We start from the raw sequence: 72,089 nt of genomic DNA, 5'->3' as shown, positions 1-72,089 counted from the left end.
GAAGAATCTATTTACTTCTACTATACTCTTGGGTTTATAGTGTTTCTAGTTCTCCCGTGTCTTTATATTGCTATATGCATCGATATATATATGGTTTATAATTTCTGGTTTGTCGTTGGGCTTTATATGTTCCCTTATATTTCAAAGTCTCTGCTTCTGTCTTCTATAATCATTATCATTCACAGTTAATGCTCTCTTTTATTTGCTGCAATTTATACCCCAATTTCTATTTCGGAGTTTTGTCCTTTTGTTTTTTCTTCTTGCGATTAAGTACCGCTTGTAATGGTCCATAATTCACAGATATGAATTTCGGAATGAACATTGTTAATGTTTTAGGAAGGAAATTGTGATGGCACGATCTTGACTTGTCAAATTACTAGAATACCTTGAAAAAGGCCGAATCATCAAGAAATATTTTCTTGATATTTTAGAGGTTAAATAGAATACAAGAGTCGTATAACATGGCACATGATGATGTTATGATCTGTGAATCATCACGTTCCATTTAGAAACTCAGCATGACTTACTGTAATATAATCACATTGATCAAGTGTTATTATATTATACTAATTCATGCTTCAGTTCCCAACACTACTTCAAAATATTCCTATTTTAAACTTGAATGTTTCAGAATTTAGAAACTAAAATAGTTTCTTTTATGATGTAATACAGATAGTGCGAAGAGGTAAATGATTTCAAATAAGAAAAATTAAGAAAATATATTCAGAAATATGGAGGATATTTATAATGAAAGGTATGATGATATTTTAGAATTTCTAATATCAGAGGATGATGAAGAATATTGTCTGCAGGGGTTTAGAGTCAGGAGCAAGGTATTCGTTAATGACTTCAGCAGGTACTGAATCATTTGGATCCTTTGAAGTCAGGTTCAGTCTTTGTAATTTTTCCACAGCCTCCTTCATACTTTGCTCAATCCGTTTTCCAGTTCCAAAACTTCTCTTTTTCTGCGCTTTGCCAGCACACTTCATCATTATCATCCAGCTTTTACCGTTTAAAGTCGTTTATAGTTTTTGCTGCTTCATCAGCATTTTTTTTTTCGGAGAACCAATTCGTAGTTCGGAGTGTTTTTCATAAACTTCACATTCAAATTAAGTCCAGAAGATAGACGTTATATATACACATATAACTGTTGGCGTAGACATGCTGCGAGATTTCAAAATACTGATTGCTAATTCTCAATGATTCGTATGGCAATTCTCATTACAAGATGCGAATGAGTAAATGATGGGGTTTCAATGAATAATTATAATGACTTTTTTTGGAGAGGCTAAAGTCAAAGGGTAATGAAGTTGTTGGTACATCTGCTAATAATGTGGTGGAATGTAAAAGGTTCTCTGGTAACGATGGTGTATATCTCAAGGTTATAATAAGGTTAGTCTGACTGAAAAGTCGAAGTTGACTTGCTGGAGCTGTGACAAAACTGGCTACTTTGAATTGGAGTCGCAAAGTTATTTTTTGCTAATAAATGCCAAAGAATCTGACGCGGATACGTTGTTTAAACTTTTACTTTGGTTTCAAGAGTTTTTCGGGTACATAACTGTGGGTAACATGTGGTTGGATCATCATCTCGATTGCTCATCATTCGAAGTGTCTTCAGAAATTTTCGAAGGGTTTGAACACAGATTGTAATCGTTAACATACATTTGATGTTCTAACACAGTTTTGAAGTCAAAATATAGCTTATGAAAGATGTAAGAATCTAAGAGTGATGATTTTGGTCATATCTCAAGTTGAATTTTGAGATTTCAAAATCAGAATATGTAATTAAATTTTGAATGAGTATGGTTGTTTTGATTTCTATAAAAGAATGTATATTGTTGTGAAAGTAGAGAGTATAATGGATGATTTGCTGAATCAGATTCGAAGAATGTAACATATTAATTGTGAATTTATATATCTCTCGGGTATTACCTACCCGTTAAAAAAAATTCACAATTAATATTTTGTACAAAATAATTTTATTACAGTCTTTATGAAAATATATATATGTATATTTTCTTCAGATGTAACATAGATTTAATGAGTTAATGTTAAATTAAACTCATTTGATTTACGGTTGAAACTAGAATTGAATAATCCCTAAAGGCTTTAAAAAGTACATAACTTTTACGCAGTATTTCTTTAATGACATTGAAATTATGAATCAATACTTCGTTATTTGTTGATGTATGATGTTCGTTTCGTGGAATTCTTGTGAATTTCGCAAAGTACGAATGATGTTATCTGAAAAGTTTCGGGTACATCGATGATGAAAGTGTAAAATCAAATATATACTTGATTTATTATGAATTGGAATTTGTTGAATTGCGACAGAGATTGTAGTTAACGCTGGTTAAGTTGCGGCCGAAGGACGTACATTATTGCATATTTGTAATATGAATTAACCGAGTAGTTAAGATTCACACACAATAGCTTAGCATGGAAAGATTTATTTCAATATATATATATATATATATATATATATATATATATATATATATATATATATATATATATATATATATATATATATATATATATATATATATATGTATATATATATATATATATATACATATATATATATATATATAATATACATATAATTTCTTCAGAGGGAATGAGTTAATTCTTCATAACTCGTTGATACAATATACACGTTATTGATTCGTAATGATGTCCACAGTGATTCTTGAACTGACGGAGTTTGTGATGTTATCTGTGTTGTTGATTCGGATGTTGACTGTACTGACGATGCTGGTAACGCTGACTGTACTGTTGATGCTGTTGGTAAAGCAAGTTTAGCTTGTTAATCACACACCATTTTTGTCAGGGTTTCTACTCTTCCTTCTATCATTTTGGTTCGCTTAACTGATTTATGGTTAGGGCTAGATTAGATAATCTCTAAGACTTTAGAGATTACATAATCGCCACGGAATGTTTCTCCAATGAAGTTATGAATTAATACTTCGTCAGTTATTGTTGTTGGTACTCCTTGGTATCTATGGTGCGTATGACGTTGATGCTCGTGGGACAGATTTTGAAGTTGAGGTTTACGACGTGGTTGTGGTTGGAGGTGGTAATGGTACTGTTGGCGTTGATGATGGCGGTACTGGTTATGCTGCTGATGCTGCTGCTGGTGTTTGTAATCTCTGCACCATATTCTCCAAAGCCACTACCCGAGCGCGAAGCTCGTTGACTTCTTCTATTACACCGGGGTGATTGTCGGTTCGGACGAGTGGATAACTAAAATCTAAAATTTGATGTAATATATAATCGTGACGAGATACTCTGGAAATGAGCGAGAAAATGGTGTTTCGGACAGGTTCGCCGGTAAGTGCTTCAGGTTCTTCGTCAAGAGGGCAATGTGGTGGATGGAAGGGATCACCTTCTTCTTGTCTCCAATGATTGAGGAGGCTACGAACCCATCCCCAATTCATCCAGAATAGGTGATGACTGATTGGTTGATCCATTCCGGTCATACTGCTTTCGGAGCTTGAGTGAGATTCCATTTCGGAATCCGAGTGACTTGAACTAACGACGAATTCCATTTCGTACGATTTGATAAAGGATTTTTCGATATAAAATGATTTTTCTGGCTATCGGGTGATATTCTATTTACATAGGATATCTATATATATAGATCAAAAGATTTCGTAGATTACGGAGGAATTTGCGGGATATGTCAGGCAAAGTTTAAAGTAATAGATACGATAAGATATGATTTAGCAGATACGCTAAGATATGAATTTTGTCTATACACTACTCATGCAATTAATGTAGCAAGACGTGTCTAGACTAATAATGATAAGTAGGTAATTTCATAAGGATGATAAGCAGATGATTTCCGAGTAGAATGATAAGCAAAACTTTTGACATGCAGACACGGTCGAAGTCCAGACTCACTAATGCATCCTAACGACTTATAAGTTAGACCCATTAATGCAGACCTGGTTCGCTAAGGCCACCGCTTTGATACCAACTGAAAGGACCCGTTCATATACATTATAAACGATTCACAATAGTTGATTACATTGCGAGGTATTTGACCTCTATATGATACATTTTACAAACATTGCATTCGTTTTTAAAAGACAAACTTTCTTTACATCGAAAATTGACAGGCATGCATACCATTTCATAATATCCACTATCCTACTATAAATTGATTTAATAATAATCTTTGATGAACTCAATGACTCGAATGCAACGTTCTTCAAAATATGCTATGAAAGACTCCAAGTAATATCTTTAAAATGAGCAAATGCACAGCGGAAGATTTCTTTAACACCTGAGAATAAACATGCTTTAAAGTGTCAACCAAAAGGTTGGTGAGTTCATTAGTTTATCATAATCATTTATTTCCATCATTTTAATAGACCACAAGAATTTCATTTCCAGTTCTCATAAATATACGTCCCATGCATAGAGACAAAAATAATCATTCATATGGTGAACACCTGGTAACCGACATTAAGTAGATACATATAAGAATATCCCCTATCATTCCGGGATCCTCCTTCGGACATGATATAAATTTCGAAGTACTAAAGCATCCGGTACTTTGGATGGGGTTTGTTAGGCCCAATAGATCTATCTTTAGGATTCGCGCCTACCGTACATAGACAAGTAGTTTAATGTTACCAAGCTAAGGGTATATTTCTGGTTTAAACCCACATAGAATTTGTTTTAGTACTTGTGCCTATTTCGTAAAACATTTATAAAACAGCGCATGTATTCTCAGCTCAAAAATATATATTGCAAAAGCAATTAAAAAGGGAGCAAATGAAACTCACCATACTGTATTTCGTAGTAAAAATACATATAACATCATTGAACAAGTGCATGGTTGGCCTCGGATTCACGAACCTAAATTAATTTTATATATTTATGTGTTGGTCAATATTTGTCTAACAAATTAGGTCAAGTCATAGTGTACCACAATCCTAATGCTGGAGACTAATATGCAAAAGTCAACAAAAGTAAATTTGACTCAAAATAATTTCCAAAAATCTATACATGATTAATATATAGTTTAAATATCATCGTTTTATATTTTTAAATATTTTTTTTAAAAGATTTATTAGAGTAAATAATATAATTTATTTATTAATAAATAAAATTTTATATTAAATTTATATAATAAAATATACTTTTATATATATTAAGTAATAAAATTTATAGGGTTCATTTAATATCATAAAGATAATATGATAGGTATTATTAAAGTAAGTTATTACACGTAGTAAAATATGTTTGTATCACATATTTATTTGATAAAATAATATCTATAATGATAGTAAGTAAAAGTTGTATTATTTTGTAATAATAATTATTATTATAAAAATATCAATATTTATAATCACTAAGATGACATTATGATAAAACGATAATTCTAATTATGATAACTTTAATATTTACGATAATTTTTAATATTATCTTTAAAATAATAATTCTATTTAAAATAATAATAATAATGATATTTTATAGTAACAATGACATTTCTATTAAAATGATAATTTTTGTTAAAATGATAGTTTTAATACTAACGATACTTTTAATAATAATAGTAATGATAAAAATAATAAGAACGATAATTTTATCTAAATCAATATTTTATAATATTTTAATTTCATCATGATACTCTTACTCATTATTTCCTAATCGTTTCGTTTAATAGCTTTTAATCGTCTTTTATATCGTGTTCATAATAATGATAATAATAGTAATTAAAATAATTAGGTGTTACAAATATTTGTTTTAATTACACTAATATTAATAATGATAGTTACTATAACATTATTAACGATAATACTAATAATTATCTTAATGATAATATAGTAATAATAATAATAACAATAATAATAACCATTTTTAAATAATGATATATATATATTAATAATGATAATAATAATAATAATAATAATAATACTAATAATAATAATAATAATAATAATAATAATAATAATAATAATAATAATAATAATAATAATAATAATAATAATAATAATTGGATAATAATAATAATACTAATTATAACTTTAACGATAATAACGATAGTAATAATAAAAAAAAATTATAATTTTTAATGATAAATCCCTTTTATTGATAAAGATAATAATAATCATAATAATAAGATAAAACTAGAACGACGATAAAAACGACGATAATAATAATCATTTTTAATAAAAATATCAAAAATTCAATTGATTATAACTTCTAATCCGTTCATCGAAACCATTCGATATCTAAAGGAAAAGTTCTTAATTTTTCGCTAGCTTTCCAAGGACATGCATATCTTATACTTTCTCTCAACCGCAAGTGTAACTAATTCAAGATTCAACCTAACCTGTCCAAGGGCAATATCAAAAGTACAAGCATGCATAATCCTAAATACTCGAGCACTAGTCAGGGATACACTATTAGTATGTAAAAGTTAAATTATGAGTACTCACGTATCAATATTGAGATTCAATATTGCAGGAAAGGTACGTAGACGCAACGGAAATGATAAACACTATATTGGCCTCACGAGCATACCCATGAACCATAATCAATCACCTCCATAGCTATAACCCATAATTTCCTTAATCCTATCCTACTCGAAAAATAATTTCGAAACCACTCGGACAGCACTCCGTCGTAATATTTTATGTATACTAATAATATCTTGAAATAATACGGAGTAAATATATATATGTAAATCGATTGAGAGAGTTTAGAGAAAAATATTTTCAAGTTTCTATGAAATAATGAAACCTATTGAATTCTATTTATAATAGATTTTTAAATTATTAAAGTGAATTATTAATGTATGAATTATTAAAGTATGAATTATTAAAGTGAATTATTAAAGTATGAATTATTAAAGTGAATTATTAAAGTAAAGTAAAGTAAAAATAAAGTAAAGGTAAAGTTTAAGTATAGTAAAAGTATAAAACTATGTACGTATAATACGCGTATAAATATATATAATATTAATTTAAATCGTTATATATATTTAATAAAATAAAATATAAATATCTTTATCTTTATCTTTATCATACTAATTAAGTAGTGAGTTGTCAAAAGTGGTTCTAGATATTTATAAAAGTTATATACGTTTTAATAATAAAGTTCTTTTTAAACTGAAAACGTTTTTGTACGTTTGAAACTAAATAGATCAATCGAGTCTTTATGAGATTCAATCTTCCACTATCCTTTGTCTAGTTCTCAATGATTGACAATTTGTTCTTATTTATAAATCACTTTACCATTTTCCGAATATTGTTAAAATGGAAAGATTTCTCAAATCAACGTGGGCCTTTCAACAGAGACTTGTAATCATAATTCAATATATCTGATAATTCAATCATTTGATCTTATCTTCTAATTCCATTGATAAAAATTTTGAAACAGATACAATCATATAAAGTATTTAATCTAATATTTTGTTTACGTTTCAAGTTATAATATATATACACATATACATATATAATCATATTCGTTTAATGGTTCGTGAATCGTTAGAACTTGATCGAGGTTGAATGAATGTATGAACATAGTTTAAAATTCTTAAAATTTAACTTAACAAATATTGATTATCGTGTCGGAAACATATAAAGATTAAAGTTTAAATTTGGTTGAAAATTTCCGGGTTGTCACACGTAGTGTTCCATGAAAGCCAGAAAATAGAAGATATTGAAAAGCCCATAATATCTCAGAAGACAAATGTTGCTGCTCAGGTGCCAGAGGCAACAACGGAATCATTCATGAGAAATGAATTTTCAGTGCAGGAAAAAATTTCAGAAGTAGAAGATAATGAGGAAAATGACGGTGCCGAGCAGGGGGAGCCACATGAAATGTCCCGTTCTTATTGATTAAAAACGTTCCATATTAATTGATTTCGTTGCGAGGTTTTGACCTCTATATGAGACGTTTTTCAAAGACTGCATTCATTTTAAAACAAACCATAACCTTTATTTCATCAATAAAGGTTTAAAAAGCTTTACGTAGATTATCAAATAATGATAATCTAAAATATCCTGTTTACACACGACCATTACATAATGGTTTACAATACAAATATGTTACAACAAAATAAGTTTCTTGAATGCAGTTTTTACACAATATCATACAAGCATGGACTCCAAATCTCGTCCTTATTTAAGTATGCGACAGCGGAAGCTCTTAATAATCACCTGAGAATAAACATGCTTAAAACGTCAACAAAAATGTTGGTGAGTTATAGGTTTAACCTATATATATCAAATCATAATAATAGACCACAAGATTTCATATTTCAATACACATCCCATACATAGAGATAAAAATCATTCATATGGTGAACACCTGGTAACCGACATTAACAAGATGCATATATAAGAATATCCCCATCATTCCGGGACACCCTTCGGATATGATATAAATTTCGAAGTACTAAAGCATCCGGTACTTTGGATGGGGCTTGTTGGGCCCGATAGATCTATCTTTAGGATTCGCGTCAATTAGGGTGTCTGTTCCCTAATTCTTAGATTACCAGACTTAATAAAAAGGGGCATATTCGATTTCGATAATTCAACCATAGAATGTAGTTTCACGTACTTGTGTCTATTTTGTAAATCATTTATAAAACCTGCATGTATTCTCATCCCAAAAATATTAGATTTTAAAAGTGGGACTATAACTCACTTTCACAGATTTTTACTTCGTCGGGAAGTAAGACTTGGCCACTGGTTGATTCACGAACCTATAACAATATATACATATATATCAAAGTATGTTCAAAATATATTTACAACACTTTTAATATATTTTGATGTTTTAAGTTTATTAAGTCAGCTGTCCTCGTTAGTAACCTACAACTAGTTGTCCACAGTTAGATGTACAGAAATAAATCGATAAATATTATCTTGAATCAATCCACGACCCAGTGTATACGTATCTCAGTATTGATCACAACTCAAACTATATATATTTTGGAATCAACCTCAACCCTGTATAGCTAACTCCAACATTCACATATAGAGTGTCTATGGTTGTTCTGAAATATATATAGATGTGTCGACATGATAGGTCGAAACATTGTATACGTGTCTATGGTATCTCAAGATTACATAATATATAATACAAGTTGATTAAGTTATGGTTGGAATAGATTTGTTACCAATTTTCACGTAGCTAAAATGAGAAAAATTATCCAATCTTGTTTTACCCATAACTTCTTCATTTTAAATCCGTTTTGAGTGAATCAAATTGCTATGGTTTCATATTGAACTCTATTTTATGAATCTAAACAAAAAAAGTATAGGTTTCTAGTCGGAAAAATAAGTTACAAGTCGTTTTTGTAAAGGTAGTCATTTCAGTCGAAAGAACGACGTCTAGATGACCATTTTAGAAAACATACTTCCACTTTGAGTTTAACCATAATTTTTGGATATAGTTTCATGTTCATAATAAAAATCATTTTCTCAGAATAACAACTTTTAAATCAAAGTTTATCATAGTTTTTAATTAACTAACCCAAAACAGCCCGCGGTGTTACTACGACGGCGTAAATCCGGTTTTACGGTGTTTTTCGTGTTTCCAGGTTTTAAATCATTAAGTTAGCATATCATATAGATATAGAACATGTGTTTAGTTGATTTTAAAAGTCAAGTTAGAAGGATTAACTTTTGTTTGCGAACAAGTTTAGAATTAACTAAACTATGTTCTAGTGATTACAAGTTTAAACCTTCGAATAAGATAGCTTTATATGTATGAATCGAATGATGTTATGAACATCATTACTACCTTAAGTTCCTTGGATGAACCTACTGGAAAAGAGAAAAATGGATCTAGCTTCAATGGATCCTTGGATGGCTCAAAGTTCTTGAAGCAAAATCATGACACGAAAACAAGTTCAAGTAAGATCATCACTTGAAATAAGATTGTTATAGTTATAGAAATTGAACCAAAGTTTGAATATGATTATTACCTTGTATTAGAATGATAACCTAATGTAAGAAACAAAGATTTCTTGAGGTTGGATGATCACCTTACAAGATTGGAAGTGAGCTAGCAAACTTGAAAGTATTCTTGATTTTATGAAACTAGAACTTTTGGAATTTATGAAGAACACTTAGAACTTGAAGATAGAACTTGAGAGAGATCAATTAGATGAAGAAAATTGAAGAATGAAAGTGTTTGTAGGTGTTTTTGGTCGTTGGTGTATGGATTAGATATAAAGGATATGTAATTTTGTTTTCATGTAAATAAGTCATGAATGATTACTCATATTTTTGTAATTTTATGAGATATTTCATGCTAGTTGCCAAATGATGGTTCCCACATGTGTTAGGTGACTCACATGGGCTGCTAAGAGCTGATCATTGGAGTGTATATACCAATAGTACATACATCTAAAAGCTGTGTATTGTACGAGTACGAATACGGGTGCATACGAGTAGAATTGTTGATGAAACTGAACGAGGATGTAATTGTAAGCATTTTTGTTAAGTAGAAGTATTTTGATAAGTGTCTTGAAGTCTTTCAAAAGTGTATGAATACATATTAAAACACTACATGTATATACATTTTAACTGAGTCGTTAAGTCATCGTTAGTCGTTACATGTAAATGTTGTTTTGAAACCTTTAGGTTAATGATCTTGTTGAATGTTGTTAACCCATTGTTTATTATAACAAATGAGATGTTAAATTGTTATATTATCATGATATTATGATATATAATATATCTCAGTATGATGTATATGCAGTTAAATGTCGTTACAACGATAATCGTTACATATATGTCTCGTTTCGAAATCATTAAGTTAGTAGTCTTATTTTTACATATGTATTTCATTGTTAATACACTTAATAATATATTTACTTATCATTTAACATAATTAACCAAGTGTATCAATATCTTAATATGATTCATATGTACCTAGTAAGACGTTGTTATAACGATAATCGTTATATATATCGTTTTCGAGTTTCTTAAATTAATAGTCTCATTTTTATGTATATAACTCATTGTTAAAATACCTAATGAGATACATACTTATAATAAAAACATGTTAACTATATATATAACCATATATATGTCATCGTATAGTTTTTACAAGTTTTAACGTTCGTGAATCACCGGTCAACTTGGGTGGTCAATTGTCTATATGAAACATATTTCAATTAATCAAGTCTTAACAAGTTTGATTGCTTAACATGTTGGAAACATTTAATCATGTAAATATCAATCTCAATTAATATATATAAACATGGAAAAGTTCGGGTCACTACAGTACCTACCCGTTAAATAAATTTCGTCCCGAAATTTTAAGCTGTTGAAGGTGTTGACGAATCTTCTGGAAATAGATGCGGGTATTTCTTCTTCATCTGATCTTCACGCTCCCAGGTGAACTCGGGTCCTCTACGAGCATTCCATCGAACCTTAACAATTGGTATCTTGTTTTGCTTACGTCTTTTAACCTCACGATCCATTATTTCGACGGGTTCTTCGATGAATTGAAGTTTTTCGTTGATTTGGATTTCATCTAACGGAATAGTGAGATCTTCTTTAGCAAAAAATTTCTTCAAATTCGAGACGTGGAAAGTGTTATGTACAGCCGCGAGTTGTTGAGGTAACTCAAGTCGGTAAGCTACTGGTCCGACACGATCAATAATCTTGAATGGTCCAATATACCTTGGATTTAATTTCCCTCGTTTACCAAATCGAACAACGCCTTTCCAAGGTGCAACTTTAAGCATGACCATCTCTCCAATTTCAAATTCTATATCTTTTCTTTTAATGTCAGCGTAGCTCTTTTGTCGACTTTGGGCGGTTTTCAACCGTTGTTGAATTTGGATGATCTTCTCGGTAGTTTCTTGTATAATCTCCGGACCCGTAATCTGTCTATCCCCCACTTCACTCCAACAAATCGGAGACCTGCACTTTCTACCATAAAGTGCTTCAAACGGCGCCATCTCAATGCTTGAATGGTAGCTGTTGTTGTAGGAAAATTCTACTAACGGTAGATGTCGATCCCAACTGTTTCCGAAATCAATAACACATGCTCGTAGCATGTCTTCAAGCGTTTGTATCGTCCTTTCGCTCTGCCCATCAGTTTGTGGATGATAGGCAGTACTCATGTCTAGACGAGTTCCTAATGCTTGCTGTAATGTCTGCCAGAATCTTGAAATAAATCTGCCATCCCTATCAGAGATAATAGAGATTGGTATTCCATGTCTGGAGATGACTTCCTTCAAATACAGTCGTGCTAACTTCTCCATCTTGTCATCTTCTCTTATTGGCAAGAAGTGTGCTGATTTGGTGAGACGGTCAACTATTACCCAAATAGTATCAAAACCACTTGCAGTCCTTGGCAATTTAGTGATGAAATCCATGGTAATGTTTTCCCATTTCCATTCCGGGATTTCGGGTTGTTGAAGTAGACCTGATGGTTTCTGATGCTCAGCTTTGACCTTAGAACACGTCAAACATTCTCCTACGTATTTAGCAACATCGGCTTTCATACCCGGCCACCAAAAATGTTTCTTGAGATCCTTGTACATCTTCCCCGTTCCAGGATGTATTGAGTATCTGGTTTTATGAGCTTCTCTAAGTACCATTTCTCTCATATCTCCAAATTTTGGTACCCAAATCCTTTCAGCCCTATACCGGGTTCCGTCTTCCCGAATATTAAGATGCTTCTCCGATCCTTTGGGTATTTCATCCTTTAAATTTCCCTCTTTTAAAACTCCTTGTTGCGCCTCCTTTATTTGAGTAGTAATGTTATTATGAATCATTATATTCATAGATTTTACTCGAATGGGTTCTCTGTCCTTCCTGCTCAAGGCATCGGCTACCACATTTGCCTTCCCCGGGTGGTAACGAATCTCAAAGTCGTAATCATTCAATAATTCAATCCACCTACGCTGCCTCATATTCAGTTGTTTCTGATTAAATATGTGTTGAAGACTTTTGTGGTCGGTATATATAATACTTTTGACCCCATATAAGTAGTGCCTCCAAGTCTTTAATGCAAAAACAACCGCGCCTAATTCCAAATCATGCGTCGTATAATTTTGTTCGTGAATCTTCAATTGTCTAGACGCATAAGCAATCACCTTCGTTCGTTGCATTAATACACAACCGAGACCTTGCTTTGATGCATCACAATAAATCACAAAATCATCATTCCCTTCAGGCAATGACAATATAGGTGCCGTAGTTAGCTTTTTCTTCAATAACTGAAACGCTTTCTCTTGTTCATCATTCCATTCAAATTTCTTCCCTTTATGCGTTAATGCAGTCAAGGGTTTTGCTATTCTGGAAAAGTCTTGGATGAACCTTCTGTAGTAACCAGCTAGTCCTAAAAACTGGCGTATGTGTTTCGGAGTTTTCGGGGTTTCCCACTTTTCAACAGTTTCTATCTTTGCCGGATCCACCTTAATACCTTCTTTGTTCACTATGTGACCGAGGAATTGAACTTCTTCCAACCAAAATGCACACTTTGAAAACTTAGCGTACAATTCTTCCTTCCTCAATACTTCTAACACCTTTCTCAAATGTTCACCGTGTTCTTGGTCATTCTTTGAGTAAATAAGTATGTCATCAATGAAAACAATGACAAACTTGTCAAGGTATGGTCCACACACTCGGTTCATAAGGTCCATGAACACAGCTGGTGCATTAGTTAAACCAAACGGCATGACCATAAACTCGTAATGACCGTAACGTGTTCTGAAAGCAGTCTTTGGAATATCATCTTCTTTCACCCGCATTTGATGATACCCGGAACGTAAGTCAATCTTTGAATAAACAGACGAGCCTTGTAGTTGATCAAATAAGTCGTCGATTCTCGGTAGTGGGTAGCGGTTCTTGATGGTAAGTTTGTTCAACTCTCGGTAGTCGATACACAACCTGAATGTACCATCTTTCTTCTTGACAAACAAAACAGGAGCTCCCCACGGTGATGTGCTTGGTCGAATGAAACCACGCTCTAAAAGTTCTTGTAATTGGCTTTGCAGTTCTTTCATCTCGCTGGGTGCGAGTCTGTAAGGAGCACGAGCTATTGGTGCAGCTCCTGGTACAAGATCTATTTGAAATTCAACGGATCGATGTGGGGGTAATCCCGGTAATTCTTTCGGAAATACATCGGGAAATTCTTTTGCAATGGGAACATCATTGATGCTCTTTTCTTCAGTTTGTACTTTCTCGACGTGTGCTAGAACAGCATAGCAACCTTTTCTTATTAGTTTTTGTGCCTTCAAATTACTAATAAGATGTAGCTTCGTGTTGCCCTTTTCTCCGTACACCATTAAGGGTTTTCCTTTTTCTCGTATAATGCGAATTGCATTTTTGTAACAAACGATCTCCGCTTTCACTTCTTTCAACCAGTCCATACCGATTATCACATCAAAACTCCCTAACTCTACTGGTATCAAATCAATCTTAAATGTTTCGCTAACCAGTTTAATTTCTCGATTCCGACATATATTATCTGCTGAAATTAATTTACCATTTGCTAATTCGAGTAAAAATTTACTATCCAAAGGCGTCAATGGACAACTTAATTTAGCACAAAAATCTCTACTCATATAGCTTCTATCCGCACCCGAATCAAATAAAACGTAAGCAGATTTATTGTCAATAAGAAACGTACCCGTAACAAGCTCCGGGTCTTCCTGTGCCTCTGCCGCATTAATATTGAAAACTCTTCCGCGGCCTTGTCCATTCGTGTTCTCCTGGTTCGGGCAATTTCTAATAATGTGGCCCGGTTTTCCACATTTATAACAAACTACATTGGCATAACTTGCTCCGACACTACTTGCTCCGCCATTACTCGTTCCGACACCATTTGTTCCTTTCGTTCTATTAACCCCTGGTCCGTAGACCTCACACTTCGCCGCGCTATGACCATTTCTTTTACACTTGTTGCAAAATTTGGTGCAGAACCCCGAGTGATTCTTTTCACACCTTTGGCATAGCTGCTTCTGATTGTTGTTGTTGTTGCGGTTATTATTGTTGTTGGGATGATTGTTGTAGTTGTTGTTTTTGTTGTCGTTGTTGTTGTTGTTGGGCCATTTGTTGTAGTTGCGATTGATGTTGCGATTGTTGGGATAATTGTTGCGATTATTGTTGTAATTGCTGTTGTTGTTGTATTGGTGATTCTTATCACCGTTTTCCTCCCACTTTCTTTTGACTTGCTTCACATTGGCCTCTTCAGCAGTCTGTTCTTTAATTCTTTCTTCAATCTGGTTCACTAGTTTGTGAGCCATTCTACATGCCTGTTGTATGGAGGCGGGCTCGTGTGAACTTATATCTTCTTGGATTCTTTCCGGTAATCCTTTCACAAACGCGTCGATCTTCTCTTCCTCATCTTCGAATGCTCCCGGACACAATAGGAACAATTCTGTGAATCATCTTTCGTACGTGGTAATATCAAATCCTTGGGTTCGTAACCCTCTAAGTTCTGTCTTGAGCTTATTGACCTCGGTTCTGGGACGGTACTTCTCGTTCATCAAGTGCTTGAATGCTGACCACGGTAGTGCGTACGCATCATCTTGTCCCACTTGCTCTAGATAGGTATTCCACCATGTTAACGCAGAACCTGTGAAGGTATGCGTAGCGTACTTCACTTTGTCCTCTTCAGTACACTTACTTATGGCAAACACCGATTCAACCTTCTCGGTCCACCGTTTCAATCCGATCGGTCCTTCGGTTCCATCAAATTCCAAAGGTTTGCAGGCAGTAAATTCTTTGTAGGTGCATCCTACACGATTTCCTGTACTGCTAGATCCAAGGTTATTGTTGGTATGTAGCGCAGCCTGTACTGCGGCTATGTTTGAAGCTAGAAAAGTACGGAATTCCTCTTCATTCATATTCACGGTGTGTCGAGTAGTCGGTGCCATTTCCTTCAAAATAGTTAAATGGAACAAGTTAATCATACAGAATATTAAGAGTAGTTAATAGTATTTCGTAGCATAATATGAACTCATTTATAAAAGCTTTTTCTTCATATTAGCGTTTTATAAGTTTAAATTCGGGTAGTACCTACCCGTTAAGTTCATACTTAGTAGCTAATATACAATTCAACTACTACAATTCTATATGAAAAACTGATTATAATAATATTTCGCGTTCAAACTTTTATACAATATTTTACAAACTTACAATACCGCTTATTTTACATAAAGCATGAAATATAGCACACAATAACTTTGATACAAGATAGTTGTGAAGATAATTCTAGCTAGTACACAAGTCGTTCAGCAAAGGCAATAAAGACACGTAATTCATACGTCCAGAAACAAGTCATGCATTCTGGTTTTACTAGGACTACTTCCCATCCTTGGTCTTGTGCAACATAACCGTTATGGCCGTTGATAAGACAGCGTGTTGTAACGTCGTCAAAGGGACGAGGGTTACGTAATGTCCAACAGTCCCGTAACAATCTAAAAACCTCATTTCTTACCCCAATTACCGACTCCGTCACTTGTGGGAACGTTTTGTTTAATAGTTGTAGCCCGATGTTCTTGTTCTCACTTTGGTGAGAAGCGAACATTACTAATCCGTAAGCATAACATGCTTCTTTATGTTGCATGTTAGCCGCTTATTCTAAATCACGAAGTCCAATATTCGGATATATTGAGTCAAAATAATTTCTTAACCCGTTGCGTAAAATAGCATTTGGGTTCCCCGCAATATATGCGTCAAAGTAAACACATCGTAACTTATGGGTTTCCCAATGTGATATCCCCCATCTTTCAAACGAAAGTCTCTTATAAACCAAGACATTCTTGGAACGTTCTTCGAATGTCTTACAAACTGATCTCACCTTAAATAGTTGTGTCGAAGAATTCTGACCGACTCTAGACAAGATTTCATCAATCATGTCTCCGGGTAGGTCTCTTAAAATATTGGGTTGTCTATCCATTTTGTGTTTTTATACTGTAAAATAGACAAGAGTTAGATTCATAAAAAAAAATACTTATTAATACAAGCAATTTTTACATATATCATAAAGCATAAGAACACTATATTCCATATATTACACCACACGAATACAACTATCTTATTCCGACTCGCTCGTTTCTTCTTCTTCGGTTTTGGTTCGTTTTGCCAAGTTTCTAGGGATATATGATGTTCCCCTAATACGAGCCGTCGTTGTCCACATTGGTTTAGAAAAACCTGGTGGTTTAGAGGTTCCCGGGTCATTGTTACAACTTAAGGACTTCGGGGGTTGACGATACATATAAAGTTCATCGGGGTTGGAATTAGATTTCTCTATTTTTATGCCCTTTCCCTTATTATTTTCTTTTGCCTTTTTAAATTCAGTTGGGGTAATTTCTATAACATCATCGGAATTCTCGTCGGAATCCGATTCATCGGAGAATTGGTAATCCTCCCAATATTTTGCTTCCTTGGCGGAAACACCATTGACCATAATTAACCTTGGTCGGTTGGTTGAGGATTTTCTTTTACTTAACTGTTTTATTATTTCCCCCACCGGTTCTATTTCTTCATCCGGTTCCGATTCTTCTTCCGGTTCCGACTCTTCTTCCGGTTCCTCTTCGGGAACTTGTGAATCAGTCCACGAATCATTCCAATTTACATTTGACTCTTCATTATTATTAGGTGAGTCAATGGGACTTGTTCTAGAGGTAGACATCTATCACATAATATCAAACACGTTAAGAGATTAATATATCACATAATATTCATATGTTAAAAATATATAGTTTCCAACAAAAATGTTAAGCAATCATTTTTAAAGAAAACACGGTCGAAGTCCAGACTCACTAATGCATCCTAACAAACTCGATAAGACACACTAATGCAAATTTTCTGGTTCTCTAAGACCAACGCTCGGATACCAACTGAAATGTCCCGTTCTTATTGATTAAAAACGTTCCATATTAATTGATTTCGTTGCGAGGTTTTGACCTCTATATGAGACGTTTTTCAAAGACTGCATTCATTTTAAAACAAACCATAACCTTTATTTCATCAATAAAGGTTTAAAAAGCTTTACGTAGATTATCAAATAATGATAATCTAAAATATCCTGTTTACACACGACCATTACATAATGGTTTACAATACAAATATGTTACAACAAAATAAGTTTCTTGAATGCAGTTTTTACACAATATCATACAAGCATGGACTCCAAATCTCGTCCTTATTTAAGTATGCGACAGCGGAAGCTCTTAATAATCACCTGAGAATAAACATGCTTAAAACGTCAACAAAAATGTTGGTGAGTTATAGGTTTAACCTATATATATCAAATCATAATAATAGACCACAAGATTTCATATTTCAATACACATCCCATACATAGAGATAAAAATCATTCATATGGTGAACACCTGGTAACCGACATTAACAAGATGCATATATAAGAATATCCCCATCATTCCGGGACACCCTTCGGATATGATATAAATTTCGAAGTACTAAAGCATCCGGTACTTTGGATGGGGCTTGTTGGGCCCGATAGATCTATCTTTAGGATTCGCGTCAATTAGGGTGTCTGTTCCCTAATTCTTAGATTACCAGACTTAATAAAAAGGGGCATATTCGATTTCGATAATTCAACCATAGAATGTAGTTTCACGTACTTGTGTCTATTTTGTAAATCATTTATAAAACCTGCATGTATTCTCATCCCAAAAATATTAGATTTTAAAAGTGGGACTATAACTCACTTTCACAGATTTTTACTTCGTCGGGAAGTAAGACTTGGCCACTGGTTGATTCACGAACCTATAACAATATATACATATATATCAAAGTATGTTCAAAATATATTTACAACACTTTTAATATATTTTGATGTTTTAAGTTTATTAAGTCAGCTGTCCTCGTTAGTAACCTACAACTAGTTGTCCACAGTTAGATGTACAGAAATAAATCGATAAATATTATCTTGAATCAATCCACGACCCAGTGTATACGTATCTCAGTATTGATCACAACTCAAACTATATATATTTTGGAATCAACCTCAACCCTGTATAGCTAACTCCAACATTCACATATAGAGTGTCTATGGTTGTTCTGAAATATATATAGATGTGTCGACATGATAGGTCGAAACATTGTATACGTGTCTATGGTATCTCAAGATTACATAATATATAATACAAGTTGATTAAGTTATGGTTGGAATAGATTTGTTACCAATTTTCACGTAGCTAAAATGAGAAAAATTATCCAATCTTGTTTTACCCATAACTTCTTCATTTTAAATCCGTTTTGAGTGAATCAAATTGCTATGGTTTCATATTGAACTCTATTTTATGAATCTAAACAAAAAAAGTATAGGTTTCTAGTCGGAAAAATAAGTTACAAGTCGTTTTTGTAAAGGTAGTCATTTCAGTCGAAAGAACGACGTCTAGATGACCATTTTAGAAAACATACTTCCACTTTGAGTTTAACCATAATTTTTGGATATAGTTTCATGTTCATAATAAAAATCATTTTCTCAGAATAACAACTTTTAAATCAAAGTTTATCATAGTTTTTAATTAACTAACCCAAAACAGCCCGCGGTGTTACTACGACGGCGTAAATCCGGTTTTACGGTGTTTTTCGTGTTTCCAGGTTTTAAATCATTAAGTTAGCATATCATATAGATATAGAACATGTGTTTAGTTGATTTTAAAAGTCAAGTTAGAAGGATTAACTTTTGTTTGCGAACAAGTTTAGAATTAACTAAACTATGTTCTAGTGATTACAAGTTTAAACCTTCGAATAAGATAGCTTTATATGTATGAATCGAATGATGTTATGAACATCATTACTACCTTAAGTTCCTTGGATGAACCTACTGGAAAAGAGAAAAATGGATCTAGCTTCAATGGATCCTTGGATGGCTCAAAGTTCTTGAAGCAAAATCATGACACGAAAACAAGTTCAAGTAAGATCATCACTTGAAATAAGATTGTTATAGTTATAGAAATTGAACCAAAGTTTGAATATGATTATTACCTTGTATTAGAATGATAACCTACTGTAAGAAACAAAGATTTCTTGAGGTTGGATGATCACCTTACAAGATTGGAAGTGAGCTAGCAAACTTGAAAGTATTCTTGATTTTATGAAACTAGAACTTTTGGAATTTATGAAGAACACTTAGAACTTGAAGATAGAACTTGAGAGAGATCAATTAGATGAAGAAAATTGAAGAATGAAAGTGTTTGTAGGTGTTTTTGGTCGTTGGTGTATGGATTAGATATAAAGGATATGTAATTTTGTTTTCATGTAAATAAGTCATGAATGATTACTCATATTTTTGTAATTTTATGAGATATTTCATGCTAGTTGCCAAATGATGGTTCCCACATGTGTTAGGTGACTCACATGGGCTGCTAAGAGCTGATCATTAGAGTGTATATACCAATAGTACATACATCTAAAAGCTGTGTATTGTACGAGTACGAATACGGGTGCATACGAGTAGAATTGTTGATGAAACTGAACGAGGATGTAATTGTAAGCATTTTTGTTAAGTAGAAGTATTTTGATAAGTGTCTTGAAGTCTTTCAAAAGTGTATGAATACATATTAAAACACTACATGTATATACATTTTAACTGAGTCGTTAAGTCATCGTTAGTCGTTACATGTAAATGTTGTTTTGAAACCTTTAGGTTAATGATCTTGTTGAATGTTGTTAACCCATTGTTTATTATAACAAATGAGATGTTAAATTGTTATATTATCATGATATTATGATATATAATATATCTCAGTATGATGTATATGCAGTTAAATGTCGTTACAACGATAATCGTTACATATATGTCTCGTTTCGAAATCATTAAGTTAGTAGTCTTATTTTTACATATGTATTTCATTGTTAATACACTTAATAATATATTTACTTATCATTTAACATAATTAACCAAGTGTATCAATATCTTAATATGATTCATATGTACCTAGTAAGACGTTGTTATAACGATAATCGTTATATATATCGTTTTCGAGTTTCTTAAATTAATAGTCTCATTTTTATGTATATAACTCATTGTTAAAATACCTAATGAGATACATACTTATAATAAAAACATGTTAACTATATATATAACCATATATATGTCATCGTATAGCTTTTACAAGTTTTAACGTTCGTGAATCACCGGTCAACTTGGGTGGTCAATTGTCTATATGAAACATATTTCAATTAATCAAGTCTTAACAAGTTTGATTGCTTAACATGTTGGAAACATTTAATCATGTAAATATCAATCTCAATTAATATATATAAACATGGAAAAGTTCGGGTCACTACACCACAACCCCATCTGCCAGACGTTCCAGAACCATCACAAGGTCAAGATGATGGTGGATCTCCTCAGAATGTTCCAGAAGTTCATAGATCTGAACGAGGTCGGATTCCATCGAGTAGATATCCAGAATCCGAGTACCTTCTACTTACTGAATATGGAGAACCGGAGAGTTTTCATGAAGTAGTAACTCATAAGGATAAAGAAAAATGGTTGCTCGCAATGCATGATGAGATGGATTCTCTGCAGAAAAATCAAACTTATGAGATTGTAGAACTTCCACGCGGGAAGAAGGCACTGAAAAATAAATGGGTGTTCAAGCTGAAAAAGGATGGTAGTGGAAAAGTGGTGAAATACAAAGCACGACTTGTAGTCAAAGGATTCCAACAGAAGAAAGAGATTGATTTTGACGAGATATTTTCACCAGTAGTCAAGATGACTTCAATTAGAGTCATACTTGGATTGGTCGCAAGTATGAACTTGGAGCTTGAACAGATGGATGTAAAGACAGCTTTTCTTCATGGAGATTTACATGAAGAAATTTACATGGAGCAGCCAGAAGGTTTTGAGGTTTCAGGAGATAATCTCGTAAGCAAGCTGAAGAAAAGTTTGTACGGTTTGAAGCAGGCACCTAGGCAGTGGTACAAGAAGTTTGACTCGTGCATGGTGAGTCACGGGTACAAGAAAACTGCAGCAGATGAGTGTGTCTACATTCAGAAGTTTTCTGAAGGAGATTTCGTTGCTCTTCTACTATATGTAGACGATATTTTGATCGTAGGGAAAGACGCAACGAAGATCAACCAGCTGAAGAAGGAACTCTCTAAGTCTTTTGACATGAAAGACTTAGGACAGGCTCAACAGAGTTTGGGAATGCAAATAACACGAGACAGGAAGAATAAAAGGTTATGGCTATCTCAAGAGAAGTATATTGAACGAGTGCTTTCACGTTTCAATATGAACAATGCCAAACCTGTTAGCATTCCATTAGCTAACCATTTCAAGTTAAGCAAGAGTTCTTGTCCCTCATCCAAGGAAGAAATCGGGGAGATGTCTTCAGTACCATATTCTTCAGCAGTTGGAATTTTGATGTATGCGATGGTGTGTACAAGGCCCGATATTGCTCATGCAGTGGGAACGGTGAGTCGTTTTCTCTCGAACCCCGGGAAAGAGCATTGGGATGCAGTAAAATGGATTCTCAGATATCTTAAAGGTACAAAGAATCTATGTCTTTGTTACGGGGGAGCTGATCCAATCTTGGAAGGCTATACAGATGCGGATATGGCCGGAGATCCTGATAGTAGGAAATCTACTTCAGGATTCATTTACACTTTTGCAGGGGGAGCTGTTTCATGGCAGTCAAGACTACAGAGGTGTGTTGCATTATCCACAACTGAAGCAGAGTATATTGCTGCCGCAGAAGCTGGAAAAGAAATGTTGTGGTTAAAGCGTTATCTCCAAGAATTTGTAATCAAGCAAAAGGAGTACAAGGTACATTGTGACAGTCAGAGTGCTCTAGATTTGAGCAAGAACTCCATGTACCATTCCCGTACAAAACATATTGATATTCGCTATCATTGGGTACGCGAGGTAATTAATCGACAACTGTTGAGACTAGTGAAGATCCATACAAAGGAGAATCCTGCGGATATGTTAACAAAGGTGGTGACTCGAGAGAAGTTGGAGTTATGCAGAGACATAACTGGAATGTTCGTGGATTCGGCTGGAGGGGGAGAATTGAAGATTTCCAGCCTACAATCTAGAAGCCCACCTTCTAGATATTCAAAGTAGGCAACCTTGACAACTCATATGGAGGTAGCAAAGTTGATGATGATGACGGCCGCCAACCTTCTCCGTTCACACCATTCCACCGCCATAGAATTTTTACTATAAATAGAGGTGCAAACCTCAGTTGTAAATCATCCCAAATCACTCAGAGAAGTGTAATCACAACCTAGAGAGTGTGTGTGAGCTTGAGAGTTTTTTTTTGTAAGAGTTTTGTAATACTCTGTAAATCTATTCTTGTGAGTAATAGAGTTGTTTTTCTCTCAAATTTATATCTCCCAACGTCCAGGCGATCCCCTCTTCCTAACAAATTTCGCCGTCGTCACCTCTACTCTTCTCCACTAGACTACTTCAAAGAACTCGACTAGCGTCTTCTGCTATAGAAGTTTCTTCTTCTACTACATTTACCCAGTCTCAATATCTAAAGGTATGTCGATAATTGTATATTAAGGTTAAATTGCTAAACTATGAATGAATGAATGAATGAATGTATTTTGAATGCAGCTGATTATAACAATTGCAGCTGGGAATGGATCTGGTAAATATAGGTTGTCCAGTGAGTCTCTTGATGCTTTAATATGTACCGAATTATATTATATTGTTAGCTTGTTGCAGGATTATAGAACTCTAAGGGTAACCATTTACAGTCTCGATATAAACATCACAGTATCTATATTATTGTCTTGTTGGTCTCTGATTATAGAATTGCATGAAACAAATATGAGGTTCTGGTAATATAAACTTTTACTACTCTCTTTCTCATGAATATTCAGTTTTATGAAGTAAGATTTTAATTTATTTTGTCGGCTATTTTAAGGAAGACAAAGGTAAGTGACCATTCATATTTGTTCTCTTATTAAGGGAACCTAAATTACCTAATGAAAATATCATTCATTTCCCATTGTATTTTTGCAGGCAAATGGTGGTTTTATAATGAGTGCAAGCCATAAAACTGGTGAGCCCGAATATGACTGGGGCATCAAGGTGAATGTTTTAAGAAATATTCGATTCCCTATAATTGTTGATCACGAATCAAAGGCCTGCGTTTTCAACATATTAGATATTTTATTAGTCAATTAGTTGAGTCTACAGCCTCCTTAGTTCTGATCTGATATTTCATTCACTATTGAAGACTACTATGGTTGATCTGTATGTATTGTTTCTGCTAGAAGATGATTGGCGCTTTACTAAAGTGTACTTGTTGTGATGCATATCTATTTACTGTAACAGTTCAACTACAGCAATGGGCAACCTTCTCCTGAGTCCATTACTAATCTGATGTATGGGAGCACACTATTTGTATGTTATATCTTCTCTTTTTATACATGTTCGTTCATGCATCGTGCTGTGCCACGATAGTGCAACCACCATTATAATAAACTCCCTAGTTTTGTTTACCCTTCGATTCTTTCATTCGATTTGTAGCATTCAATTGTCTAAGGTGATCAATCTATATTGAGAAGGCAAGTACGATGGACCTCACCACGAGCTAAAGTACATTGAGTTTGACGAAAGTTGACAAAACCGACTTGGAAAGACCGATTTTCATTATTTTCACAAAAAGCAAGTTGGATAAGCTAGATGGATGTCACATAGAACTAAACCAACATTTATAAGTTCGGTTTATAGTGACATAGTAAAACCAGTCTTCCCAAAGCCGATTATGCTAATTATGTAAAAAAAATTATGCAATTTACTCTTTTGACAAAACCACTCCAAATTAAATAATTCACCGAGTATTACCGTACCCAATTTACCAATAAGACTGTTTCTAATGCAACGTCACATGCTATCCGTCAAACTTGCGTGGCACCCTCTCACGAACTGTGATGGCAATAGTGTAGCGTCAAAATTTGACGATCGAAGGCGTTAGTTGATTATTTGGCGAAATCAGATTGAGGCATGAGCTATGGAGGCAGGCAATGAGATTTTAGCACTCAACTTAATAGATACATATTATTGTTATTATTGATTTATTTTTTCAAATCAATATTTAATCAGATTTTACCACATCACCTTACAAATATTTAAAATCACATTTATCACATTACTTTATAAATTTTTAAAAGAAAATTTTGACATTTAGAACTAACAAAGATCAAATACATCACAATTAAAAACCCATTTTTTTTAGATAGTCACGCGTACTTCGTTGCATGATTTGACCATAACATAACTTATTAGATCACACGCACGCTACTCACGTGAAGATCAACGCAGTCCAAACAAGTTCGAAACCGTGATCTGGTTCACCTGCACGGCTGCACCACAAACAATCAAAACGAGCCAGCCTATCAGACCACGCCACGTTATCACCCAGTAAGCATTTCGTCGAACATGTGGCACGCATAGCCTTTTCAAATCCCGAAACTCCGTCGATCACTTCGTTCCACCTCACTCACACTCTCTGAATTCCGAAATCAATGGCGATGGCCACCGGATTAATAACCTCAATTCTCTCTCCTCCGTCACTCCACCGTCGCACCCCTGCCGCCAATTCTTGTTCATCTAATTTCGCCGTCGTCACCTCTACTCTTCTCCACTAGACTACTTCAAAGAACTCGACTAGCGTCTTCCGCTATAGAAGTTTCTTCTTCTACTACATTTACCCAGTCTCAAGATCTAAAGGTATGTCGATAATTGTATATTAAGGTTAAATTGCTAAACTATGAATGAATGAATGTATTTTGAATGCAGCTGATTATAACAATTGCAGCTGGGAATGAACTGGTAAATATAGGTTGTCCAGTGAGTCTCTTGATGCTTTAATATGTACCGAATTATATTATATTGTTAGCTTGTTGCAGGATTATAGAAGGGTAACCATTTACAGTCTCAATATAAACATCACAGTATCTATATTATTGTCTTGTTGGTCTCTGATTATAGAATTGCATGAAACAAATATGAGGTTCTGGTAATATAAACTTTTACTACTCTCTTTCTCATGAATATTCAGTTTTGTGAAGTAAGATTTTAATTTATTTTGTCGGCTATTTTAAGGAAGACAAAGGTAAGTGACCATTCATATTTGTTCTCTTATTAAGGGAACCTAAATTACCTAATGAAAATATCATTCATTTCCCATTGTATTTTTGCAGGCAAATGGTGGTTTTATAATGAGTGCAAGCCATAAAACTGGTGAGCCCGAATATGACTGGGGCATCAAGGTGAATGTTTTAAGTGATATTCGATTCCCTATAATTGTTGATCACGAATCAAAGGCCTGCGTTTTCAACATATTAGTCAATTAGTTGAGTCTACAGCCTCCTTAGTTCTGATCTGATATTTCATTCACTATTGAAGACTACTATGGTTGATCTGTATGTATTGTTTCTGCTAGAAGATGATTGGCGCTTTACTAAAGTGTACTTGTTGTGATGCATATCTATTTACTGTAACAGTTCAACTTCAGCAATGGGCAACCTTCTCCTGAGTCCATTACTAATCTGATGTATGGGAGCACACTATTTGTATGTTATATCTTCTCTTTTTATACATGTTCGTTCATGCATCGTGCTGTGCCACGATAGTGCAACCACCATTATCAGTTATGACTAAGCAAGTAAACATACATTGTAAGCGAAACTCTACGCGGATATAGAAAGAGAACATAGAGAAGTAGATATTGAACAGTTACCTTTCTTATTAAAAAATATTCATATTCACTTTTAATAATTAGAATAGTATAAGTATATAGTATATTCTATATTGTATACACACGTGGAATCTAGATATCCCCTGATAGTCGTATTTATATATGTTAAGCTCGACATTTTCATTTCTCTACACATCTTACTTTGTCAATCCTTGTTTATTTTTTCTTTTTACCTTGCCAGTCTCGAATTTATTTCCTGCCTGTATAACTGTATTAATTTCTTATAGTTTGAAATCTCGAAGGTAAGGGTATATCATGTTCTGTATTGTATACATGTATTTGTATTGATTTAGCTAAAAATTAGCTCTCGTTTGATTATGCAACTGATCCTGCTTTGCAGATATCTTAAATAATGTTACCCGATATTCCAGATGTTGATCTTTCTAAATATGGCAATTTTAGTGTGGAAGTAGTTGACGCAGTCTCTGATTATTTGGATCTTTCATATGTACGGCCCCCTGAAAGTTTGTGTAGTTTATTTTGCTTTCGCTGCAGGAGGTTGTTGATGTCTTACTAATCAAAAATCTTGTTTTCGACCAGACTTCAGGTACAAACACGTGTTGTCGTCTAGAGTTTTCACGATTTCTTATGTACCGATATATTTTCATGTTTTGTTAGGCTCACATTTGATGCAATGCGTGCGGTTTTACGGGTGCTTATGCAAAGCCAATAATTTTTGTAGATAAGCTTGGAGCTACTATGTTATGTTGCAAACACATAGCATCTTGCACAGATAACTGCTAATGGTGTTATCCTACTGAATGGGATGTTCATGCATGATTCAATATGTAATGGGGTGCGTCTACAAGATTTTGGGCATGGTCACCCTGACCCTAATATAATGTAAGAGATTCACATTTTCTCTAAATAATCTTATATTTCTTTACATGAAGACCAAGTATCTTTTTCGAAATCAGTTTTAACTATCTTTAGGCTGTTTGATCCTTACAGTGGTAACCATTGCAGGAGATCTCTACAGTTTGCAGATGGCTGTTATTATACAGATCATGTAAGTTAATGAACTTTCTTCAACTGTTTAACACACACTTGTATTGACAATTCATGAGGTAGCCCAAATAGGGTTACATCCTCTTATATGTTATATATCATATACTAGCATATAGCATATAAAAGCCAATATCAAAGCATGTATTCCTATTTGTTCTCACATCATACTCTATCACAAGACATATACTCCGTATATCAGCAGGCACCATCTCATTATCAATTATCAGAAACATTTGAAACGAACCTTGAAATCGTATTAATCAATTCATTGGCTTTCGATTCGTCGTTCAACTCTATGATGTGATAACCATCACCATAAAAACACTCGATTTTCACACCTTTCTTCTCCATTACCTTCGCAAACTCCATTTGACGATCAATCAACAAATCCCCATAACAACCCGTTACCATGACCCTCCAACCCACATCCTTAATCCGACCCATATCATCCGGCCCACCACCAACCAGCACGTTACAATACTCATGATCAAGACTTGCATCCACAGGCAAAGACCAATTCCACATCTCGTCACATTTCGATAAAGTCACCCTTTGAGCATCCGCCAACCGAATCTCTGACTCGGTCCGATCCACCCCTCCAATAAACAAGTGGTGCAAAATCAACGCGTTGACTTTCAACGGCTCAAGATCATTTATGGATACACGTAGACCAACATGATAAGCTATGCTTGCACCAGCACTACTACCCATCAGGTAACAATTCGAAAAGTCAACAAATTTGGTCAACCATGGATCCTGTGTAGACTTAACCCAATGCAAAGCCTCAACGCCATCATCGTAGGCGGCTGGAAGTCGATGTTCCGGTGCAAGGTGGTAGTCCACAGACACCACCATCGCAGACAGTTGCATTGCTAACTTGTTGCAAAATTCGTGTACAAGTGTTGAAGTTGCACTCATGAGAACAAAACCACCTGGATGATAGTAAATGATTAGAGGGAGTTTTTCGGTTGTAATTAGGGTTTGTTTTGGAAGATGGATTCGAACACTAGTTTTGTTAACATGGTTGATGACTACATCTTTTGTTAGTACAAGAGTGTCGGAATCTTGATCTGGTGTGGGAAGGGTGCATGGGTAAGATACGTTGCGAGTCCATGAACCGTCGGAATTGGGTGTTAACATGGGTGGGTTTTGGCCGGTCGATGATTGATTGTTGTCGGACATGGTTGTAGATGAATGAGTACGTATAAATGTTTTGGATGTTGGGCGTATAAATAGAAAATTAATGTACCGATAAGTAATGTTATGTGTTTGTTAGGAAAAGAGTAAAATGGTTAGGGAATTTAAGTAAAAATAGTAGTCTTCTTTGAATAATCTGAATAGAATAATAAAAAGGGTTGATCTGTTTACCCTTTATTTTAATAGTATGATATGATATGATGAAGGCCACCTCAGGTTGTTTTGAAGATTAATACTTGCACTAATGTTTGATTTCAACGTTTATTACGTTAGTGTTATATTTTATAATCGTTGCCGTTTGATTAACATTTTTGTTAAACTAGCATATAGTCTATCTATCTATCAACTATTTTAAAAGGAAAAAAAAAAAAAAAAAACTACTGTTCATCATTGACTTTGCTGAGATTTTCATGCTATTTTACACACAATTAAATAAGATAATTGCAAGTCATTAACCATCAAAGAGTTACTAATGCTTGTACAAACATTAATAATCATATTTAATTAACCAAAGACATGAAACTTGATATCTGTTGAAGCAATATTTCAGCTTTAGACTTATCAAAATATTCAACAGCATGATCACCTTCTCCATAGAAACACTTGGTCTCTACACCCTTAGACTCCAACTTTTTCGCAAACTCCGTTTGACGATCAATCATCAAATCCCCATCATGAATCACCATCATCACCCGACAACCGGCATCCTTAAACCGAACCACATCATGATCAAGACCACCACCACTCACCATCGGGTTACAATACTCATGGTCACAATTTGCACCAACAGGTAGTGACAATTTCCACAACGTTTCGGCTATGGATAAAGTCAGGTACGGGCAGGCATTCGCCAACCGGATCTCGGATTCGGTTCGCTCCGCCCCGCCAATGAACAGATTATGTAATATCAAACCTTTAATGTTCAACGGGTCGAAATCTTGAATACTTGAAAGCACATGTAGTCCTGTATGGTAAGATATACTTGCACCAGCACTTGTCCCCATAAGGTAACAATTAGAATAGTCAACGAAATCGGTCAACCATGGATCTTGAGTTGACATGATCCAATTCAAAGCCTCAACCCCATCGTCATAGGCTGCAGGGAGGCGGTGTTCAGGTGCGAGCCGGTAGTCCACGGAGACCACAACTGCTTGTAATACTAATGCTAATTGGTTGCAGAGATCGTGTGAAACAGTTGCAGATGCACTCATGAGAACGAAACCGCCTGCAAGTAAAGACATTACTATTAATATTTGATTTCAAACTGTTTAACTCAAAATTCGAACCGATGAAACTGAAGCTCCGTTGGTCCTTCGTTTATACACAAAATTGCAATCCGAGTCCCTCAAGTTTTTAATTGAATTTTCGAATCATTTTTAATTGTGTAATTTGGCAATTCAGGTCCCTTCATTTATACAGCCAATTAAACGGCAGGTAGACGGAGGGACGCGGATTGACAAATTATGCAATCAAAAGGATTTGAAAATTCAATTGAAAACTTGAGGAACTCGGATTGCAATTTTGTGTATAAATGAAGGACCAACAGAGCAAAAAAGTCCTGAAAAAAAAGAAAACCAATTTCAATTCGAGTTTTAGTTCAATTTATAACCTTGAATTCGATTTTTTTATTTGAATTCGGTTAAACTGAATTCAAAATTTAATATATTTTTTATTTTTTGACAAAAAACCGAAAACTTTAATAAAAACTGAAACGTTTTTGAAAAGAAAACGAATTTCATCAAGAGATAGAAGTCAAAATTTAATTGTCCTAATAATATATTTACTAACATATGAGCCCCTAACATATTTTAAGTCAAATTCAATATCGATAATATTATGATTATTTTGGTTGTATTGTGATTATTTGGTGTTCGGTTTTAACTGAAATGGAATCAAATTTGAATTCCGTTTTCAGCTCGATTTTAGTTCCGATTTCAGTTTTGAAAATTGAATTTGATTTTAATTTGGATTTTAGGTTTGCTTCCAAAATTTTCAAAAGCGAACTAATCGAATCAAATAACCGAATACCGAATTCGAATTCGATTTTCGGGTCGGCTTTGGTATAAGTTTTGAAAATTGAATTTGATATCGATTATGTTTTCAGTTTTGCCGCCGAAATTTCAAAGTAAACTAATCGAACCAAATAAAGTGAAAACCAAAGAAAAGAACACGCCTACCTGCATGATAGTAAACGATCAACGGGAGCTTTTTTATAGGCGTTATGGTGTTGGTTAGTGTTTCCTTCGATATGTAGATTCGAGCTCCGGATTTGTTAATTTGGTTGATGGTTACATCTTTGCTTAAAACCAGTGTATCAGAATCTTGATCTGGTGTGGGAAGGGTGCTCGGGAAGGATACGAAGCGAGTGCATGAACCATCAGGATTTAGTACTGCAACAGGAGGGTTTTCGACGATCATCGGTGATTCATGATCAGACATTTTGGAACAAGAATTTTGAGATGATAATAATAATATTTGTGTCATTCAAATGATACAAATTGGATATATATAAATAGAGTTGTTTTAGTGATTTTTCTAAACGAATATTGATGTAACAATGTTGACCCTTCTGTAATTTTATATTCAACTATACAAACTTGTCTGGCTAATGGCGCTAATGTGTTACTCGAATTATTGATGAATATCTTAAACGAATATGAATGTTGACTTTTAAGAAAACAAAATTACATGGATAACCATTGTGGTTTGTCAAAAATCGAGTGGATAGATCACAGATCAACTTTTTTTTATGCTTATCATTAATTTTCATTTTTTGCATGGATAGTCCAGTCGTTAATGCGACGATAACGTTTTTGTTAGGATGATCCATGAGCCAGACAGGTGAGGTTATGTTTGTCATTTTACCTATTTTCTTCTTATTTTAACTCATCAATTTCATCTTCTACCCAAATATCAAAACCAAAACACACAGTAATTTTTCATTCTTCAAAAATCAAAAAGCTCAACCATATTAGGATTTAAATTAAACCCTAGATAACCAAAAGATTAATTAAACAATAACAATAACAAAATATTAAAATTCCTAAAATTAATTAAATTCACATATTGTTGCAAAAACACACCCATATAGAAATATCCTTTAATAATTACTAGTTGTGTAACCAACGAAGCATTGCTTCAATGGTATCCAAAGCCTTAGTAGGGTGAGCCCGAGATTAGTTATCAAGCAACCCGGGTTCGATTCCGAGGAGGGTGAGGTTTTTCTTCAGGAATTACTGTGATTAGTTGCCGAGCAACCCGGGATGATCCTTGGAGTTTCCTACCTAGCGTGTGTGGGTCGCAAATGAGAGGATTCGATGCGAAATATTGCCGTTCAAAAAAAAAGTACTAGTTGTGTATGGATTAAAAAATAGTATGTGAGAATCACCCCCTTTAATAATTGATACTTTCAAGAAATAAAGAAAAATAACCAAAGGAGTCGGAACTAGATTTTCTGATGCACAAACCAACAATTATATAACGTACAGGTGAGTGCTGGTGTTGGTGATGATTTGATGATTGCTTCATTAACTCCACGATGTACAACCAACAGTTAAAATCGATATTGTAACAATCGAGTAGGTTCCCTGATATCTTTTAAGATTTTAAATAGATTAAACCGATTCAAATATGAACTTGTATTTAAATGCGAGATTTTGATGATGTTCGGAAATCTCTAATCGGAACCTTCAACAATCATTGTCTCCAATCGAAACCCACCAGATCTACTGTGGTTAGTGTCGAACCCACCAGATCTATGATGCTTAGCGGCAGAGGTAATGGATATACAAAATCTGACTTTTTTCGACAAACTTGCAACTAGGTTGTTTCAAATTCCTGGTTATTTTATTTTGATATATAATGAACTGCATGTGTTTGCTATTAGATTTTGAATTTGGAACTGAAATGGGGTAAGAGTTTTGACTTTGAAGGTGTTTATGGAGATGAAGATGAATTGGTAATGTTGAAAGACAATCATAGAACAAAAGGTAAAAAGACAAAAATACCCTTATATGTCTGGAACATGGGTGACTAAACAACATTGTAAGATCCTAAATTTTGTGCATCAGAAAATATTCCTGAAAGTGTCAGTAAATGTGTGCATCAGAAAGCGCCACTAAAAGTGAACCTAACACTTATGCATTTTCAGAATTTACATCAGAATCAGAATCTGTCAACCTCAGTCCCCGAACTTTTAAATTGAAGCTGGAAACTGAAAAATGAAAGTGAGCTGCATGTATCGCGTTTGGGACACATGTATCGCGTTTTGGTTCATCGCGGATCGCGATGAAATAGGTTGAAACGCGACGGCTTGGAAATCCCCCACCTGACCACTTTATCGCGTTTGAGTTGGTGTTGTCGCGTCCTGGTTGTCGCGTAACGCGACAGGTCGTCGCGAAACGCGACAAAGTCGCTGAAGTGACATTTTTAACCGTTTTTAATGGATATTATAGGGGTATAATGGTCTTTTCACTTGAGAACGGATTGGTAGCCATAATATCAGTTTTAGATCCACTTTTGGATCATTTTCACATCTACAACTCTCTTATCTTCAAACCCTAGAGAGAGAAAGAGTTTTTAGAGAGGGAAAGCTCCAATTGAAGAAGAAGGAGGTTGATTCGGGTTAAAGTGCAAGAGTTAAGGTTGTTCACCTCGTTAACGGCTACGTTTTAGTAGTGTTGGTAAGTTCTAACTCTGATTTTCATTATTTGATTTTGATATTCAAATTAGGGTTTGAGCTTGATTTTGTTAGAAATCCTTTAATGGTTGTGAAATGGGTTTGTTGTGGTTAGTAGATGAGTTTTAACCCGTTATTGGTGGATTAGGGTTTGATGACGATTTTGGTCATGGTTTTGGGTGTAAATCACTAGATTATAAATGTGTTAGTTTATAGATGTTCATAAGAACATGTTAGTTGGTCAAAAATGGGTGTTGACTTTGATTTAGTGTCAAACTAAGATTTGTGTCAAGTTTTGGTGAATCAAGTATGTAAATACTTGATTTAGTTGTAATTGGTGTTTTGAAAATATAATCACTAGCCGTTAGTGATTATGGGGCGTTTTTATGACTTTGGTCAAAATGGGTAATTTGAATTGGGTCAAAATTGAGGATGACACTAATTTGAATTAAATGGATGTTAAACGCTTTTGTTAAGTATTAAATAATGTTTTTGGATGTAATTACTCGCGAGAAGTAATTTTGGGTTAAAGTGGTATTTTAACAATAAGTTAAAGGTGGTCAAATGCAATATGGGTCAATATTGCTCGTGTTGGGGTTTTGGTGTATATGGTATTGGAAATGATTACTACCTAAGTAGAAATCTAGTGTCGGGACTTGTGTTGGTCTAATTAGTGTAAAGTGTAAATTGGGTTATATCACACCCCCAGTTAGGGCCTGGGTGAATGTGACATTAATATCAAAAATACCAACATATTATGTTATGAGAACGACACTATATGATAAAAACAAACTTTATTGAGTACGCAGCGGAAAATAGAATGTCGTTATAAGAATTGAAATTACAAGAATGTAAATAAATGCATAAATAATAAATGTGACTCTTTCTTCAAGTCCTAGAGTCCAAGTAGCATCACGTATATAAGAGCAAGCTGATCAATCTTAACCTGAGACAAAACATGCTAAAGTGTCAACCAAAAAGGTTGAGTGTGTAACGACCTGACAAAATTGTCATTGACGGCGCCGTTAACTTAGGTCCCGTTACGTGGTCATAGTCCCTAAATGAGACGCGTTTGACCAAAATTATGTCGCATTCATTTTAAACGTATATGACTTGGAAAATTTAAGTAAACCAAACGGTTCGATACAAGTAAGTTTACAAAAGTAGTAATGTATAAATGAAATAACTTGCGACATAATAAGTTGAAAATCACGGTTGCTATAAATAGCGTAAGTATGTAAACAATATGTTTGAATCCAAAGGTGCTATCACTAGCGTATGCCTGTATGCTTGACCCCAAGCAAGTAATCAAAGTGTGCGGAAGCATGTATCAAGTAGCCAAGTATGAACCTGAGAAACATATAGAAAACTGTCAACGAAAAACGTTGGTGAAATCATAGGTGTATTTGTAAACGTTGTTTTGAACCACAAGATTTTGTATTTCCATAACATTTATTATCTGAATCGTATGCATTTCAAAAGTATGTTCGCGAGCACCCAAATATCAAACTTAATTGTTTTGACCCTGTTACGTAGTGTTAGAATATACACTATACTCGAAAATATATTTCATCCGCTAACGGTAGCGAACCGTCCGAATGAGGGCTCGTCAAGCCCATGTGATCACATAACATAAGTTCACGTTTACACCCTACAAGTGTAACTAATGATAATTGAATTGAGGCTTTTTGTTCTAACTCGCTGTGGAATGTTTGTTTTCATACTTGTGTTCAAAGCATAAAAGTATGATACGTATATGTTTCTCATCCCATAATTTAAAGAGTAAAAGTTGTTGAAAAGGCGGGACTATGATCTTACCTTGAGTGCACGTATGTAAATGTACTTCATAAAGTAAACGTGTGCAAGAAAGAATGCTAGTCTCGACCTAAACAATCGGTTGTATCAATAACGGTAAACACGATTGGTCAAAGTTGTTCAATTAGTCCTATGGCTCGTTACGACTCGATTATATAGCATGTGGATCAAATTGTCAAGTTTCATGCAAGATTCAAGTATAAAAGCATGTTAGAACGATTGACTAAACGTTTGGTTAAGTTTGACTAAAAGTCAAACTTGGTCAAAGTCAAAGTCCACGAAAAGTCAACACGTTCGGGTCGGGTCTCGAACAATTTTTCTAAGTTTCATAATCATATATGAGCATGTTAGAACAAGTTACATGTTAATCGGAGGTGCGTAGCATAGTTGGAATTAAACGAAAAACGGCCATTTTGGGCAGTCTGCTTCAGATGCGCCGCATCTCTAAGTGATGCGCCGTATCAGTCTGCAGATGCGCCGCATCCAGAAGTGATGCGCCGCATCCCTACCTGACTTCAGTGGGAAATGCTGAAAATTGACAAGTCTCGAACCAAACTTCTTTTAAACACAAATTATGAACCGAGAACACTTAAAACATGTATCTTATATCGTTGAAAAGGTATTTTGACAAGGAATACAACTAAACACATATCGTCAATCAAGTTAATCATTTACAACAACAAAAACCTCGTTGAATGATCGTTAAAAGTTCATAATCAAAGTTTCAAGTTCGTAAAACGCATAAGATGACTCGGGAATCCAATTTACACATACGATATGCCGTTTTGAAGGAAATTATGCATACAATGAAACTAAACACTTACCAACAACATTGCAAATCATTTGGTGCATCAAAAGTTCATTTTAAAATTTATCAAACCCTAACCAAGAATCATGAAATCAATAATCATGTTAATGAGGTCTTACAAAGCCAACCAACATATCAAATTGAAGCTAATAATGCTAGTAACACATTTAACACAATAGGTTTAACATCTAACAACATTTAATCAAACAAAATCAAAGATTAAACTAACACATTTCAAGTGTTCATGCTAGTTACACCAAATAACAAGATTGAGCATACAAATTACATACACGACATCACAATGAGCCATAGACACTAATTAACACTATTTCAAGTCAAAAACACTAAGAACATGAAATCTGGAGTTTTTAGAAAGTTACGCAAATGAGATGAAATTAGTATCAAGTTGTAGAGGATGAAGAGAGGATTCTAAAAGTACGATTTGTTTTGATGTTTGCTTCGTTGAAATGATTTAGATGATGATTTTTTGTATGATGAGTTTGAGAGAAATGGTGGAAGTATTAAGAAGAAAAAAAAGAAAAAGAAAGAGGTGGGTAATGAATGGTGGAGATGGTGGGTTGACTAGTTGACATAGTCAACTAGTTTGCCCACTAGACAACTTTGGTCCCTTGAGTTTAAAGCGGGTGCGTGAATTAACCAAACGAATTATTTTAAACACGCGAGAGTAAACGGGAGATGTTATAATCGAATAACAGAATATTAAGAACGTTAGTTGACGAAAGATACGAATTTAGATAACGAAAGATATTATAAAAAAAAAAAAAAAGACGGGCGTTAAAATGAATTAATGGAAAAATGCGGGATGTTACAGAGTGAAGTTCAAAGGTTTAACAAATGTGACAACCCGGAAATTTTTGACCAAATTTAAACTTTAATCTTTATATCATTCCGACACGATAAGCAAAGTTTGTTAAGTTAAATCCCAAGAATTTTAAACTGTGTTCATACATTCATTTAAACCTCGACCAAATTCCGACGATTCACGAACCATTATATAAATAGATATGATTATATATATATATATTATATACATATATATATATACACACACATACACACACACACACATACACACACACACACACACACACACATATATATATATATATATATATATATATATATATATATATATATATATATATATATATAAAATATAACTTGAAAATAATAACAAAGTATTAAACGTATAATACTTTACATGAACGTATTTGTTTCAATATGTTTATCGGTGGAATTAGAAGATAATATCACACGATTGAATTATCAGATACATTGAATTATGATTACGAGTCTCTGTTGAGAGGTCCACTTTGATTTAGGAAACTTTTCTTTTTAACGATATTCGGAATAATTGGTAAAGTGAATTGCAAGTAAGAACAAAAGTATCAATTAACGGGAACTAGACAAGACTTAGTGGAGATTCCTATTTGATTTTCAATTTATGCTTTACAACATTTTCCTCGTGATTTTAATAAGAAAACTATTTTAACTTTCATCCTAAAGTTGGAACATGGAATGTAAATAACTTAGACGTTGGATATCGACATTTTACATTAAGATGATTACATATGTTTATTTAACCTTTGAATTTTATATCTTGTTTCATCATCAAACGTTAATTTAAAAACTTGAAACATATTAAGAGTATATTTAATCTTACTTTTCTAAAACGTTTTATGATATAACAACTTCTTCTATTATAACCTTTTTAGTAAAATGATTCTTAAATATATTTAGTTTTGGAAAAACAAAGTTTCATATTTATTTAATATTGTTTCAAACGTACAAAAACATTTTTTTTTGTTTAAAAAGAACTTTATTAGTAAAACGTTTTATAAGATAATTTGTTCATAAGTTTTAAAGAACTTAATTAAAGCTTTGTATCATAAATTATATATATATATATATATATATATATATATATATATATATATATATATATATATATATATATATATATATATATATATATATATATTGTTTCAAAAACGTAAATGTGATACGACATAATATTTTCAATTACTTAAACGTTTTGAACATTGAAATATAATTAAATAGATATTTCAATTATATATAAGATATACAAAATTATATTTTTTAATATATATATATATATATATATATATATATTACAATGCGTTAATGTATAATTTAAATATAAAACGTTTTGATATTAGTAAACGTATTTTAATAAACAACGAGACATTGATATATAGAAGCAAATGACCACAACACTCAGATGAAGAGATTATACTTTGGGTAATATAGCTTATAGATGATTAAGTCTATATTTTTGTTAAAGGTACACATCACGAAACATAAAACGCCAGTTTTCTAAGCGTACGAAAATGAGTTCGAGAAACCGGAAATGAGACGTAAGTCTAGTGATAAAGTACGAGTCATGGGAACTAATTTTACAATTTAACTACGCATGTAAATATAATATATATATATAATTAATTATATAAATTAAATAATTAAATATTAAATAAATTATATTAAGTGTCGGCAGGAAAAATGGAAGTGCACATGAACTGTAAGGTGTGCTCATGCGATCGCATGGGCAACACACCCACAACTCATGCGATCGCATGAGTGGGTTTCGTGTGCCAAGTCCATAAATATCGAACGTTTTCATTTTTGCATAACACATATACACATACGATATATTACTCCCTCTGTTATCTATATTATTAATTATATTATTATTAATCTTATTAATATTAGTATTATTGGGATTATTATTATTAAGTATCATACATAAAATACTACAACGAAGTTCTGCTCGCGTGATTTCAACATGTGTTTTTCGAATGGGATAGGGCTAAGGAAATTATGGGTTATAGTTATGGAGGTGATGGGTAATGTTTGAGGGTATGCTCATGAGGTCAAACTAGTGTTTATCATCTCCGTTGCATCTACGTACTTTCCTGCAATATTGAATCTCAATATTGATACGTGAGCACTCATAACTTAACTTTATTATATTAATAGTGTATCCCTGACTAGTGCTCGAGTATATAGGATTATGCATGCTTGTATTTTTAATATTGTCGTTAGATAGGCTATGTTGAATCCTGAATTAATTACATATGCGGTTGAGATAAGGTATATGATATGCATGTCGTTGGAAAGCTAGCGAAAAATTAAGAACTTTTCATTTAGATATCGAATGGTTTCGATGAACAGATTAGAAGTTATAGTCAATTGAATTTTTGTATTATTATTAAAAATGATTATTATTATCGTCATTATTATCGTCGTTATAATTATTAACTAATTATTATTATTATTATTATTATTATTATTATTATTATTATTATTATTATTATTATTATTATTATTATTATTATTATTATTATTATTAATATTATTATTATTATTATTATTATTATCATCATCATTGTCGTTATTAATAAAAGACATTATTGTTATTTTTATTATTATTACTATCGTTATTATCATTATATTTAGTATTATTATTTATCATTAAAATAGATATTAGTATTATCGTTAATATTATCATAATATTTATTATTATTAGTATTATTATAATTAAAACTAATATTAGTAACATCTAATTATTATAATTACTATTATCATCATTATTATAAATGCGATATAAAAGAGAACTAAAAAGTATTAAACAAATCGATAAGGAAATAATGAGTATGAGTATCATAACGAAATTAAAATATTGTAAGATATTGATTTAAGAGAAAAAAATATCATTTTCATTATTTTTATCATTATTATTATTATTAAAAGTATCTTTTATATTAAAACTATCACTTTTACTAAAATTATCAATTTAATAGAAATGTCATTGCTAATATAAAATATCATTATTATTATCATTTTAGTACTATTATTATTATAATTATCATTTTGAATAGAATTATTATTTTTATATAAAATATTGTTATTACAGTTAATATTAAAAGGTATTGTTATCGTGATTAGAATTATCATTTTATAAATATTGGTATTATTAGTAGAATAATAATTATTATTATTACAAATTATACAACTTTTACGTATTATTATTATTATTATCAATATTATGTTATCAAATAGATATTGATACAAATATATTTTTACCACACGTAACATAATTATATTAATAATACATACCACTATATTTTATGATATTAAGTAAATTTATAAATTTATTTACCTAAAATATATAAAAGTATATTTTTTTATATATATAGATTTTAATATAAATTTTTACTTATTAATAAATGACTTTTATTTTTACTGTAATAAAATCTGATAAATATATTTAAATACATATAAGACGACTATATTTAAGTTATATAATAATCATGTATAGATTTTGGAAATCATTTTGAGTCAAATTGACTTTTGTTGACTTTTGCATATCGATCGCGAGCATTAGGATTGTGATACACTACGGTTAGACCTAAATTGTTAGACAGATATTGACCAACATATAAATATATATAATTAATATAAGTTCGTGAATCCGAGGCCAACCTTGCACTTGTTCAATGACGTCGTATGTATTTTTAATACGAAATACAATATTGTGAGTTTCATTACTCCCTTTTTATATATATTTTTGGGACTGAGAATACATGCACTGATTTTACTAATGTTTTACGAAATAGACACAAGTGATCAAAAACTACATTCTATGGCTAGATTATGAATATTGAATATCACCCTTTTTTAGGTTGTAACCTAATAATTAGGAAACGGGTATGGCCCCTAATTGACGCGAATTCTAAAGATAGATCTATGGACCTCAACAAGTCCTATCCGGGGTACTGATGCTTTAGTACTTCGAGATTATTATTATTATAACAGACGAGAGGTTCTGTTTGGGGATATTCTATGCATTAAAGTTAAGTCGGTTATCAAGCGTTCACCATATGAATGATTTTTAATTCACGGGTTACGCGGGTTATTTTGTACTTGGGTTACGTGTACAAATAAATATATGACATCTTGTGGTCTATTAAAATGATGGAAATGAATGTTTATGATAAACTAATGAACTCACCAACCTTTTGGTTAACACTTGAAAGCATGTTTATTCTTAGGTTTGAAAGAAATCTTCCGCTGTGCATTTTCTCATTTTAAAGATATTACTTGGAGTCATGCATTGCATATTTCAAAAGACGTTGCATTCAAGTCATTGAGTTCAACAAGATTACTATTAAGTCATTTATAGTTCGGATTTATAGTTAAAATAAATTGCTAGCAATAAAGAGTGGGGCTATGAAGTTCACCTTAGTAAGTAGGAGAAGAGTTGTTATTCCTCGGAATAGAAGAGTTAGATGAATGTGAGCAGAAAGTCAACCTAATGACATTTAAGAGTAGTTAAATGTTTGCCCAAGTTTAAGTTTAAGTATGCAAGTGTTTAAGTGTAGTTCATTTTACTAAGTTCCCATTCTTAGTAAGTTTCCATTTTTAGTAAGTTTCCATGTTTAGTAAGTTAATGTTGAACACTAGTGAGTTGTTCTTAATAAGTCCACCACTTATTAAGTGTGCAAGTGACCAAGTGTTGTTCACTTAGTGAGTGTATGATCACTATAGTCGGGTTTGATATTGTGCACCATACCCAAACATCTATGCCACCGCCGAGTCACTTGAATGATCAATTGTTACCGGTTAGCCCAGGATCTCTTGACCAAATTCTAAGTTTGGCATTCGAGATCCACAAGCGTCCTATAATGGTACCAAGGATCACCCTAGGCCTTAAGTAGCGTTGACGTTCGAGTAATTTTACGTTATCGTGAATGACTATTGTAATCGTATGTTATAATCTTATAATCTAAGTATTATAATATAAGTAGTACATTATATGTGTTAGTAATAGTACTCGTATTATTATAATATAAGTATTTAATATAAGTATATAGTTTAAGTATATGTGTTATATTATAAAATTTTACTATGTAGTTATAATATATGTGTTATATTATAAGTATAGGTTTAAGTGTTATTATATATTATATATGTATAAGTGGTAAGTAATAATAATATTATTATTATTAGGGTGTTATTATTAAATGAGTAGGGGTAAGTAATGATTAATAATAAATGTTTAGGTTATAATTAAATAAGTAGATTTAGTTAGTTAGGGTTAAGTAGTATTAAATAATATTTAAGTAGTATTAGGTTTAGGGTTTTGGTTAATTAGGGTTTAAGTATTTAATATGTATATATGTATATGTATCGTGTATATATGTATATATATAGTTTTTTTTTAAAAATATATCCGTAAGTATATATATATAATAAATTTTTTTTTGTATATATATATATATGTGTGTGTGTGTGTGTGTGTGTGTCGTATATATATATATTATGTATATATTTATTTGTTTCCCTTTTAACTATTAACAAATCTTTTGATAAATCTTTTAGGGTTTAAAGATCAAACATTATATATATATATATATATATATATATATATATATATATATATATATATATATATATATATATATATATATATGTATATATGTATGTCGATTTGCATATGTATATATATAATGTTTTAGGTTATTTAAACATGATTAATATGGATCAAGAACAAGACATGTATCAAAACAAGAATTGAATGAACAAATTAAATAGTTAGGTTTATAGTTTTTATACCTTGAAGATGGATGAAGATTAATAAAGAAAAGGTGAATATCACTTGAAGATGAAGATCAAAGCACTCGAAAAATCAAGAACACCTTGAAGATCTTGATGAACACAAAGAACACGCTTGAAGATTAACCCTAAAACTTGAAGTAATTAACCAAAACTTCAAAGTGGTGTGTGTGTGTGGTGTCTTGGCCGAAACCACAAGAGAGGGAGAGGAGATTGTGATTTTGAGAGAGGATTATAAGAATGTTTTGGTACAAAAAAAGCATTAGCCTAGGTCTCTATTTATAGGTGAGGTTAGAAGGATCTAGAATTAAGGTTTAGTTAGAAGTGCTTAGGGAACAAGTTAGGGTTTAAGGAGGTGGTGATGGTGGCCAATTTTCAGAGGGACAAAAAGGTTATTTCATCCCCTTTTTTTTAAAAATTCGGCTAGGGCAACAAGGATGGGTTTGGAACTTTTTTGTTTTAGTCCTTGTACTTTTGGTTAGTTAAAATGGCTCCTTAACTGTTCTAGTTTAATTGTTTGAATGCAACAAGTTTTTGAGTATTACATTTTGTTCACGGAAGTTAATTAGATTATTATTTCCATCTTTTATTAACTTGTTAATTATTACACAATGTTAATTAATATGTTTTATAATTCTTAATACTTAATAATTGTTGATTAGAGTTTAATCATTAAGTTTTAATTATATTGTTGGGCATTTAATATTGGAAAAATATAGAATGGAAAAATGAGGGTCGTTATAGTACCTCCCCGTTATTAGAAACTTCGTCCCGAAATTTTAGGTAGACTTCTCAGATGCATCAACGTTTGAGAAGAGATGGGGATATTTCCGTATCATTTGGTCTTTGCGTTCCCATGTATATTCGGGGTCTCTACGCGAATTCCAACGGACTTTAACGATAGGTATGTTGCTGTTACACGTTTGTTTGACCTCTTCATTCATGATTTCTATAGGTTCTTCAACGAAGTGCATTTGCTCATCAATGCGGATATCATCCAAAGGAATAACAAGTGTGTCATCAGCAAGATACTTTTTAAGATTCGAGACATGAAACACATCATGTACTTGGCTAATTTCAGTTGGTAGTTCTAATCGGTACGCCACGGAACTGACTCTTTGAGTGATTGTGAAAGGTCCAACATTGTAAGACCCGTATAATTATTGTATAGTGGTGTAAATAGGGTACTTGAAGTGTGGGAATTACTGTACAGTTAAACAGAGGTCAGAGTCTGTCCAGACCAGGGTGCGCTCAGCGCACACTTAAGGGTGCGTGTGGCGCACTACTACTGTAGCCGGATTCTGTTTCTTTTAATTGATATTTTGGAAGGGCTTTTTGGTAAATTCACTTAGGGCCAAGTTAAGGGCCACAAAATTAGTGGAAGGAGTGTCATAACTCCACTTTTAACCACCTTCATCTTTCTACTTCAAGTTTAGAGAGAGAAACCCTTTTGAGAGAGAGAAAGCTCAAATCAAGGAGGAAGAAGTTGATTTCAGGCCAAACCGCGTGTGTTAAAGTTCTTCATCTAATCACTAGCTACGTTGTGATTGTGGTGGTAAGCTCTAACTTTGATTTCCTTATTTTAAATTGTTTAAGGGTTAGGGTTTGGGTTAGTGATGAACATAAAACCCATATTTGGTGATTTTGGGTGTTCTTGGGTAAGATTGGGTCATGAGGACCCAAGGATGACTAACCTAGGGTTTTGGAAATGTTAAATGGACTTATGAGTCATAATTGGTTAGTTAATTACTAGCACACCTAGTTATTAAGCAAATGGGTGTTAATTGGGTTAGTGGATGACCCGAAATGGGTGTGTGACTTTAAAATGGTCAAATGGGTAACAATTGACCTAGTTGGGAAAGATGGGTATGAAATACCCTAATTGTGTATTAGTTAGTGTTGTGAACCTTAGTCGCTAGCTTTTAGTGATATGTGATGGTCTTGACCTTAAATGGACGGTTGGTGAAAATGGGACATTTAATGCATTTAAGTCATTAAATGCACATGAATGAATGGTTGGTGTTTAGTCCAACTAGTTTGTGTGTTGATTGAGTACTTATTGTAATAGGTGCGTTACGTTGAAGGTTGCGAGCTTGGTTTAACATTCACCGATAGCGTTAAGGTGAGTGGAATAATTATGCATGTATGTATATAGTGTATTTATTTGTGTGCTATGGTACGAACCACGGAGCCGAAGTGCCATAGTATGTGCGAGTGTGCTATGATGTGAACCACGGAGCCGGTAGCATCATGGTACGTGTGTTGTAGTGTGAACCACGGAGCCGTTAGCATTATAGCACAAGTCGTTAAAGTGTGAACCACGAAGCCGGTAGCACTATAAAAGAGTATGACTCGAGTTGTGATGTGAACTACGGAACCGGTAGCATCAAAGTTTGAACCATGGAGCCAGTAGCACTATAAAATGAGGTGTGAACCACGAAGCCGGTAGCACCGAAGTGTGAACAACGGAGCAGGTAGCACTATAAAAGGGTATGACTCAAATGCGTAGTGACGTGAACCACGAAGCTGGTAGCGTCATAGCATTGCGTATGGTGTGAACCATGGAGCCGGTAGCACCATGACACGCTTATGGTTAACCATATAATTTGTGTATGTGTTGTTGTATAGCATAATATATTATTTCGGTGAATATGCTATTGATTATGCTAGTTGCGGTATTTGGAGGTTATTAGCTTATACTCGGAGTTTGTATGCTAATTATTATTGCTAGCGATTATACAGTGTACGTAAGTGTATGCAAGTAGGCATATTATATATGTATGTGTATAATTATTGCATTCACTAAGCTTTGCTTACCCTCTCGTTGTTTACCTTTTTATAGGCTCCGGCGTGGACAAGGGTAAGGGCGTTCGTTTGGATTAGAGATCCCGCTTTGTTTTTGTAAAGACCCGTCCTTATCCACCTGGACGAAGTCTTCATCATTTGGTCCCATTGCGAGGTACTGATCTAAATATGCCATGAATGACTCCAAGTAATATCTCTAAAATGAGCAAATGCACAGCGGAAGATTTCTTTCATACCTGAGAATAAACATGCTTAAAAGTGTCAACCAAAAGGTTGGTGAGTTCATAGGTTTATCATAACAATCATTTCAAAATTTTAATAGACCACAAGATTTCATATTCATAAACATAATACACTCGCAAGTGTATGTAAAGCATTCTAAGTGGTTGAGCACTTGGTAACCATACTTAACTATTAATCAACGTCGCATATTCCCTTTATTATAAAATCTCACTACACCGTACCAAGTGTAGTCTACAAAATGAAGTACTGTGCAACCGTTGAATACTGGTCGTCCAGTCCGGTTGGGGTTGTCAGGCCCGATAGATCTATCAACAGGATTCGCGTTTACAATACCCATGTAAATAGTAGTTACCAAGCTACAGGGAAATATACCAGTGGTACAACTCAACGTAGAATGTATTTTAAGTACTTGTGTCTATTTCGTAAACATTTATAAAAACAGCGCATGTATTCTCAGCCCAAAAATATATATTGCAAAAGCAATTAAAAAAAAGGGGCAAATGAAACTCACCATACTGTATTTTGTAGTAAAAATACATATGACGACATTTAACAATGCAGGGTTGGCTTCGGATTCACGAACCTATATCATTTATATATATATTAACACATAAAATGGTAATCGAACCAATTTATATATTATTAGTGATTTAATTGTTATTTTAATTGGATTTTTTATTAATAACCTTATTAATTATATTTATTAATATTTATTATAACGGTATTAATATAGTTATGTTATGTGTAGTAAATATAGTTTTATATAACTAATAATTATTTGATAACATAATATAAATGATAATAAAAAATTTTATTATTTTATAATAATAATATTAGTAAATATACTTTACAATGATAATAATAATAAGTATGCTAATAATACTTATAATAATAATAATTTTAGTGGAAATATTGTTAGTACTAATAATAATAGTTTTAATGACAATAATACTAATAATAATAATAATAATAATAATAATAATAATAATAATAATAATAATAATAATAATAATAATAATAATAATGATAAAATAATAATGATAAAATAATAAGAATTATACCCTTATGAAATCTTATGTGATCATCATCATCATACTCATTTTATCATCACTTATATACCCCGTTCATTATCGTTTTATATCATCATCGTCATTAACATAACCCGATCATCATAATTATATCATAATCATAATCATAATCATAATTATAATCATAATCATAATCATAATTATAATTATAATCATTCATTATACGATCATATCTTTCAAAACAACCTTATCATTTTCATATGACCATAACATACTCATCATTTTGTAATATAATTATCAACCCTTGTCATCATCATACCCTAATTATAATCATTCATAAATGTGATCATCTCCTCCAATACATCTTCGATATCAATTAATCGTTACCATCATCATTTACGTTTTCATCTATTTGCTTAATACAAGTAAATCACGAAAACAGTGACCCCAGATGTAAACATTTGGCCCGATGGTTTGTTGTATTAATCGACCCAATTACAAGTCCAACCAACAAGTTCATGGCCCAAATTGCAGCCTGATATACACGCATTAGGTGAGTTTTGGGTCTGGTACCTTTCGTCGAGCATAGAAACAGAAACAAAGGGATAAAAACACGCAAGCATCTTTTTTTTTTTAAATTAATCAATCGCCATCATAATTATTTGAAGCACCATTATTATTACTTTAATTACTTTTACTGTATCTTCTTTATATAAATAAAAGTAGATGGTGGGTTGTTGGTGTCTTCGACTGCAAAGCCAAAACAAAATCGAATTGAGCAGGTTTAATGAGGTTGTGGTGGTTTAGTGTTGTATTACGGTTTTGTGAGTTGACGTTGGTGGAGTTTTGGGCTGAACGAAAAAAGAAACATAGAAGGTATACGGCTGCAGTAATCTTCGAAGGTATTAGCAGATTGTGGGTTTGGGTTTGTTGTGGGTCTCGATGGGTGTAGGGTTTTAGGTGTTGGTGGACGGTTTCAATAAGGTGTAATATCAATATGTACACATGTAAACTGCAGTAGCAGCTGAAATAATCGATGGTTGCAGCAACCTATTGTAAATTCTACGGTGGTGAAGGTTTTGTGGTGTTCGACTATAACAGAAAAGTAAAAGAAACAGAAGCAATTAGCCACGAGAAGATGGTCATGGTGATGATTTACGAGGAGAGAGAGAAGAGAGAGAGTAAGGTTGAGGTTGGTGACGGTTTCACATGGAAGGAAGGGTGGATGAGAGGTGGTACAGGTGGTGGTTTGATATATGGTGGTCATCATGGTGGGGGTTGGATTGTGATGGAGGTGGTGAATGTGTTGGTAGTGGTGATCGGGGTTTATGGTGTTGTGATTACAAGGTGACTAGCAGGAGTCTTAGAAACATCAATTTAATAGTTGGTGGTTTTTGTAGGGTGGTGGAAAGTTGAGGTCGATGGTGAATCATAAACGATGATGGTTATCGAAAACAGATATATGAAGGAACGATTAGTCAGGAAGTGGAGGTGGGTTTGTGTTGTTGTGTTGATGATTATCAATATAAAAAAAATAGTTTTTCCAATAAATTTGAAGGTATCGTTTGAATTGGGTGTAGGCTGTGGTGTTAGATTTCGATGGATTACGATGGTTATAGAATCAAATGATTTGGATGTGGTGGTGTATGATGGTTGCCCATGGTTGGATCATAAAAGGAAAACACAGAAGTTTGATGGAAGCTCATGGTGATGGTGTTGAAGAAGGAGAGAAAGGTTGTAATGTTTTGCAAGGAAAGAAAATGGTGATAAAAATTTGCTACCAATATGTATATATATAATACAGATATATATCTATCTTCCATCTATCAATATAATAATAAACTATATTAAATACAACAGTATAATGATATTAATCAAAAGGTAACATGCCTCATACAGTAAAGCAGCCTTATTAATGCAATTACTCTGCCGACAATTTTAATAGGATGACAATGTCGTGTCCATTGCTAAACAGCTAACGTACGAACGTGTTCCTAAAAATCCCAAATTTTTAGATTAAACATATTTATTTACAAATAATTGTTCGTGAATCGTCGGGAATGGTCGAAAGTCAATTTAATATATGAAACAGTTCAAAATTTTTGAGACTCAACCTAACAGATTTCTCTTATCGTGTCAAGAATATTAAATCGTATCGATAGTTTCGTTTAAAATTAGTCGAAATTTTTCGGGTCGTGACAGTATCCACCCGTTAAAGAAATTTCGTCCCGAAATTTGAGTGAGGTCGTTATGGCTAACAATAAAAATGTTTTTATGATGAATATGAATTGATAGAGTTTTATCATCATTGAGTAATATGGATAAAACAATTCGATTACTTGAAGCGTATGAGTGGAGCTATCACAAAAGATCGAGATAGAGATTTAACTTTTGATTTAGTCATGGTGAATTTCCGAAATTCAAGGAATTTAAGGAAATCTTCTATTCAGAAAGTAAATGAAATACCACGATTTATTAGCAACTATCGGAATTACGGAAGAACAGAAATATTAAGGAAATATTTCCGTGATATGCTTAGAGATTAAGTAGAATGAAAGAGTCGTGTAACATAGCAGATGATGACGGTATGGTCTACTATGAACCATCATCACGTTTCATTAGAAACTCAGCATGACCTACTGTAATATAATCACGTTGGCCAAGCGCATCATATTATACTAACTCATGCTTCAGTTGCCAACACTTCTCCACATTTCATTCATAATTTATACTTAGACTTTATAGAAGTTTCCAATATAATGGAATACGGAAAGCACGAGGAGATAGATAACGGCGGACAAGAATATTTATGAAAATATCCTCAGAAATATCGAAAATATTTATGATGATATTTTGGAATTTCTAAGTTCGAAAATTAATAAGGAAAAATTTTCCGCAAGGTTTTTAACATGGCTTCAGAGCAAGATATTCTCTAAAGATTTCATCGGATCCGGAATTTCCTGGATTCTTTGAATATAGGGTTTAGTCCTTGTATTTATCCTTAGTCTCCTTCATGGTGTGCTCATTCCGATTTTTAGTATCAAATTTTCTATTGTGCGTTCCTAACACTTCCTTCTTTATCATCAACTTTTGGCCATTAAGACCATCTACAAGATGATGCTTAGTCAGCATTTTTAAAGTTAACGGATCTGGATCATTGATTATCAAATCGAGGTGTTTTCAGGAGTATTGCATTTTGAGATGATTAAACGCTGATGGTAGTATGGTGGAATATAAAAGGTTCCCCAGTAACAATAAAGAGTATGCATATATATCAAGGTTATAATAAGGTTGTTTCGGATGAAAAGTCGGAGTTGACTTGCTGGAGCTGTGATAAAATCTGCTACTTTGAAAGGGATTACCAAATTATTTTGGGTATTAATAATACTAAAGAAATTAGCACAGCTACGTGTTAAACGTTTACTCAGTTTCCGAGGATTTTTCAGGTGCATAACTATATGCATCAATCTTTTCTTTCGTAGATGAAGTGTGGTTGGTTCATTCTCTCGATTGAGGTGTTTTCAAGAATCAAGAAAGATTTGATCATGGATTGGAATCGTCAATATTCAAATAAGGTTTAAGATGAAATCAAGTGGCAAACTTGAAGAATTATTTAGTTTCATATGTTATAATCAATATTTTAATTCATTTTAATTGTCCAATATTATTAGTCCACAGTCGATAGTCCCCAGTTAACAGTCCAATAATTCATATATAGTTTTAATATATAATATTCGAATTAATTAATACGTTTTGTGACCCGTATACGTCTCAGACTCGATCACAACTCAAACTATATATATTATTGTAGAATCAACCTCAACCCTGTATAGCTAACTCCCTCATTACTGCATATAGAGTGTCTATGGTTATTCCAAATAATATATATAGATGTGTCGATATGATATGTCAAAACCTTGTATACGTGTCCCGATATTTAAAGTGCGTAAAATAAATAACAGAAATTAAATGACAATAAATTAAATGCGTAAAGTAAATAACAGAAATTAAATGACGACAAATAAAATTGCAAGAATGTAAATTGCGATAATATAAAATGTAATCAGTTAGCTAGGAAAAATTAGCTAGGAACAGTTAGCGTGGATTCTTAACAAAATTTCTCAAAGTTAATTTGTTTGTTTCTAACAAATTTTATTTTGTCTAATGTTTTCTTCATTATGCCACTTGTTGGATTCTGATAGGTCAAAACCCAGATATGAAATTTGAATGGAAATGGTTATTCTGTGGTGAACGGATAGGTATATCGGTGATTGCAGGTAGGATAGTAAATGACTGTTGAATCAGATTCAAAGAATGTACAATGTAACTTATTAATGTGAAATATAAATATTTCTCGGGTATTACCTACCCGTTAAAATATTTTCACCATTAACAGTTTGTACGAGAGAATTTTTAATTACAATCTTTATGAAAACATATATACATATATATTTTCTTCAGATGTAATCAGGAATTTAATGAGTTAATATGATATTAATCTCATTTGATTTTTCGTTAGAACAAGAATATATAATCTCTAAAACATTAGAGATTACATAATCGCCATGTCGAACGAAGATAGATGATATAGAACGATTCGCAGATTGATGATTATGCTCGAGGTACCTAATGAGATGTTGAGGTGTGAGATGTTGAACTTGGGTTGTTGGTGGTACTGGTATTGATGTTGATGGTACTGTTGATGCCATTGATGTTGCTGAAGCTGGTATGTTTTGCACCATATTTTTCAAATTGATTACTCGAGCGCGAAGTTCGTTGACTTCTTCTATTATTCTGGGATGATTGTAGGTCGGAACAAGCGGATTGAATAAGGTTTAGAATTGTGGATAAAATATAATCATGATGAGATATTCTGGAAATGAGAGTGAATATAGTGTTTCGGACTGGTTCGCCGGTAATTGCTTCAGGTTCCTTACCAAGAGGTGAATTCGGTTGGTGGAAAGAATCACCTTCTTTGTGTCTCCTTTGATTAAGTCGACTACAGACCCATCAGATGAATTGGGGATGGCTGATTCATTCTGGTGTCGCTGCTTTCGGAGATTAGGTGAACATCCATGTTGGAATAGCGGTCGGAACGACTATCAGAATAGCTTATCGGAATCCGAAGGACTCGAACTGGTTGAGGGATTAATCTCGTACGATCAGATGAAGGATTTTCGATAAAAAATAGATTATAGGATGTAGATTAATACCCTGCAAAACATAATTCACATATGCATATATAATACTAAAATCCATAAGTTACGGAGGAATCTACGGAATATGTTAGGTAAAGGTAACTATAACAGATACGCTAAGATATGAATTTATCTATACACTGTCTATGCAATAGAGGCAATAAGACATGTCTAGACTAAGAATGATGAGCAGGTAATTTCTTAAGGATGATAAGCAGATGATTTCCGACTAGAAATGTTAAGCAAAACTTTTGACATGCAGACACGGTCGAAGTCCAGACTCACTAATGCATCTAAACAACTATCAGTTAGACACACTAATGCAAGACATGGTTCGCTTAGACCACCGCTCTGATACCACCTGTAAAGACCAGTCCTTATCCACCTGGACGAAGTCTTCATCATTTGGTCCCATTGCGAGGTACTGATCTAAATATGCCATGAATGACTCCAAGTAATATCTCTAAAATGAGCAAATGCACAGCGAAAGATTTCTTTCATACCTGAGAATAAACATGCTTAAAAGTGTCAACCAAAAGGTTGGTGAGTTCATAGGTTTATCATAACAATCATTTCAAAATTTTAATAGACCACAAGATTTCATATTCATAAACATAATACACTCGCAAGTGTATGTAAAGCATTCTAAGTGGTTGAGCACTTGGTAACCATACTTAACTATTAATCAACGTCGCATATTCTCTTTATTATAAAATCTCACTACACCGTACCAAGTGTAGTCTACAAAACGAAGTACTGTGCAACCGTTGAATACTGGTCGTCCAGTCCGGTTGGGGTTGTCAGGCCCGATAGATCTATCAACAGGATTCGCGTTTACAATACCCATGTAAATAGTAGTTACCAAGCTACAGGGAAATATGCCAGTGGTACAACTCAACGTAGAATGTATTTTAAGTACTTGTGTCTATTTCGTAAACATTTATAAAAACAGCGCATGTATTCTCAGCCCAAAAATATATATTGCAAAAGTAATTAAAAAAAAGGGGCAAATGAAACTCACCATACTCTATTTTGTAGTAAAAATACATATGACGACATTTAACAATGCAGGGTTGGCTTCGGATTCACGAACCTATATCATTTATATATATATATTAACATATAAAATGGTAATCGAACCAATTTATATATTATTAGTGATTTAATTGTTATTTTAATTGGATTTTTCATTAATAACCTTATTAATTATATTTATTAATATTTATTATAAAGGTATTAATATAGTTATGTTATGTGTAGTAAATATAGTTTTATATAACTAATAATTATTTGATAACATAATATAAATGATAATAAAAAATTTTATTATTTTATAATAATAATATTAGTAAATATACTTTATAATGATAATAATAATAAGTATGCTAATAATACTTATAATAATAATAATTTTAGTGGAAATATTGTTAGTACTAATAATAATAGTTTTAATGACAATAATACTAATAATAATAATAATAATAATAATAATAATAATAATAATAATAATAATAATAATAATAATAATAATAATAATAATGATAAAATAATAAGAATTATACCCTCATGAAATCTTATGTGATCATCATCATCATACTCATTTTATCATCACTTATATACCCCGTTCATTATCGTTTTATATCATCATCGTCATTAACATAACCCGATCATCATAATTATATCATAATCATAATCATAATCATAATTATAATCATAATCATAATCATAATCATAAACATCTTTATTTATTTTAGTCATTATGGTATAAAATTTGATTATAAATTATTAAACAAGAATTAACTCACTGTCCACTCCCAATTCTGAGTAAAATATAAAAAGTTCTAAAATTTAACAAACAGCTCCTAAATACATTTGTAGTAAGTCTATAATTTATAGAATTCATTTTCGAATCACCGTTTATTTTAAAAACATATAAGTTTGAATTTAACTTGCTTAATGTCAATCGGAACATTAAACGAGTATTACAATCATTTAATATTTATTTTAATATACTTTATTTATATATAGAGATATATTTTAAATAAAAATTATTATAATATCCTATTTTTATTTTATAAATTTTTAATAACAACAACATATAATACATCAAATTATATTTCGAATGATTATTTATATATACATACACACATATCTACTTACAATTAATTGTTCGTAAATCGTCGAGAGCAGTCGAAGGTCAATTGAATATATGAAATAGTTCAAACTTATTGAGACTCAACATGACAGACTTTGCTTATCGTGTCGGAAACATTCAAAGATTAAGTTTAAATTTGGTTGAAAATTTCCGGGTCGTCACAAGGCGAATGCCGAAGATTGTAATAGGAGCGGTCTAGAGGATGTCAGCACTTGTAATGGTCCAGATCTCGTCTGTAAACGGTGAACGCTTTCCTTAATGAAGTTATTTTGTTATCTTGAATTGCTTTCATCTTGCATGCTTATCTATCTGTTACAAATGCTTATTATATGTTGAATACTTTATCTAAAACTTATCATACTGTTATGCTGAAACCCTGACGGTTTAGAAGTTTAATTTACAGATCACCCTTTCCGCTTATTCACGTGGCTATAACCTAGTATTAGGACTTGATCAACCCTAGGATACAAGGTAAGTAGTTATGTGTGCTTAACGTCACAATAGGGATATATTACCTACGTACGAATAACAAATTATTCGTCAAAGAAGAGTTGCCCATTTAGGTTGTGATTAGAGCTGGCAATATAGAGTTCAGTGAACACTAGCTTGCTCAAAAGCATGATTCGCGTCAGAAGCAATGTTCTTGAGATGTTGTAAGATGATCCGGGGTTGAATAAGTGATCGCAAAGGAGAGACCTCTAATCCAATTAGCAGTACCTTAGGATATCTAAGATTGTACATCTGTTAATGTTAAGGTATAGCATAGTGTTAAGTGGTGGAATATTGTTTTAGTCAGACTAACTAGGATTAAGAAAAGCTGAGACTTTCCTTTATGGGTATACCACTTTGTTCATGTACATAGGATTCTATCCATAAGGTCGTTTAAACCCTTTAGGTTAACGTTGGGAGTAGGGATATCCGTCTTAGTCAGAATCTTCAAGGCCTAAACTCTTAGTAACAAATCAGTTAGGTGCATAGCTCAGTTGATTGAGGTTTAGTGTTTATTCTAGGAAGTTGGACTCTTCTGATAATTCCCCATCAGAATTCTATTCTCCATACCTATCTATCTCTATCTTTATAAGTTCAAGTATTGTTTTATTTAGTTAATCTTAATCTATCACCTCTTGTCACTAGGGTTAACTATATAGGCACTTTTCTCCCACGTTACTGAGAAAACATACAAAAATATGAACCTGAGTTATATTTACCACTTACTCGTTAAAAGGAAGACAAGTAGGTGAGTTATAGCTAGGAAACCCCAGCTAAATATAAATGATAAAACCATTACTCTCTTTTGGTAGCTGATTCTGACGTGTTGTGACCTAATGACAGCGCACAAATAAAACCATCCGTTTTGGCCATATCAGTTTCATTTGTTACATCTCCCCCGGATGAAGGAGTGAAAAAAACCTTGAATTTTTAATCACCATCTAAAGCCCATTTTGCTCTCGATTTTGCTTCCCCATACACGCCTTTACCTTTTCTTTATCAATCCATTTTTTACGAGCGTTCTTCCACTCATGCCTTTCACCCTCGATTATAGATCTGCCTTCAGCCAGCTTCTCCCATCTTTCTGTTGTTGCTGGGAGTTCATTTATTTCTGCATCTAAATTACCGAGTGAAACGACCCGTCAAAATCGCTATTGACGCGGCACGTTAATCATTGATTCCACAGTGAGGTTTTGACCTCTATATGATACGTTTTGATAAAATATTGCATTCATTAATGATGTTATGCGAGGTGTATATAAAATAGTATTATTTTTAGTGCGAAAATACTATTAAATACGATACAATTTTACACAAGATATTTATATAGAATGGATATACTTAAACCTTGCTACAACACTTATAGGCAGTGTACCTAATCGTACAGTAGTGTAGTTTTTAGTAAGTCCGGTTCGTTCCACAGGGAAATCTTTAAACAAAGCTCAACGCTATATTAGTTTACTTTTATAAAAATACAAATATATATATAAGTAATATTATTATTATAAAGGGGGGTTTTTACCGTTTAATGACCGGTTTGTCGATTTAAGATTTTAGTCGCAGTTAAAACCTAATGTAAAATATAAAATAAATACAAGACTTAAATTAAAGCGTAAAGTAAATAACGATAATGAAATTGCGAATAATAAAAATGCGATAAAATAAAATTGCGATAATTAAAAAGTACGATAATTAAAAGTGCGATTAAATAACAATAAATAAAGGAAATTAAATATGAAATAAAAGAATTATGCTTATTTAAACTTCCATAATCATGATGTTTGACGTGTTGATTTTAGTTTTATGCCCATGGGTTAATTGTCCTTTGTCCTGGATTATTTAATATGTCCGTCTGGTTTTTGTCCATAACAGTCCATCAGTCATAAATATAAATTGCAAGTGTCCTTGTCAAATTATTATTATACCCGAAGTTAAATATTCCAACTAATTGGGGATTCGAATTGTAACAAGGTTTTAATACTTTGTTTAATGAATACACCAGGTTATCGACTGCGTGTAATCCAAGGTTTTACTACTTTGTTAACAATTACACCAATTACCCTTGAATGTAATTTCACCCCTGTTTTAATTATTCTAGTGGCTATTAATCCATTCCCGTGTCCGGTTAAATGAACGATTATTCGTACATATAAATACCCCGCCCATCGTGTCCGATCGAGTGTATATGGTAATTTATAGGGACGCCCAATTGTAAATCTTTATATTAACATTAACAAACTTTCATTTAGTTAAACAAATATAAAGCCCATTAATAGCCCATAGTCTAATTTCCACAAGTGTCGTTCTTTTGTCCAAACCCCAATTATGGTACAAAGCCCAATTACCCAATTTTAGTAATTAGCCCAACATCATGATTACTTCGTTTTAAATAAGCATAATAATAACTTAGCTACGAGACATTAATATAAAAAGGTTGAACATAACTTACAATGATTTAAAAATAGCGTAGCGTTACACGGACAGAATTTCGACTTACACCCTTACAACATTCGCTAACATACCCTTATTATTAGGATTTAAAATTAAAATTAAAATTAAAATATAAATTATATATATATATTACGTATATATTGAGAGAGAGATAGATATTGAATATGAAAAATGATCAGAATTCGGTTTGCTTTATAGCCAGAGTTGAAATTTGGGGCTCCGCGACTTGCGGCAAAAACCCCTTCAAACTCCGCGAGTCGCGGAGATAGTATTTACAGCTCAGTCCTTGGAGTTTTCTCTGCCGACGGTTTTTTATATATAAATATAATATATATATAATTAATATAATTAATTATATATTATATTATATTTATATACATAGTTAACTTGTAATTTTTAGTCCGTTGCGTCGAGCGTTAAGAGTTGACTCTGGTCCCGGTTCCGGATCTTCGAACGTCCTCGCGTACAATTTAATATCTTGTACTTTGCGTTTTGAATCTTGTACTTTTGTAATTTCGAGACGTTTCTTATCAATAATTGGAACCTCTTTGATTGTCTTTTGTTCTTTTGAGCTTTTTGGTCGTTTGCGTCTTCAAATCGTCGAATCTGTCTTTTGTCTTCACCTTTTATTATTTAAACGAATATCACTTGTAAATAGAACAATTGCAACTAAAAGCTTGTCTTTCTTGAGGAATAATGCTATGAAATATATGTTCTTTTTTAGCATTATCAAATATTCCCACACTTGAGCGTTGCTTGTCCTCAAGCAATATCGTCTTGAAATACTAGAATCACTTCTTTATTCTTCACACTTTGTACATCAGTGATTTCTATACGGCGGTATAAACAATGGTAGTAACGATATGGTTTACAGTCCCACATGACTATAAAAATTTAGATCCATTAAGGAAATTGGATCTTTATGAAAACATTTGATCTTTTGAAAATTAAATCTAGTTTTTACCCTAGATAAGTTTTCCGGAATAACCCTTTACCGGTGTTTGCAAAATATTTTTGTGGGTTTGGTGGGTTTCAGATTTGAAAATTTTAGCTCAAACTTGCGGTTTTGTGTCACCCACTTGCTAACCTTGTATTTGGAAAGCAACACGTCCAGTTTACTTGTTCCGTATATTACCTTTCGGCAAACTACCGTCCGGTTGTAAAGGAAAGCGTTGAACAAGCAACTGTTAAGGCAATGTCCCGTGACATGCTTTTGATTATGGTCTATAACGTGTCGGACGCAATTACTATCCTTGGTAGGAGCAATAGTAAAGCTCACCCTTATAATTTTTTCGGTCTGGCACAAGGTCATGTCTTTGACCATGCTATGCAACCACCGTTCTTACGGTTGACACCCGATTTAATTCAGGTGACCTAATGAATTCCAGGTGAATTCCTAGGATTTTACGTTCAATGGTAATGAACGCATTGAAAATAGGGTTTTCAGAAAACAAATCGGTTTGTAATTTTGATCAAAATATTTTCTCGTTTAAGCTCGAGTTTAGATATCATTGAATTCCATGAGTTTGTAATTCTCAATCTTTAAGGTCAATCTCTAGGATTGAGTAATATCAGTCTTAAAAGCTGATTTTTAATCTTTAAGGAGATTATCCTTTCTGGGGATCTGATTCATTAGTCTTATCAAGCTAATTTGCAAGGTGCCCCCCATTGTACGAGATAAATCCTTCTCATGGTTAGGATAAATCTGACCACTTGGCGACCCTGTTTAATGCTGAGGTCCGTGGATTTCCTGCTGATTTTAGTGATGACTTTTCTAGATTTTTCGTCAACCTACAGCTGGTCTGGACGACAACTTCATGACCTAAATCAAGAAGCGCGTGTCTTTTTCGGAAGACTTTACTTCCTTTTAGTGATGGAATTGATTCATCGTGTAGATCCATCTCTTCTTTTCTTTCATCGGGTAAAACAGTTTAGTTTAGTCCAAAGCAAAAGTATTTTCAGTTATTTGTTACAGATATATGTGACATATGTTTAAAATAACTTGTTAAATTTTCCTACACTTGGCTTTTTATTTTTCTTTTTATCGTCCTCTATTCCATTTTAAATGAATTTTTACATTTTAGTTTGTTTCTTAATTTATGTTCTTTCTGAGATAACAATAATTTCGGTGTTAAAACCTAGTTTTATCGTTCATAAATATGTATAAACATGATTTTGAATTCATTTAATTGAAAATTTTGAAAAATTTTACTAGAATTGGGTAGTCAGTATATAAGACTAGGGCTGTTCTTTTTTATCAGAGAGCACTAGATTCTAATACAACTACTGCTTTACTAGTATTTTTAATGGTAACCAAGTGTATAAAGTAAAAAATGTTAAAATCCGAAAGAATTTAACCCCTTCCCACACTTAAGATCTTGCAATGCCCTCATTTGCAAGAAATCAGTAACAATTTAAATTATTGAGGGTGATTTGTGTGAAAATGATTAAATTTTTACCAAAGTTTCCAAATATATTGGCGTTTGTTTGCTGAATGATAAATGGTGCACATCATTTGTTCATTCCGTCTTGTTGTTATTTCACATATATTTTGCATCTTGTCGTCAAAATTAGTTGCTTTTGCTGAACTTAATGCCAGTCTTTGAAAATGCGTTGTTTTACCCTGTTGTGTACATAAGATAAACTGCAAATATATATACATATTTTTGAAGTTTGGTATATTACCCCACATTCAAAAATTATTAAAATCTAAGAATAAAAGTTAGATAATTATAAAAATGATTACAATATTAACAAAAATATTAAATGTATCAATAATTACAAATTACAAATTAATAAAAAAAATAATAAGTAAACTAAGGATGATATTGGTACCAATAGGGGTTCCAGGCATAACCATAAGTGCTATAGAATGCTTCGGCAGGGTCATACGTAGGATATGGTGGCTGCATCTCTATCGACCAAGGAGGGAAGACGGGTTTCGGTGTAGGAATATAGTTTCTACCTATATGTTGGCAATGAGCTATGATCTGGTTCTGATGAACTTGCCAATCTTCAAATGCTCTCTGTCTAGCATTTTCGTATTCCTGAGAAGCTATAAACCTATGCATTTCTTGCATCTCATTCCCCCCTCCTACATTACCTTGCTGCTGGTTTCTCTCCACCTGTGGATGTCTACCATGGTATCGTACTGCGGCGTTATTTCGCCTTTTCAAAACTTTCGCACCATGGTATACATTTAAACCTATAGTATCGCGGGGTTCCGGCTCTTCTAGTAATAATCCCCCCCGACTTATATCCACACCGAGATATTCACCAATCAAAGTAATAAAAATACCACCTCCTATTATGCTATGTGGTCGCATCCCCCGAACCATAGCTGATAAATAATAACCCACACAATATGGTATACTTACAGCGCTTTGTGGGTCTCGAATACACATATGGTAAAACAAATCTTGTTCATTTACTTTTTCTTTGTTCTTACCCCTTTGTGTAATCGAATTAGCTAAAAACCTATGTATCACTCTTAATTCAGCTCTATCTATATCCAAATAAGAGTAGTTTCCCCCTTTGAAACGGTGATGGCTTGTCATTTGACTCCACACACCGTGTGTATCAAAATTCTCATCTATCTTTCTACCGTTTAATATCAATCCTCTACAATCGGCAGACGCTAACTCCTCAGGCGTATATATACGTAAAGCCTGAGCCATGTCCAGTAAAGACATGTGGCGCATCGAACCGCCTAACAAAAATCTAATAAAAGAACGATCGGTTAAACTAGCTACCCGATCATTCAACTCTATACTACATAACAACTCTTCACACCATACTTTATATACAGGTCTGCGTATGGTGAATAAACATATCCAGTCATTAAAAGAAGAATTACCATACCTCTGTACAAGTAATTCCCTAATTGGCCCGGCCAATTCTACAGCTTCTAAGGGTCCCCATTCTATGACCCTCGGTACCTCGACAATCTTAGAGTGAAGAGTATGCAAACCCCGTTGATATTTTGGATAATCTATCCAAAGTCTGTCAAATCTTAGGTTCGGGTGCAACTCTTCCAAGTGCATATCGGAAAAGGTCATGACTGGATGAGGTACATCCTGCTTATAGTAGTTATCCACCTCCTGTTGTTCCAAATTCTCAGCAGGAGCATTGCGGGCTTGGGATGAAGATTCACCCCTTTCATTCTGCAAAACACATCAAACACAAATTTTGTGCATCCAAATATGCATTAGTGTCAGCAAAATCATCAATCAAAATAATTACAATGACATTATCAATTTATATCAAACTTAAGCTTATTTTCACATTTTTATCAAATCTACACTTTTTCAAATAAGCATATACGAAAATTTTCGCCAAGTTCATAAGCATTCAACTCAAATAACATGTCAAAATAATCATTACTAACAATCAAACAAGTCTCAAATGGCATTATCTTTCAAAAATCAAGTTCATGAATTTTAGACTTGAAAAAGTCCACTTTAATTCTCAAAATCATGTTTAGGCTCAAAGTTTGGATCATTTAACTACCTAGACATGTTACACTACTCAATTTAGCAACCATTCATGACAAAAAGCGGCCATAACCTGTTTATATCAAAAAGCCCCAAATTGCTCAAGAACACAAACCCTAGATTATTCAAAATTTGAAGTTTAAAGCTTCTAATCATGTTAAACAGCATCAATCTAGGTTATACAAGCATAATACATAAACAATTTAAGCTTAATTACACTAAAAAGCATCAAAATCAAATTGGGGAAAAAATAGCTCAAGAACACCAAATTTCGAATTAAATGGTGTTTAGGTGTAGAAATTTACCGTTTTTCTTGAGTAATTCTTAGATAGCATCCTTCTCAACATGATTTTAGCAAAAAATTTGGTGATTAACGGTTAAAAATTGGGATTTTTGGGGGTGTTTTTCGTGTATTTTCGGGGTATTTTCGCTGCAGTTTTCGAGTTGTTTTTGTGTGGGGAGTGAACTGATCGTTCAGCTCTTTATATTTTTTTTCTGATTTTTGGTCCCTCCGCGAGTCGCGGGGATTTACCCTCCAAACTCCGCGACTCGCGGAGTTTGGTATATTTTTTTTTTTTTTATATAAATCATTAACTTTTTGAAAACAATTAAGAAATTAATTTTAAAATTTTGTTTCCCTTGTTATTTAGGACGAGGTCGTTTCGGATCGATGTCCTAGTCCGTCCTTCGACAAAATTTTAAAATTTGTCTTTTTGTAGCGATTGTTTTAAAAGCTAAGATTTTTGGGTTTTTTCAATGTTTTTGGCATACTCTAATTCAATAAGATTAAAAATAATGATAATAAAAGTTCTCGTCCCTCCCTCGGGTAAAGCAATTTCGGTTCAAAGACCTAGTCTTCAACTTACGACGAATTTTAAAAATCATATTCTTAACTTAATGAGATAAAGTAAATTTTTGTTGTTAAATTCACACAACTTAAATATAAAATTCAAAATTAAAAATTAATAATTAAAAATTCACACCAAACTTAAAATTTGAAATGCATAAAATTAAAATTTCATATTTTAAAAATTAAAAATTCACACCAAACTTAATTTAAAAATTCATATTATAAATTCATACCAAACTTATATTAATTTTTCAAATATTTACAATTTTAAATATATTGTTTTTATAAAGTTTACAATATTAATTTAAGATTTAAATATTAAGATTAAAAACATGGTAAAAATAAAATTAAAAATCTTTTTGTCTTTTTATCCCACTTTAATCAATCAAATATTATCAAAAATATGCGCCCCTCTTTTCGGTAAAGTAATTTCGGTTCCAAGACCTAATTTAACTCATGACGAATTTTTGAAATATTTTGGGTTGATTGATTAAAGATATTTATACCTTAAGAATAAACGTTAAATTTCGCAGTGATGTAATAAATTTTTGAATGATATCAATAATTTCGGTCGCCAAACCTAATTTTATTCAATACCAATTTAATACTTTTTAGCGAACAAATTAGCGTTTATTATCAAAAGGTTAAAAATAAAAATAAAAATAAAAACTGTACAGACATACCTGTGGAATAGATTTCTTAGTTATATGATCTATTCCATTCATAAGATAGTCGGTTTAATTGATTTTCCATGGCTACATAGGCGTAACCTCGAGCATTCAGTGTCTTTTCTTCTAAACATATGAACGGTCCGTCTCTGCATAAAGTAACAAATTCGGTATTTGAATAGGTTTGATTATTTGAACATTTACCTCCATGTGACCATTTTTCGCATTTGTGACATCGTTCTAGGTGTCGTGCTCTTCTTTTCGCTGCGGATTTTGATTTTCCTTTACCAAATTGTAACTTATTATCTTCGCATCTGGATTCTTTTCTAACTCCGTCCATTCTTTCTCTGATTACTGATACTAATTCGCTCGGTAGTATGTCATTATTACGTTTAGTGATCAAAGCGTGTAGCATTAGACCATGGTTTAGTTCACAGGCAGTCTTCATTTTGTAAAAACCTAAAAAAATAAAAATTCAGAATGGGGGGAGAAGACTAGTTCTTTAGGGTCTGCTAGGGAAAGACCATACGTGTTCCATTTTTGAGAACTACACGAAAACAGACAATCTAACTCTAACAGAAATACATATTATCCTTTAAAGACTTGATTCTCCCCACACTTAGTTAGCTGTGGTGTCGAAATTATGATTAACTTCGTTGTCGACTTCCATCGGACCATGTATGTAATGTTTAACTCTGTGACCATTAACTTTAAATTCAATCCCATTTGAATTTATCAATTCTATCGTTCCGTATGGGAAAACTCTTTTGACTATGAATGGTCCAGACCATCTTGATTTCAATTTTCCAGGAAATAGCTTGAATCGTGAATTGAAAAGAAGAACTCTGTCTCCTTCTTTAAATTCTTTTGAACTTCTGATTCTTTTATCATGCCATTTCTTCGTTCTTTCTTTATAGATTAACGAATTTTCGTATGCTTCATGTCTTAATTCTTCTAATTCGTTTAGTTGACTTAATCGTAGACGTCCGGCTTCATGTAAATCAAGATTACATGTCTTCAAAGCCCAAAATGCTTTGTGTTCAATTTCTACTGGAAGATGACATGCTTTTCCATAAACAAGTCTAAAAGGTGTGGTTCCAATTGGAGTTTTGTAGGCTGTTCTAAAAGCCCAGAGTGCATCCTCCAATTTAATGGACCATTCCTTCGGATTTGATCCTACGGTTTTCTCTAGAATACGTTTTAAAGCTCGGTTGGTATTTTCAACTTGTCCACTTGTTTGTGGATGATATGCGGTGGAGATTTTATGAGTTACTCCATATCTTTTAAGAACTTTCTCAAGTTGATTATTACAGAAATGAGTACCCCGATCACTTATTAAAGCTTTCGGTGTTCCAAACCTTGCAAAAAGACGTTTTAAAAAGTTGACTACAACTCGTGCATCGTTAGTTGGGAGAGCTTGTGCTTCCGCCCATTTAGATACATAATCGATGGCTACGAGTATATATAGATTATTATTAGATTTTGGAAATGGACCCATAAAGTCAATACCCCAAATGTCAAATACTTCACATACTTGGATGACATTTTGTGGCATTTCATCACGTTGACTTATTTTTCCGGCCCTTTGACATGCATCACAGGATTTGCAAAGAAGGTGTGCGTCTTTGTAAATTGTAGGCCAATAGAATCCAGCTTCATAAACTTTTCTTGCTGTTAGTTGAGGCCCATAATGCCCTCCTGTTGGTCCTGTGTGACAATGGTTTAAAATTTTACTAGCTTCATCTCCAAATACACATCGGCGTATTATTCCATCGGGACAACTTTTAAACAGATGTGGATCTTCCCAGAAATAGTGTTTTATATCACTGAAGAATTTCTTTCGTCTTTGGTACGATAATCCTTTTTCAAGGAATCCACAAACTAAGTAGTTTGCATAGTCTGCAAACCATGGGATTTCTTTATAATCTATCTTCAATAGATATTCATCAGGAAAGTTGTCTTGTATGGCCGATTCATTTAGAACTTCTAATTCGGGATTTTCAAGACGAGAAAGATGATCAGCGGCGAGATTTTCTGCTCCTCTTTTATCTCGGATTTCAATATCAAACTCTTGTAAGAGTAAGATCCAACGGATTAATCTTGGTTTAGCATCTTGTTTTGAAAATAGGTATCTAAGAGCAGAATGGTCGGTATAGACCACCGTTTTTGCTAGAACGAGATATGATCGAAATTTGTCAAAAGCAAAGACAATAGCAAGGAGTTCTTTTTCAGTAGTTGTATAGTTCGTTTGTGCTCCTTGTAATGTCTTACTAGCATAATATATAGGTTGAAATCGTTTTTCAATCCTTTGTCCTAAAACGGCTCCCATTGCAAAATCACTTGCATCGCACATTAGTTCAAATGGTAGATTCCAATTTGGTGTTATCATGATCGGTGCATTAGTGAGTTCTTCTTTAAGAATATTAAAAGATTTGATACACTCATCTGAAAAGATGAATGGAGCATCCTTTTCTAGGACTTTATTCATAGGAGTGGCAATTTTAGAAAAATCTTTTATGAAACGTCGGTAAAAACCGGCATGCCCTAGAAAACTCCTAACTCCTCTAACATTGGTGGGATGTGGAAGTTTAGCAATTACATCTACTTTAGCTCTATCCACTTCAATTCCTTCTTTTGAAATTTTATGTCCAAGAACGATGCCTTCTTTAACCATGAAATGGCATTTCTCCCAATTAAGTACTAGATTTGATTTTTCGCATCTAATTAGCATTCGTTCCAGATTAACTAGACATGATTTAAATGTATCACCGAAAACTGAAAAGTCATCCATGAAAACTTCCATGCATTCTTCTATCATGTCATGAAAAATCGCCATCATACACCTTTGAAAGGTTGCAGGGGCGTTACAAAGTCCAAATGGCATGCGTTTGTAAGCAAAAGTACCATAAGGGCACGTGAATGTGGTTTTCTCTTGATCTTCGGGTGCTATTGGAATTTGAAAATATCCGGAAAATCCATCTAGAAAACAATAGTAACTATTTCCGGCTAATCTTTCCAACATTTGATCTATGAAAGGTAAGGGAAAGTGATCTTTTCTGGTGGCGTCATTTAATTTTCTATAATCAATACATACACGCCATCCTGTTACAGTCCTAGTAGGAATAAGCTCATTTTTCTCATTTGTAATGACAGTCATGCCACCCTTCTTAGGTACGCATTGAACTGGGCTTACCCATGGACTATCAGAAATTGGATATATCAAACCTGCATCTAGTAGTTTAATAATCTCTTTCTTAACTACATCTTGCATATTAGGATTTAGTCTTCGTTGGCGTTGCACATACGTTTTATGACCTTCTTCCATAAGGATTTTATGTGTGCAATACGAAGGACTTATTCCTTTAATATCATGAATCTTCCATGCAATGGCTGGTTTATGAGCTTTCAACACAGAAATGAGTTGTGATTTCTCATTTTCAGTAAGAGAAGACGATATTATTACAGGTAATTCAGATTCACCATGTAAATAAGCGTATTCCAAATGGTTTGGAAGTGGCTTTAACTCTAATTTCGGGGGTTCTTCTATCGATGATTTATATCGATATCTGTCTTCTTCTTTTAGCATTTGAATTTCTTCTGTTGTTGGTTCATATCCATTAGCTATAAGTGTAGCTAACATTTCAGCTTCATCAATTGGTTCATTACCTTCTCCTAAAGAACATTCTCCTGTTCCTTGTAATTCTGGAAATTCTTCTAATAATTCTGCATGTGCATCTATAGTTTGAATATAATAACATGTATCATCTGCAGATTGTGGTTGTTGCATTGCTCTATCAACTGAAAAGGTAACACTCTCATCCTCTATACTTAGGGTCAGTTTCTTACCGAACACGTCTATCATTGCTTTAGCCGTGTTTAAGAATGGTCTTCCTAATATGAGAGGAACTTGAGAATCTTCTTCCATGTCCAAAACAACAAAATCTACTGGAAATACTAAAGTACCAACTTTAACTAGCATGTTCTCCATTATCCCTCTAGGATATTTTATTGATCTATCGGCTAGTTGTATGCTTATTCTGGTTGGTTTCAATTCTCCAAGGTCTAGTTTAGCGTATAGTGAATACGGCATTAGATTTATACTAGCACCTAAGTCTGCCAATGCTTCTATTGAACTAAGACTACCCAGAAAACATGGAATTGTGAAACTTCCTGGATCAGATAGTTTTTCTGGTATCTTATTCAACAGCACTGCTGAACAATTAGCATTCATAGTAACAGCCGAGAGTTCTTCCATTTTCTTTCTATTTGAGATTAGATCTTTCAAGAATTTAGCATATCTTGGCATTCCTGAAATCACATCAATGAAAGGAAGATTTACATTTATCTGTTTAAACATATCCAAGAATTTGGATTGCTCAGCTTCAAGTTTTTCTTTCTTCATTTTACTCGGGTAAGGAAGTGGTGGTTGGTATGGTTTAACATAAGGTTTATCCTTAACTGTGTTATCTTCATTAACCTTTTCAACTACCGGTTCTTTTTCCTTATCTTGATCAGGTTGTGGTTCTTGTGGAGTAGGAATAGTTTCATCAGAAGTTACAGGTATTTCAGGTGGTTTAAGTGTTGTACCACTTCTTGTGATAATAGCTTTAGCTGTTTCATTCCGGGGGTTAGCATTTGTATCGCTAGGTAGACTTCCCGGTTTTCTTTCACCTATTAACCTTGCTAGGTTACTCACTTCTTGTTCCAGATTTTGAATAGAAGCTTGTTGATTTCTAAATGCTTGAGCATTTTGTTCATTGGTTTGTTTCTGAGATGTGAAAAACTGTGTTTGAGTTTCAACTAGCTTCGTCATCATATCTTCTAAATTCGGCTTTTTATCATCGGTTTGTTGTGGTGGTTTGTTTTGAAAATTCGGTCTTTGCTGATTGTAAGTATTATTGGATACTTGTTGATTGCTAGGACCTTGTTGGTTGTTGTATGGAATATTTCGGTTATAATTCTGGTTTTGATTGTAAATCGGTCTTGGCGGTTGATAATTATTCTGATAATTATTTCCAGGCCTTTGGTTTATGTATGAAATATTCTCTCTTTGTTCCATTGTTAATTCAATACTGAGACAATCTTTTGTCAAATGTGGTCCTCCACACTGCTCACAACTAATTCGTATTGAGTGAATATCCTTAGTCATCTTTTCCATTCGTCTCTCCACAGCATCTATCTTTGCGGAAATGGAATCTAAGTCATGGCTAGAATCGGCTCTAGCTGCTTTAGATGATCTAACGATATCTTTTTCTTGGTGCCACTCATGTGAGTGGGAAGCAGTATTATCAATAATTTTGTAAGCATCAGTTTCGGTTTTCTTCATAATAGAACCACCAGCTGCTATATCTATGTCTTTCCTTGTAGTGATGTCGCATCCTTGGTAGAATATTTGTACTATTTGACAGGTGTCTAAACCATGTTGCGGACATCCTCTTAACAACTTTCCATATCTTGTCCACGCCTCATATAGAGTTTCATTTGGTTTCTGTGTGAACGTAACAATTTCTGTTTGAAGTCTTACGGCTTTAGATGCAGGAAAGAATTGTTTAAGAAATTTGTCAATTAAAACGTCCCATGTATCAATCGCCCATTCAGGTAACGATTCCAACCAATCTTTGGCTTCTCCCTTTAAAGTCCAGGGAAATAACATGAGATATATCTGTTCATCCTCCACTTCTCGGATTTTAAATAGTGTGCAGATCCTATTAAAGGTACGTAGATGTTCATTTGGATCTTCCTTCGGCGCACCACTAAATTGGCATTGATTAGTCACCATGTGTAGAATTTGTCCTTTGATTTCATAATCTGGCGCATTAATGTCTGGATGAGTAATTGCGTGACCTTGGCCAGTGCGTTTAGCTCTCATTCGGTCTTCCATACTTAAAGGTTCCAGATTCTCCATAATTGAATTTGTTGAATCGGTATCACTAGATGATTCTGATTTAATGGTTCGTTCCTCAACAATCTCTGTTTGAATGATTGGTGGTTCCGGAGGAAAGTTTAGTGGTTCAGGATCTACGAACCGTTCCTGAATATTCTCCGGATTCTCAATTGTGAGGTTGGGTTCAAAAAATTGATTATCGGAAATTTGAACTGAAGTACTTGGTCGACTGGATGACGATTCTAAAGAAAAATCAACGGCGGTTATATTTGTTAAACGATGTCTTGATCTAGTTACAGGTGGTGAACGTACAAAAGGTGATGAACGTCTTGCTCGGTGCATTCACTGAATATCCTATTAGTTTTAAAAAGGAAAGAAAAATTATAATAAGTTATCCAATTAATAGACTTTTCTGATTTTGCCCACGTTTCGAATAGCCAAAAGATGCAGCAGAGGGGCAGGATTCGTTTGGTCTCAATATAATTGAGGACTGTTTGGCTCCAATAACCCGGTCCACGTACAAATCCAACTATTACTACGAACCAGAAAATTTTGATGTCTATTAATTTAACCACTTAAAATAAATTTTCGTAATTTTAAGAAATTTAGATAAGAGGTAGAAAAAATTCTAAGTCCTAAAAACTAGAATGGCGAGAAATAAGAGAGAAAAAGAGTTCGTCGCAAAAGGTCGAAAAAGAATGGTTGGAAAATAAAAGGTGACGGAAAAATAAAAGAAACTTATAAAAACTTAAAAATACTTGACTAACCTAACCTTATTACTACAACTAACTTAAAATTATAATCGCAAATTGAAATTACTAATTGAAATGACAATTGATACATAGTAAAAGGTCTAAAAATATTAAGGCTTACAGGAAAAACTAAATCCCAAATGGAAATAACTTAAAAAGAAACTAAAACTTAAAAAGCGTCGCAAAATTCTAAAGCACCTAAATCTTAGTCTAAAGAAAAAGCACTTAAGGAATTCTACGGCAAAGCCTAAAAATATAGGAGTAAAAATAACTATAGCAAAAACTAAGTTTAAAATTAAATATGAGCTAAAAATACAAATATTACGCTACAACGATTAAAAAGGGACAAAATATAAAAATATACAAAAAGTTGTAAAAAGTACAATTTTTATAAAAATATTATTTTTATATTATTTATTTAATTAAACTATTAATTTTACAATTTTAATAAAACTAATTAAACAAAATACATAAATTAAATAAAAAGTAAAAATAAAACTAAAACTAATAATAATAATAATAATAATAATTAGGTAATAATAATAATTATAATTAATATTAACCCGTAATCAATGCTCGATTAGGGCTTCCTGTCGCCTGTCAGATACCCTCCGCGAGTCGCGGCAATTAAAGCGTCAAACCCCGCGAGTCGCGGGGTTCCAGAATTCAACTGACAGGTTATAATTTTTACGCGTTTTTCTTTATATTTTTTTTTTTTTTTTTCTGTTTTATGTTTTTAAATAAATAAAAGATTTTAAAATAAAACTTATATTTTTATAAACTAAAATAAAAATATAAGTTCAAGTATTGTTTTATTTAGTTAATCTTAATCTATCAGAATTCTATTCTCCATACCTATCTATCTCTATCTTTATAAGTTCAAGTATTGTTTTATTTAGTTAATCTTAATCTATCACCTCTTGTCACTAGGGTTAACTATATAGGCACTTTTGTCCCACGTTACTGAGAAAACATACAAAAATATGAACCTGAGTTATATTTACCACTTACTCGTTAAAAGGAAGACAAGTAGGTGAGTTATAGCTAGGAAACCCCAGCTAAATATAAATGATAAAACCATTACTCTCTTTTGGTAGCTGATTCTGACGTGTTGTGACCTAATGACAGCGCACAAATAAAACCATCCGTTTTGGCCATATCAGTTTCATTTGTTACATCTCCCCCGGATGAAGGAGTGAAAAAAACCTTGAATTTTTAATCACCATCTAAAGCCCATTTTGCTCTCGATTTTGCTTCCCCATACACGCCTTTACCTTTTCTTTATCAATCCATTTTTTACGAGCGTTCTTCCACTCATGCCTTTCACCCTCGATTATAGATCTGCCTTCAGCCAGTTTCTCCCATCTTTCTGTTGTTGCTGGGAGTTCATTTATTTCTGCATCTAAATTACCGAGTGAAACGACCCGTCAAAATCGCTATTGACGCGGCACGTTAATCATTGATTCCACAGTGAGGTTTTGACCTCTATATGATACGTTTTGATAAAATATTGCATTCATTAATGATGTTATGCGAGGTGTATATAAAATAGTATTATTTTTAGTGCGAAAATACTATTAAATACGATACAATTTTACACAAGATATTTATATAGAATGGATATACTTAAACCTTGCTACAACACTTATAGGCAGTGTACCTAATCGTACAGTAGTGTAGTTTTTAGTAAGTCCGGTTCGTTCCACAGGGAAATCTTTAAACAAAGCTCAACGCTATATTAGTTTACTTTTATAAAAATACAAATATATATATAAGTAATATTATTATTATAAAGGGGGGTTTTTACCGTTTAATGACCGGTTTGTCGATTTAAGATTTTAGTCGCAGTTAAAACCTAATGTAAAATATAAAATAAATACAAGACTTAAATTAAAGCGTAAAGTAAATAACGATAATGAAATTGCGAATAATAAAAATGCGATAAAATAAAATTGCGATAATTAAAAAGTACGATAATTAAAAGTGCGATTAAATAACAATAAATAAAGGAAATTAAATATGAAATAAAAGAATTATGCTTATTTAAACTTCCGTAATCATGATGTTTGACGTGTTGATTTTAGTTTTATGCCCATGGGTTAATTGTCCTTTGTCCTGGATTATTTAATATGTCCGTCTGGTTTTTGTCCATAACAGTCCATCAGTCATAAATATAAATTGCAAGTGTCCTTGTCAAATTATTATTATA

At 33.0% G+C, this 72,089-nt stretch overlaps 3 protein-coding genes across 3 annotated transcripts; 1 reads left to right on the top strand and 2 right to left on the bottom strand.

The window, feature by feature from the left end:
* The first annotated feature begins 27,053 nt into the window (after positions 1 to 27,053).
* LOC139869076 (phosphoglucomutase, chloroplastic-like) lies at positions 27,054 to 27,719 on the top strand. Its single transcript, XM_071857403.1, has 4 exons — positions 27,054 to 27,199; positions 27,320 to 27,353; positions 27,435 to 27,544; positions 27,653 to 27,719. The coding sequence occupies exons 1-4, from the start codon at positions 27,054 to 27,056 to the stop codon at positions 27,717 to 27,719; spliced, it is 357 nt and encodes a 118-aa protein (XP_071713504.1).
* A 17-nt stretch (positions 27,720 to 27,736) lies between these two features.
* LOC139869075 (carboxylesterase 1-like) lies at positions 27,737 to 28,891 on the bottom strand. Its single transcript, XM_071857402.1, has one exon. It carries the CDS (start codon positions 28,889 to 28,891, stop codon positions 27,926 to 27,928), a length of 966 nt encoding a protein of 321 aa, XP_071713503.1. The 3' UTR covers positions 27,737 to 27,925.
* Positions 28,892 to 29,406: 515 nt separating this feature from the next.
* LOC139869074 (carboxylesterase 1-like) lies at positions 29,407 to 31,324 on the bottom strand. Its single transcript, XM_071857401.1, has 2 exons — positions 31,084 to 31,324; positions 29,407 to 30,131 (listed from the first exon to the last, which is right to left on the bottom strand). The coding sequence occupies exons 1-2, from the start codon at positions 31,322 to 31,324 to the stop codon at positions 29,407 to 29,409; spliced, it is 966 nt and encodes a 321-aa protein (XP_071713502.1).
* Positions 31,325 to 72,089: the final 40,765 nt, after the last annotated feature.

Source organism: Rutidosis leptorrhynchoides, chromosome 9 (genome assembly GCF_046630445.1).
Source record: "Rutidosis leptorrhynchoides isolate AG116_Rl617_1_P2 chromosome 9, CSIRO_AGI_Rlap_v1, whole genome shotgun sequence".
NCBI lineage: Eukaryota > Viridiplantae > Streptophyta > Magnoliopsida > Asterales > Asteraceae > Rutidosis > Rutidosis leptorrhynchoides.
This window is presented reverse-complemented; position numbering and strand designations above follow the sequence as displayed.

What these genes read in the sequence shown, in the direction of transcription:
- LOC139869076 (XM_071857403.1), top strand. Translation starts at nt 27,054, where the DNA reads ATGTTACCCGATATTCCAGATGTTGATCTTTCTAAATATGGCAATTTT. An exon ending in TTTTGCTTTCGCTGCAGGAG is followed by an intron (nt 27,200 to 27,319) that starts GTTGTTGATGTC and finishes ATGTTTTGTTAG; the next exon opens with GCTCACATTTGATGCAATGC. An exon ending in CAATGCGTGCGGTTTTACGG is followed by an intron (nt 27,354 to 27,434) that starts GTGCTTATGCAA and finishes CATCTTGCACAG; the next exon opens with ATAACTGCTAATGGTGTTAT.
- LOC139869075 (XM_071857402.1), bottom strand. Translation starts at nt 28,891, where the DNA reads ATGTCCGACAACAATCAATCATCGACCGGCCAAAACCCACCCATGTTA.
- LOC139869074 (XM_071857401.1), bottom strand. Translation starts at nt 31,324, where the DNA reads ATGATCGTCGAAAACCCTCCTGTTGCAGTACTAAATCCTGATGGTTCA. An exon ending in GATCGTTTACTATCATGCAG is followed by an intron (nt 30,132 to 31,083) that starts GTAGGCGTGTTC and finishes CTTTACTTGCAG; the next exon opens with GCGGTTTCGTTCTCATGAGT.